Raw genomic sequence first — 72089 nt, forward strand, 5'->3', positions numbered from 1 at the left:
CTGAAGCCTTGCAATGTCATGACAGGTTGTTCCCAAACAAACTACAGGTCCCATTTTGCTACTGATGTTTCACCTCAGCTGAACTGAGGATGACAGTTAAAGAAAAGCTTGCTTGCTTGCTTATTTATTTATATAGATTTACTAGATTTATCACCCAATCTCAAAACTCTCAGCAATTTACAGTAATAAAAGTTTACCAAAAAAAAAAAAAAAATCCCTAGTAAAATAATAACACTTAAAGACCATTGTATAGTCATCTATCCTAAGTATCATGCATCACCACAGATGCTCCAGAATAGCTTTGCTTTTATTAGTTTTTGGAAGGGCAAACTGTAGGGGCGACCAGAGTTTGAGCAGGAAGCTATTGCAAAGTATAGATTCTACCACAGAAAAGCAGCATGCACCTTAAATAAATGGGAGACTACTAACAGTTTTTCCTAGAAGGTGGCCCTGAAGATACTTTCACAATAAGGGACCTTGAATTGATTTGGATGCAATGCAGGGCCTGGAGCACAAATGTAATATATATGAGCTATTCTGTATAGCTTCATTGTAGGATAACTGAAGTTTCCAGGTAGTCTTCAAGGGGAGTCCCATGTAGAATGCATTGCAGCAGTTCAGTGGCATGATCATGAAAACATGAATTACTGTTGCAAGGTGCTCCCATCCCAAATAGGGCTACAACTGGCCCACCAGCCAAATCTGGTTTAAGGGCTCCTGTCCATGGTCTCCACTTGCCATGATGCAATAGTTGTGAGTCCTGGAAAATTCCCAAATTGTGGACCTGCTCTTTCAGGGCTAGTCAGAGCACCTTGATGGACAAACAGTGCCTCCATCATACTGGGATTCAACCTCAGACTATTTCATCCCATGCAGACTCTATCAACCAATCAGACACTGGGACAAGAAGTTCATGTCATCTCCTGTTCACCCTACAGTGATGATATAAAGTTGGGTATCATCAGCATACTGATGATGATACCCAAAATGGTGGATGATGTCCCTTAGTGACTTTATGTAGATATTAAAAAGCAGGGGACAGAGAACCAAATCCCACAGCACCACATAGAACAGGATCTTTATGCCCTACAACCAACACATGGAACCATCCACTAAGACAAAGTGCCTCTAATCCCCAACTCTCACATCCCTCATCTTTCAGATATAGCCTTTCTTTCCTCAGCTTCAGAGAGGCCACTTCATAGAAAGAACTGTGCAGTTAGAAACAATGATTTTACATGATTTACGCAGGGAGGGGTGACAGGGATATATTAATTTATTTATTTGCAGGACTAATGGACCACTCCAGTCAGCCAACTTTGAGTGGTGTACAACTCCCCAATACATAATTGGGATTAAAAACAATGCAAATCAAATTTACAAATGAGTGTAGAATAGAATAATATAAAACTGGAAATCATACTTCAAAAAATAAAACCAAGTCCTCCTCAGGAGGGCTGATTATGGCCAACTGGCCCCATGGCTTGATGAAACACCCATGTTTTCATTAATTTCCTGAAGCCCACCAAGTTTATCTACAAAAGCACAGACTTAATCCTTCTTGGGGTGTTGGTTGTTTTTTAGTTCTATTAGCTAACAAGTTGGCTTTCTTTACATCTTGCTATTTTTTTTTCTCCTTCTGGATTTTTGTTTTATTATATTTTATAATAAATATAATGAAAATATATTCATTATTTTTGCTGAAAATAATCTTTGTTAGACACAGTAAGACTTTTTTCAGCATACATGCATAGGGTTGGGCTTTATGATATGATGACATTAAAAAAATAATAAAAGACACATTTGTGTGTTTCTATGTGAGAAAGTGAAATATGCTTAAAATGTTAATTATTTCACCATACATAACAGAAGTTCATACTTTTCTGCTGCTTTGATACCACTGCAATAAGCCTTCTGAGTTTTCAGGCTTTAGTGACTCCATAACCCAACTCATGTTCTGCTTTATAAAATTCAAATTTACATGACTTCTCCTTCCTAACCTCTTTTTTGATCGCTGCTCTCCTTGCTCACTATGGTGAAGTACCAAACAAAGCAATCAAACTGGCAGATTAGTCAAATTTGCTTATTGCATTTCATTTACATATGTAAAAAAGCAATTTCTGCTCTCATTATTTATTGATGTCAAAGGGGGCAATTTAAAATTCTGCTTTTTTTCCTGATTGTCAGAAAGATGTCCTCCCCCATTTTAACATACCCCCCTTTTAAAAAATACAAATTATTTCAAGTGCCAAAGAATTGTAATATGTAAATGTAAAGAAGTCGCTTAGGTTTAACAGCCTGTTGTTTTATTTCAACAAAAGGGGGAAGGAGATCTTTTAGCTCCTCAGACCCACATTTTCTTTTCATTAGTTCTAGTAATGCTTACATTTTACCTGGGCGGGGATTTAAATTTGTTTTTTGTTTTTGTTTCCTGTGGAGAGTACAAATGATTTCTTTTAAACAATACCCTGAAGGTATCATCTGCAATCATGTTTTCATAATGGGGAAAACGAGGAGGGAGAAATAGTTCTTCAAGTTCTGCTGATCTGGATCTCAAGCTCCTCAAGGTAGAGTTCCTGAAGGCCCACATTTAATCAAACAGTGCTGCAAATGGTCCCATAAGACACAGCCTGCACCACTAGAAGTCCATACTTTAAAAGAAAGTACAGACTTGAACATATATGCACGTGGAGCCGCTTTACATTTTAACATTATGTTCTTTTAGTTGTTTCTCATTCCTTAACGTAGGATGCTCAACTGGTGGCCTCAAAGCCATGTCCAGCTTAGGTGAAGCCCTCAGGGCCTCTGCCAAAAGTCATCACCTATTCGCACTTTTTAATATGACTGAAGGGAGTAATCAATTATGGGGAGAAATTGTTTGAACCAGATTTAATATGATGAAATATAATTGAGGTTTTGCTCTGGACCTGCCCTCCCAAAGGCCAAATTAAATTCTCATGGTTAAAAGAACTTGTACAATTTCCCTTAGCTCTCCATGCTACAAATAACTTCCTGTCTGTGTGTCTGTCTGTCTTATACCATTATGTACAGCATTCTAGGCATAGGATCTAAGGGTTCATTAGTATCTGGATGGGAAGCAGCAGGGAATTTCAGGGTTGTAACCAGGACTGGGAAGTGTGTGTGTGTGTGTGTGTGTTTAAATAAATAAATTTCCATCTTGCATGGATCTATCCATGCAGTTACCAAGAGCTAAGCTCAATTCAAGGGAGACTGTACCATCCTAGGTACGAAACTGTTCTAATCCTATGACTTGGTTTTATTCAATATAATTCATGAAACAATGACTCAGATTACTCATTTCAGCAAAACAGAATGTGAAGAATTGTTCTTTTGGGAGGGCTGGACCAGGTCAGAAATATATGCAGATGCCTGCTAGATCAGGCCAACTGTCCATCCAGCCTAGCTTTTTGTGTCAAACAGTGGCCAGTCAGCTGCATTCAGGGAACTCATAAGCATGGGCAGCAGAATGAAGGAGTTCTCCTCTGTTGCTCCCTAGCAGTAGATATTCAAGATGAGGTAATTCCGGGGCTAGCAAGCGGCCATGAAGTTGTGTAATCACTGATAGCCTGATCCTGTACGACTTTGCTGAGTATAGTTTTAAAATTAACTAAATTAACTATGTGTTGTGTAAATACTTTCTTTTATTAGTCTTGAATCTCTCTGGCATTTGCTTTAATGGATGACCCTGACATTGTGAGAAAAGAAGAATTTCTGTCTTAATCCACATTGTCCATACTCTGCATGTCTGTAAATATCTTTATTATATCCTCCTTATTCACCTTTTAGCCAAGCTAAACATTCCCAGACATGGCTGTTTTTCCTGACAGAACTGGAAACCCTTTGAGCATGTGCCTTTTCTCAACAGCTGATCCAATTTACTTCTAGCTTTCATAGTATATAAGAAATATTCTAAAGCCAGTTTTAACCTGGGGGCACTGGAGCTTCATGGAATTTGGGGTGCTTCATTTCCCCGTTGGAGGAAAAAAAACTGCTTCATACCTGCTGCTAGATTCTAATCTTCAGTTGCCCTAGTAGGTCCTGGAAGGGGAATCCTGGCTTTACGGCTTTACAGTTCTCCCTTTCAATAGCCCAAGTAAATAAAGCAAGGGCCAAATTCACAAGTTCTGTTAATTTCACTCCCTTCTCTTCTCTAGGAATTGGACTTTCTGGATATTTGTCTTTCCTTTCCTTTCCTTTCCTTTCCTTTCCTTTCCTTTCCTTTCCTTTCCTTTCCTTTCCTTTCCTTTCCCTCTCTTCCCCTCCCCTTCCCTCCCCCCACAACACATTTTGGCAGCTTGGGATGAGCAAGTGATTTTCTTCCTTGTTCTCAGTGTTTCTGAATCCTCAGAAGTTAACATGATTGTAGATGTTTTCAAAATGCTTTTGAGGGATTGGTGAGTGGAAACAGAGGCAACGTGAAGGGTTCCAAATGCTGTCTTATCACAGATTCAGATAATGGTGTTGCTATATTGTCTGTTTTATTGTCTATTCCTTTTCTAATGATCCCAAGCTTGAAATTTGCCCACACACTGCACTGACATTTCACTTCCCTATCCATTTCCTGAGCAATTGCTACCGGCTTAGACCCTCTTAATGAATATGTGAACTTTGGATTGTTTGTGTTAATGTGCATCACATAACCTGCTTATAGTGAACTGCACTGGTATTTACCCAGTGTCCAGAAATCATTTTGGAGCTCTGAGCAATGCCTTTTTGATTTTAGTACTCGCAACAGTTTAGAATCATCAGTAAATCTGATCAACTTATTACTTACTCTAGATTGTTTATAAACAAATTAAAAAATACCAATCACAGCAGCAATCCCTGAAAGCTTTTGTGCTAAAATCTTTCCAATATGAAAATGTTCATTTATTCTCACTGTTTTTTGTTCTTTTGGCTTTTAGAAAGTCAAAATATATAATATCTGTTTGATGAGTCCTGTCTACATTCTCCTTGATACCTTCAAAGTCTAGAAGATTTTTCATTGTGCTTCTGAGAATGTGTCCCATAAGTGCCAGGTATTATCATGTGATAATAACTCCCCTCCCCAGCCTTGCTGGACCTCTAACTCTCTGACTTAATATGGAGATCTGCATCAACAATTAATTACAGCACATTATGCAGAAAATGTTTTTGGCACTAAGTATGTCAGAGAAATCACATTTGATTATTCCCTTACAAGGAAATAATGTGACTCCTTTCATTCTCTATGGCTCATGAAAATGAAATCAGTTTATAAAATATTTTTTAAAAAAATCAAAGCTCTATCTTTTCATTATCCTGATTTAGATGATATATCCCCATCTTTAAAAAATAAGGGAGGGGCTAATTACCTCCCTATAAATAGCATCCAACCTATCTGAACATTTTTTTTCAATGGGTAAAGTGTGTCTATTGTCTAAGGAGGGAGGTAGAGAAAATAGATACATGAGAAAAGGCTATTCTCATAAGAGCGCAATATCATGGTCATTACATCTCCAGTGGACAAGAAGAAGCTAGTCAGTGCAGCCCCATCATCTCATTATATGGGGTGGGGTAGTCTTAAGTATTATATTATTAAAAAGAAGTGTGGAAAGCTAAATGTAACAAACATGGGTGCCTACAGAGAGGATGCAAAATACAGTATTCTTTCAGAAAAGGAGATGGCTATTCTTTGGCCTTAGATGGAAAGCAATCCTTGTCTGGTGAGTTCATTTACAAAGCTTTGACAGTAGAGAAAACAAACCTTGCTTCAATATTTTATGTCTTTTTGGAGCTTACTGCTTTGACAGAGTCTCATTTGGAGTCTCTGCCTACCCCCATCCCCCCCAGTCTGGTTTGCTTCTTTCTTGTTCATAGCTGATAGGATACTGTTACTTATGGAAGCTGCACTCCACATTCTGCTTCTTTTGCTGAGCAGTTTAGCTGTACTTAGATGCAAGTTTGGGGCTGTGCACTAATCTGATTACACAAAATTAAGAAATGCATGCACAACTCATACACACACCCACAGATGTGTGCTGAGTTCCTCTATAGTACAAGATAAGATGAGGCAAAATTTTCACAGCTTGTTAGATCTGAGGGCCTGATAATCTTATTCTTTTTCTGTCATGCTTATCCAATAAGCAATATGGGTGGGTATATGTAGGTGAGTGTGAACACTTCCATCTTTTTTTCCTTTTATATGTCCTTGGTTCTTACTATCTTTAACATCTAGTCATTAAAAACTACACCTCATAAATCACCCATTACTATCTCTGCCATTGGTATATCATATACAGCTATTTTTATTTTTGTAACTCACAGACTCAGCATCCTGTCTTTCCTTTTATTCACAAAGCCATTTAATTTTATTACACAGCCTTCTTCATTCTTCACCTGGGTTAGATGAAAGGAACACACAGAAATCGAGGTCATCAGCATATGGAGGACATCCCCTACAAATCCTGTGAAAAATTGTCCTGGCACTTTCATTACCTCGGTAAACACAACTGAATAGGATCTTGAAGCACTCCTAAAGGATCTGCTCTGACATGGAGCAGAAATCTTCTAGGAGTACCTTCTGGAAAGATGTACAAGATAGAACAACCAAAGGTGCAGCACTCCTATGTCTTACATAAGGATACAGTTACACAAAATATCAAAATTATTGAGGGTTCAAGGAGAACCTATAGGATCATATCTCCCCTATTTCCTGATTTCAATCACTCAGTGGGCTAACTGAGTGATACCAGGGTGATTGTGGAGTTAGGCTAATGCAGTCACATGTCTTACCCAAGGCTAGAAATTCAGAAAATGGATCTGTTACTTGATGGAGCATCATAGATTGGCCAAATGCAATCTTCATTGAAATTTTAAGGGTCATGAAAGCTGGCTCCTACTCCCGCAGAATAGACATAAAGATTTCCTTCTGCACAAAAACCAGGAGGATTCCCAATCACTTTCCTTCTACTGCAAAGAAAGTAGGCTTCTTCTCCATGGCCCTTTTGGCAGTCTTCCTTTTTGGCTCACAGTCAGCTGTGGCTCTCACACACATCTCTTTGCAATTACAGAGCAGAGAGGACTGCGAGGGAAGCAGGAAGGAAGCACACAGGTATCCCAGGGAAACTTTGCTTTTAAAATAATGAGGATGATCATAATTAATAAATTATTCTGTATCTTTGGAGAATTGTGCTAATTAGTAATCTCCTATTTCAAAAGTCCTAATATTTTATTTCTGCTTATTGCCAACTACCAAGTGGAACATTAATGGAAATGTGGACGACTGGTAGAGCAATAATTATAACTGTAATCATATGAACTCGTCTGCTGCTAACCTCTAATTAAAATAAATCAGAGGATGTAGAAAACTGGATTCACAGAGCTAGTTTTTCAATAACATGTATTACTGGTGGGGACTAATTCTCTTGCACTCCATGCAGATGCTCCAGTTTTAGAAAGTGAAAAATACTTGCCGGGAGATTTGAGTTGTACAAAAGAGATATTCTGAGTTCCTTAGAATATGGTTAATAGATTTGTTCTATTGAGAAAGGCTGCTTAACAGCTGTAGAACAGCCTTCTCAACCTGATGCCTTCCAGGTATGCTGGAGTTTAATTCTGAGAATCTTCATGTCTTAGGTTAAGCTGATTTAGAAGGAAAGAGAAAAAGTAGATTAGGCGGTAAAGCTAATGATTAGATGCACATTTTATTGAAGCTTTGGTATATGAGGCTGCAATCCTGTATGCACACTTATTTGGAATTAAGGACCACTGAACTCAATTAGATGTGCTTAGAATTTGGTAGAAGGGCACTTTTATAAAACATAATTTGATTCATTTTGACTGACTATGAGAAACTAATGTGGCGAAAACTATCAACAGCAGGAAATTAAACCTACATTCACAGATCCATGTCCAATAAATTTTCAAAGGGGTCATTTTAGATCTTTAGATGTGCTTATAAAAGGATACAAAGGGAGATGAATGCAGCAAAATGCAGTTTGTGAACAGATATTATCAGACCTACCTCATTCTCATACTGCGTACATGAATAGTACATGCCATCACATATTTCTTCCTCTAACAAGCATTTAAACATACCCTTAGAATTAGAATTTGCAATCCAAATTTACCTATCAATCTTTTATTATATTTTACTGCATCTTACATTTCACTTAGAGCATATGTTTAACCCAGTGTCAACACATTCCAGTGCACAGCTGAATATATTCTAAATTAGCCTTTCTAACCTACTATCCTCCAGATATTTTAGTCTACCATTTGTAGAATTCCAAGACTGCATGATGTATTCCACCCCCCTATAGCAGGAGACTAATACGTATTTATAGACAAGATACAGTCAGGAGAGCTTGTTGCATCCACTTTGTTGCATCCAGTCCAGATTTGGAGAGGCCTTATGACTTAAGCCAAAGTTCAACAATGTGCTGCTCTGCAGATACGTGGGTCTACAACTCCCCTTAATTGCCTGGCATTAGCCAAACTGCCTCAAAATTACAGGAATTGTGAGTCAGATATCTAGAAACCACCAAGTTAAGCAAGGCTACCTTAAAACTCAGAGTAAGTAAGGTTGAGGCTACAGTTGTCATTGGGTGGTTCAGATTACAGACTTCTCTAATACATAAAATGGAGCTTTTATTTATAAGTGAAAAGGCATAGTTTGGAAATCAGGCATGTACCAAAACCAGGGGAACATATGGAATAAATATTCAGCAAAAGAAACAAGCTAATTATAATATTGTCTGGTAATATCATATCTAAGCCTGGGACAATTGCAACATATATGTTCCAACCCTTCTGGGCGGTTAAAGAGAAAACTGGTTTCAGCTATCTTTAAATCTTTATATCAGAAAAAGATGTTTGGCTTATTCTATCTATCTATCTATCTATCTATCTATCTATCTATCTATCTATCTATCTATCTATCTATCTATCTATCTATCTACCAGCACCACCTCTCTCTCTTATATCCTGTTTTTGTAGTCTGGTGAGCCCTTGAACTTAAGGCAGCTAACAACAAAAAGAGGACATAAAACTGTAAAGTACAAAATCAAAATAGTGATAAAACAAGTACTAACATCACCAAGCAATTAACAGCCTGGTGAAAGAGATGGATCTTTACAAGTTTCTGGACTGCTGAGTGAGTGGAAGCCACAGGCAATTCCTATAGGAGTGGGTTCCATAGCCAGGAGGCAAGACAAGAGAAGAAAGACCTTCTCCCAAGTTTCAGAAAGAAACTATCAGTGGGAGCAGTTGGTGTCCATGCAGTTGCTAATGTTCAGTAATCATTTGCCTCTAAAGAACAACAGGCGGCACCTTTGAAACAGTGTTGTGTGACTTCTTTCTCCAGTCTCCTCTGTTAAAAGCTTCTGTAAGCTTGAAATGATAAAAAGTGAGTTGCCAGGGACTTAAAGTATGAATCCAAAGATTACTTGGGATCACCTTATTCTTCTTTTGGAACAAGAGGTCACAAAGGTCCAGATGGATGGAAAATACATTGACTGTGGTAGCTTCCTGACAAAAATAACTATTTGTGTAAGTCACTGGAGGTGGGGGTGGGAGAGCATTTTAATTTCATGTCCCACCTCTTTCATGGTGTCTTACTTGGAGACAGCTCTTTGCTTTTTCCCTGCAGAGATCATGCTGAAATAAACTGCCAAACATCCCTTATACCTCCATGCCATCTAATTATAGCCTGTAACACTAGAGAGTGCTGACAGTGCTGAGCTATTGACTCTTGACACTCTCTAAAGCACTTAATTATCTTTTCACATCAGCCCCTTTCAGACCTGTCAACTCCTTTTGTATTGTTTATGGAGGGGGGAGTTGCCTATTAAGATTTCAGGACTATGCACCTGGAGTCAAACTTGTACACACACACACACACACACACACACACAGAGGCTATTTAAGTAGCAAATGGAAGAGGAGGAGCTCCATCAATGTTGTTTAGAGGATGCTTGGACAATTGATGTGAATATGAAGGACAAAAATTACCCCATTCTTCAAGGAGGCTCTCTAACAGGCTGGAATAAAGAGGTAATCATCAGTTTTCCTCAGTATTTGTATTTGAATATTTCAGTGCCCCACCCCCCACCTCCCACCCTGCCAGATCTTCCTTGAAATCCTTTCCTCAATTCATGGTTGTATAACTGAATGGGAGGAAAGAGTAGTGCCTGTGTTGGTTCAAGAATGCAAATGTAGCTAAATTCACATTTAAATGTGAACTAAATGGATTTCTTTCCCCCATTCCTAATGGTTGTAAATGTTTTCTCAAAGCTTCTCCTAATTTCATATACCTAAGGACAGGACAAAATCATTTATCAATATATTCCTTAATTGTAGATTAAAGTACAATGCAGCTTGCTTTGAGCTGACAGCTCTGTGTCCAAAATTGAAGAGATCCATTCTCTAACCACACTTGTCAATTCTCCCTCCTACTTTTGCAAGCGAGCAGAACAATCTCTTGGCCCACTTAAAGCTTTTCTCGACATCCTTTGCAATTGTAACAGTTTTCTTTCAAAGCAGAGATTCACTCATGCAATCAAAAGCTCACATTAAAAGCATTTAAAAAGCATTTCGTGAACAATTAAAGAAACTACTTTAACCCATATGCTTTTTTAAAAAAAATGAACATTAAAAAAAACTCTTTGAAGTTTAGATCAAATAAGGAGTCTGAAGAACAGACTGCTATTAAAATCAGTATATAAAAGCCTGACAAATATCTGATTCCTTTATTACCAGGAAGCTGAACTTCATTGCCATTGTAGGGATACCTCACGATGCAATCTTCTTCAACTTGGCAAGCTCCAGATGTCTTGGATATCAAGTCTTGTTCTCTTCAAGTCTGCTGGAGAGAGTGGGAGTCAAAATGACATATCAGGAGAGACTGCAATATGCAGGAGTGTTACCTAATCAGCTCAGTTCAGTTCTTGAAAACCAGTTCTTAAATGTTCTTCTTCCTCTGAAGAAGAAACAAAGGTCCAGCAAGAGGACAGACAAAACAAAGGCCCCAGGAGCAGCTCCAGGCTGGTTATCTCTGTGTTCTTGCTATTTGCAGCCATGTCAGCTACTTTCTCTATAACCTTGTCTTCCACTGGTGCACACGCTGCTATAATTTGGGAATAAGGCTTGTTCATTTCCCTACTAAGCAAGATCCAGGATGAGAATCCAACAACCAAGCCAAGGTGGAGAAGGTGGAGAAGCCAGGATAAGTCAAGGCCAACCAGGAGGTGTATAGGTAGGATGGGACATGGACTATGATGCAGAACAATGCAGCAAAGAAAACAGAAGGTATATGAAACCTTCCATCCCCTAAAGAAAAAAATCAAGTTGGGAAATTTTTAGTGGTAGCTCCGCTACACTTTTTTTTCCAGTAGACCCTCTCTTCCCAATAGTTAAAGCAAAGCAAGGCTGACCGGTCTTACAGAATTTCCACTTTCCTTTCAGTCTTACAGCTATGAAATTAGAATCTCTCTTTTGTGCCCAACCACCATGCACAGCTACAGCCCAGGGCAGAACTCGGCTACAAAAAAGTAGCCAGGAAATAGGTGAAAGGTCCTCCAAAGGTGGGATCCACCCATCAATCTACCCCTAGAATCTCACCCTTTCCTCTTTATAACAAGAGGTTGGAGAGAGGAAACACTTCAAACAGCATAGCGCTCAGTAGACAAATGTTGTTAATTAAACAGAATGTGACCTAAATGACTCTCTCCTCTCTGTTGTGTGCTTAAAAAAAAGGTTAAAAAGTTTAGGATGTATTGTGCTATAAAAACATTACCACCCAGTTCAGAAGATTCCAAAACTTCAGACACTTAAAATAGAGGAAAAAGAGGAAATAGATTTTATATCCAATATTGCCCTCTATTCATCAGCACAAAGGACTACTTATTAAAGTGAGCTGCTGGGTATGGCACTCAGCTCTGGAGTCCATGGGTGAATCCATACATTTGCTTAGGATTTTATATATTAAACATACTAAAACTATATTGGTGCTTAAAAGTTTGTGAACTCTTTTGAATTTTCAATATTTCTGCATAAATATGACCTAAAATGTAATCTGTTCTCCACACAAAAACATTATTGGGTTCTCTTTATCTAGTTTTAGGGCTTTTGTGGAGAACAGATTACATTTTAGGCCACATTTATGCAGAAATATTGAAAGTTTAAAAGGGTGTACAAACTTTTAAGCACCACTGTATGTCATCCAACATCACGCTTCATGTAAAATCACCATCTGCAAGACATGATTATTTATTTCACACATATGCATTTTGTGGTTGTTCCTCATTGTTCTTACCTGCAATGTCTGAATAGTCTGCTTTCAATCACTGGAATCTGCTATTTCTCCTTCCCCTTCCCATGGATGAGGTCCCTGCTGAATTCTGAATCCCAAATGACATAATCAGGATCACTATTGGTTTTGTGCATGACGATGTCCTCTGGAAAATCTTCTCACACCACACTCCCCATTTTTAAGAATGATGATTTTGGGGAGATTCATTGAAAATGTGCAGAGGGAAAGGTTTTCAATCAGGACAGAAGAACTTAATGATGTACTAATGGCCCTGAATTTACAGCATGCATGACTTATTTGTTCCCTTACAATTATTACTTTTTTAACAGTCCCACTCTAAGGAACAGAGTGTACTTGAAGATGATACTTAAGCAGCCATAATTCATAAGAAACAAACCTTGCTTGGGATAACACTCTATCCTCGTGGCAAAATCTCCACCTCCAATCCCTCTTTAATCCTTTTTCCTTTCTTTGAGATTTCATTTACATATGGTTCTCTTCCTGGCCAAGCCTAATTAGGCTCTGCATAACTATGGTCCAATCACTCCTTTTTTTTTTTTTCCTGTTTGAGAAAATGTCTTTCTTCCTGTAAAATCTCCTGCTTGCCCAATTTTGTAATTTTTCCGCTATTAAATACTACACTGAAAACCCATATTTCATTATTAATATTAGCATATGCTAAGGCTTGAGTCAAGAAATCTAACTCTAGACTGAAAAGGTACCATATGACTTCAATTTATTTGGGGGGGGGGGAATAGGGGACCTGTAACTTTCAGATGTTGTTGAACTCCAAAAACCATCAGCCCCAGAAAGCAAACATTAAAAATAAGGAACGATGGGACTAATAGTTCAATATCAACTGGCTCACAGTTCCCCATTGTTCCCTAGTGATTTGTCAGGAATGAGACAAAACAACGTATAGTAATGTATCATATTTAAGACTGAGCACAGGAAAGGCAGTAACGCTGGGAATTCCTCTAAGCATAGCGCTCACTCTTTTACTTGGTCTCCGAACATAAATAAATTAGAAAGTACGTCCTTCACATTCACTCTGCTTACATCCCATCTACATGTTCTGTCCAGTATTCCAAATCTTAGGCCTCCGATAACTATTACTAAGTACAACTCTGCAGTGAACATTGATTTTTGATGTAACAGTGAACTAATAATGCCTGTTTTCCTCTGATATTTCTTGTAGTGTACTAGGTACTGACATATGCCTTTTAATGTTGTTAAGTTCTCTGTGAAATAGATTTCTTTTCCTACCTTATTCTCAGGATGTCTGAGAATTCAGAATTTCTTTTGGTAGCATTTTTGTTCTTTACTGTTGGAGGTTGCAGAGGATACTCCTGCTCTGGTATTCTGTTACATGTTATTCCACTCCATTTTTGTTGCTCATATTTCCCAATCTGAAAAAGTTCAGTTCCTACGCACATCTTTCCTTGAGAATAACTTGAAAGTTTCCCAGTCAGGAAAGCTGAAGACCATTGGAGATGCTATTGTCTAATGAAAGACAGGACACTCACACACCACCCTTGGCCAAGTATCTACTGTAACTACAACAAGTCCATCTTCCATCTATGAGAATTTCATCAAAATTCTCTTCTGCTTTGGGAAAAAAAAATAGAAAGCAACTTGAATGAGAACTGATAACAAAAGATGCAAGAGAATTTCTTAGACTTGGATTCATACTAGAGAAAAATTTTGGAGCCTGGAGAAGCTTATCAGGTGCAATGCCAGACAACATGAGTCCCTACATGCCAATCTCCTTTATAGCTGGTTGTGTGTTACATAAACTCCTAGCTGCTTGAGAAATCATGTACCAAACAAATATTATCCCAAGGTCAGAACGTCACAATCAAATAAGGGATAGACCATCACATTGCTCCAGAAAAGCTTACAATTTGGAGGGAATGGACATGATAACTAATTCTGAAGAGATACCTCTGTTCAGCAGAAGCAGCTATTTTTCCTCATCTCAAAACAACAGCAAGAATAGGATTATGGGTGGCAAAATTCATTGATTATCAAACAGTTTTCTCCTTTTCATTTGTCATTTATCTGAAATCTTCTTTATTCTTCCCAGTGAGGTATATAGGTTGAGGCAGAAAGGCTAGAATAGAAAGCTTACAGTTAAAAAAAACTCTCTTTTTTGTATATGAAAGCTTCATTAAAATACAATTATATGGTACCTGGAAGTGCTGCAAAATTGAATTATTGGATGCCTTTATTCTTCTTCAGGATGGCAAGGAAAAAATCTTTCATTTTAAGGCACTTGAATGATTCATCATCATTTATCTCTAAGCAGGAGACAAATAATTATGTGTTGCAAGATTGTCTCTCTCTCTCTCTCTCTCTCTTTATATATATATATATATGTGTGTATATATACGTATATGTATATCACTATAAATTGTTGCTGTGGGGTAAAATGTAAATACAGATTTGTGTGTGTTTAATCCTAGTTGTCAACTGTGTTTGCTTTCATAAAAGCTTTGAAAATAATCCGAAAAGTGCTTTAAATTACTTGATGAATGGGGTGTTGCTTCTTACATTTAACATTTCTGAAATTACCAAAAAAAAGGGGGAAAAACAAACTCAAAATTATTCTTTTTTGCATTTCTTTTTCCCCTAGGTTTCATTAGTATACCTTTATCTAACTGCTTTTTCAATACTCTTGATTTAGTCAATGACAATGCTCTCATCAGTACCCAAGCCTTCAACTTCCATTGCTGGATTCCAAATAATTGCCCTATGATGGCTCTTAAGAATTTCTTTAATAGAGTAGAACCCAATAAATTCCTTGACATACAGACATATGCACATATATCAATGGAAAATGTTGTGCTTAAAATTACTGATTACAGAGATAATAATACTTGGTAACATGCTTTCACTGAGTTCATCCTAAATGTTTTCAGTAGTGCACCATACAAAGCATATAAAATCCAGAGAATTCATGTGCATTCTAGACCATGAAACCTTCTGCTACCAGAATTTTTCTTTATGTGTTTACAGATAAGTTGTTCCTCTGCCAAATAATAAACTACAGTTAAGATATTGTGTATAACAAAATTATGAATCACACCTGAGCATGATCATCCACCTTTTCAGACTTGCTCATAGGTGAGTTATTGTGCAATAACATAATCAACAGGTTATATGTATTAGATAAACAATATGCCTAGCTAAATAGACTAAGTTTCTGGTCTAGTTTATTCCATACATGTCAACTTGGCATTTTGAAGAACAATGACAATCGATTACGTGAATGTCAGGGGAAGATGAAAAAAATGAATTTTTTAAAGAGTTTCTTTAACGAGTGGTAGAGTTTCTACAATAATCTTTTCCAACCTAGCATCCCTAGATGTTTTTGATCTTTTCCTGCACTGGATCATGCCAGCTAGAATCATGGACATTGAAGTACAGTACTTCTGAGGGGCACCAAATTAAGGAAGGCCAGCTAAATCTAAAGTTTCATGCCACCATGACTGTAAAGCTCTGAGTTCCTGGTAATCTGGCTTCCTTGATAGCCTTCTGTAAAACTTGACATAGGAAAAGAATATTTCAATCCAATATGCACTGTCAGCATTACTGGGAATAGAGCCACTAGGATGAGGCCCCCAAATCAATACAGATATGGTGGAAAGAAACAGGAAGACAGTTGCAGACTCTTTCAATCCCCATTGGATGTAATTGTTAAAAATGGTTTTCGAGAGCCACCATCTGAGTTTGGGGAGTGGCAGGGCAATGGGTTTATAGACAATTAATAAATTAAAGATGGCCAATGGAAATCCACATGTATCCCTGGAAGCTCTTTTCTGCAATTCCTGAAAGCTTTCCAGTTTACACAGCTGAAATTTTAGGGCAAATTTTCAGCAAAAGGAAAAAAAAAAAAAAAAAAAGCAGGGCACTGGCAAACTAGGGCTATTTTAGCTTAATTCCTCATCTCTGTAACATCCTAGAAAATAATTTTAAAGGCCAAATATTCTGTGACTTTTGTCATTGTGTCACACTGCAATTCCTCTGCAAACCTCAAAGGCTTAGGAAATGATTTAAAAATCTGCCTCTTGCAGTCCCCAAAAGGTGGCCCATCCTTGTAATAGATTTGTGGAAAGTCTTCTGATTTCTTAAGCTGCCAACTAGTGAGAAAAACAGAATATGATCATATTTTCCCTTGTGAGTCTTTATAAATATTTATTATACTTGCACATAAGAGAAATGTGGAGTTTAAAAAAATTATTATTATTGCATTTTCTCTTCTTTATATAATATTTCTCCTTGGATCCCTTAGGAAGTGGAATGGCTACCAAAAGGCGGGGGGGGGGGGACCCTACAAAGGGAACTACCAAATTTAGCAATACAAAAGCAAGACACAAAGTACTATATACCTTTAGTTTCTGGCTTAAAATTCTTAAGCACAGGATAATTGTAAGTTTCATCTGGACTATGTCCTTTTTTTGTTATATTTAAATTAATTACATATGGAAATATTTGTTCTCTTGAGACACAGCTGTTATTTTTCCTAGAGCACAGCTTAATGGAAAAGCTAGACTTTATTACAGCAGACACAGGGACAAAAAATTATAGCTTCTTCTCATGTATTACTTCCAAACATCAAAAACAAATCCATCAATCAAGGTCTGCACACTCCCCCCTCAAAAAAGAGAAACAAGGAAAACGCTTCACAAGTCTCTCCACCACAGTTTGAGGGTCATTTCTTTTTATTTTTGGCTGTTTGATTTTTAACATCTCTATTTTTAAAAGAAGTATCATACTTTCCCTTACCAAAGAGATCTAAAGTATACTTTCATCTCCTTCTATGGTTTCTCTCACTGGCCTAGCTATTCATTGCTACCTTAACCTTTCACCTCTGATTCTAAGCTAAGGTTGCCCAATGGGCAATGGCTCATTTATGCTACTGACATGTCTAGGACAACAATAGACAATAACATTACATTTAAATTGAGTTGGATTGAAATGAATAAAATGAAGCCAATAAAATTACGCTATATTTATGCAATCCTTTTTTCCCTTTCTGACTTTAAAATGATATAACTTTTGTGGTATGTTTCAAAGGGTTTCCAGAAACAAATCCAAGGCTTTCAGATGCTGATTATGACTCTGGAGGTTGAGGTGGTCCACCTCTTGTCATAGCAGGGTTTACATCACTCATAGTGATGATGGATCTAAAGTTGTAGACTCTCAGGTTGTAGATCAAGAACCAAGACATATTTAAAAATTCCTTTTCTCTTAGAACAAAATGGGAGGCGGATACCAGAAGTCTCCAATTTTTTATAGTGATTTTTTGATATCATTTGGGTAGTAAATAAATAAGGTTGGGCTTGCAATAAAAACCTCTACCAGTACACAGATGTCCAAATGGCATCATCATCAAGGCCTTCAAAGTTCTAGACCCTAGCACCTAGCGAAAGACAATCAGTAGGAGAGTTATAATATCAGATCCACTATTCTGGCCCTGAAACAATGGATTTATTTTGTAGAATGAATGAGTCTCTTGGGGAAAGGGTTATCTGTATATACACACAGAAATGTACACATTCTTGTGTGTGTTATATGAATGTGTTTCATATTATTACATTTATGCCCTGCTTTTTGTCTAAGGAACTCAAATCACTGTTCATGAATTTCTTACCATGTTATTCTCACTGTCACTCTGTGAGGCTGGTTAGACTGAGAAACAGCAGTTGCTCCAAGAATATCCAATATGTTTTAAAAAGAGTAGGGATTTCAATCCAGTCTAGCCTAGGAATCTAACCACTGTATTATTGCCTTTCTCCATTTCTCTAAATGGAGAAAATGCTTTATTCACTTTTTGTTTCAAATTCAATCCCAAATTCCCACTATTGTTGCCTTCATTTTTTTTTTTTTCCTGACTGAGAATGAAATAGAAATGAGTTGTGGAGCAACCATTAGCAATATTAAATCAGGAAGAAATAAAACAGTGGTAGAACAAGATTAAAAGCAATAGCTTTGATGGAAATTGGTAAAATATTTAAAGGCACTTGAAACATTTCAAATCTTGCAATCATTCACTGCACCAAAGTCAAGAACAAAAGACTGTTAAATACCCAGTGCTATGATTACCTTGTTTGCTCTTGTCTACGATTGCCTTGTTTGCTTTTTAAAGCTAAAAGACAAAAATCAGTACATTTTGTGCATTTATTTATTTATTTATATTTATATTTCAAATTTGTCACCACCCATATCACTGTGGGGTGACTCTGGGTGGTTTACAGTAAAAATAGAATAAATATTGATTAAAATAGATAAATATTAATTAATTAATTAAAATATGTTAAAAACACACTTCCTTTAGAAATAACACCCTTCCTTTACAAATCTTGAGGGTTTGTAAAAATTATTGGCAGTGGGTGGCTCCTGTAAACCATGATGATGCCAGAATGATAACACATGTGGAATGACAGAATCACCCAAGGTCTGCAATGGCTAACTTGCATCAGAATGTAAGGCCTGGCATTTGTGTGATCATGTCTTCTGTACTCGTCATCATTCACTCCTTGCTGATCCTCGCTGCAGATATACAGGATTATTAGTTAATTTTGTTTAACGTTTAAGATGAGAATGCCAATATCAACAAGATTACCTTGGGGGTCTGTTTATTCTGTGTATATGGTGCCAGCAGTGACAAAATTCCCAAAATCTGTCTTTCCATAAATAGTGACTTCCTCAATGGCCAGCAGTGATTGTTGTTGGGATATCAGTATTTTCCCTGTAATATCTCTGAAAATGATGCTACATCACGATGAAATATAATTGTTATAGTATGTCAGGGTATATAATTATCTACAATATTGGGACATCCATTAGAAGCTTTTTCAGCACTGGACCAACAGAGCAAACATCCACACAAGCCATTCCCCAGGAAGCAGACTCAGTCAAAATTTATTCTGGCCCCAGGGAATATTGTTGAAAATACTGTCCTAATTTTGTGATTTGAGAGTGGGCTTATGAGATGGTAAAGCTTTACTTGTATTTCCTACTTGCAACAAAACTTTCTAGTCTCCCATGTCTCTTTTCTCCACAAAAGCTGCAAGCCTAGCCAACAACATTACATTTTAACAAAACAAGGAAAATGGATGTACTCCTCTTTTTTATGGGTTAGGACAGATTGATTGAGAGCCTGTGTCTATCAAGTGGGTGTCACATAGGTAGATTTTTTTCTCCAGGACTATCTGCCTCCAACTGGGTCTTTCATGTCTTCCAACAGTGCACCTATTGATGCTGTAATTGAGTCCATCCACCTTGCTGCTGATTGTCCTCTTCTCTTCCCTTCCACCTTTCCCAGCATTAGAGCCTTCTCCAAGAGGTATTTCTTTGTATAATGTGTCCAAAGTATGAAATTTGTGCCTTGAGTAAGAACTCTGGGTTGATTTGTTCTATGATCCATTTGCTTATTTTCTTGGCTATCCATGGCATTCTCGGGAGTCTTCTTCAAAGAAGATCAAAAAGCATCAATATTCTTTCTATCTGCTTCTTCAAAGGCCATCTTTTTTCCCATAAACTGTCACAGGGAAAACCATTACCTACACTTTTCTGATCTTTGTAGGTATAGACACATCCCAGCATCTAAATATTTTTTCCAGAGCATTTTTCGCAACTGTACCAAGAGCTAGTCTGAGGCTTATTTCTTGACTGCTGGCTGTTTTACTTTTGATAGTCAATCTAAAAGGCAGAATCTTCCTGGTCATTTCTAAGGCTGGTTGCTGGACCTGTTGTCATTTATATTTAATTTTAGTTCCTTTTTCTCACTGTGCTCCTTGACTTTCATTACTAGAGCTTCCTCATCATTTACATTTTGAGTAGTGTCATTAGCAAAGTACAAGTTGTTGATGTTTCTTCCTCCAAATTTAAAACCACACTCATCTTCTTCCAATCCAGCTTTCCTCAATATAAACTCAGCATCTAGATTGAATACTGTAAGTAAGGAGAGAACATACAGCCTTGTCTTGCTCCTTTGCCAAGTTAAAGCCAGTCTGTTTCAACATGTTCTGCCCATACTGTGGTTTCTTCACCTGTACATATTTTGGCTTTCTCAATCTCAAAGCATGCATCATTAATAATGTCTCATGTTCCACAGCTTTTTCAAAAGCCAGGTTGAACATCTGACATCTCTCTTTCCATGTAGGTTCTAATATGCATTGGATGATCCTAAGCATTATTTTGCTAGTAGAATACTAGAAATTCTTGTAAGTAGGGAATATCTTCTAAGGTATCTTGGATGTTGACATTTCTAATGTTCAGAACTTCAGTATCCTTCCATCTTTGATCTTTTTGGAATCTGTTTCTATCTGTCCATTGGTGTCTTTTAGCATACCAGTTTTAGGTTGGAATCTCCTGAGTTCAGAGATCTTTTGAAAGATTCTCCTTGTTTTTGGTGTCTGTTTCCATCTTTGATGTATTTAGAAATGTTGTTGTAATACTGCTTCTTGTCTCTTTTAACAGCTCCCTGAAATACTTTGTTAAGTTCTCTCCTGAGATCTTGGACTTTCTTAGCTTTGGCTTTTCTTCTTTTCTTGGCAATTTTTGCAGTTTGTTCTGACTTCCAGTTTGCTTTCTTCTGTTTCTTGATCTTTGGCAGCCACTTTTCACATTAATTCTTAATAACCTATTTAAGTTCATTTCAGAGTTCTTCTGGTTCCTGATCAATGAGGCTCAGAACTTCAATGCAATTCCTGATTTTTTTCATGAAAATGGGTATATGATTAAGATTATATCATGGAAAGTGGCTGACTTTCTTTTGCTGCTTTAGCTTGACTTGGAACTTGCATGTGAGCCATTCAAGATCTGTTCCACAATCAGTCCCTTGGCATATCTTTGCTGTCATAACTGAGTTCTTCCACCTCCTTTAACCAATAATATATTCAACTGGATTTCTGCATACTCAGTTTGGTGATGTCCAGGCTAGAAAAACTTGGGTTCAAATACACACAGTGATGTAAAGATTAATATTCAACTGAAACCAGAACTTTTCTTGCTGGGACTAATGGACAGACAACTAGAAAAGACTAATGGATTATTGTTTTTGTACATGGTAACTGCAGCGAGATTATTATATGCACAAAGATGGAAAAACTCTGAAATACCTACAATGGAGGAATAATAACTACAGATCACAGAATTTGCAGAGATGGCAAAATTGACTTGTTTGATTAGGGAAAAGACAATAACTACATTTGTTAGTGGCTGGAAACCCTTGATGTGTTGAAAATGGAAAAAAATGAACTTGTGATTTATAGGTTTGATGATTAGGAACATTCCCTGCCACAATGAGGCAGTACAACAGAATTAGGGTTACATTTTACTATATATGGCACCTTCCTATATTCTGGAATAATAATGTGTGATCAGTCATCACTTGTAGTGAACAGATTATTTTAAAAATAGATGATGATGATGATGATGATGATGATGATGATGACGACGACGACATTGATGATGATATTAAAGGATGAAAGTAGTAGTACAGGAGAAATATTATATATATTTAGCATGTCATTCCTTATACAACATTCTGTCTAGCAAATAATTCTGACACTCTAAAAGTCAAGAGATAATGTATACACCCATCTAAATTTCCCCCCAAAATAATTTGTTTTCCTACTTTATCTTGTTGGAATTAAAATTGGGCTTGGGAAGCTGTTGGACAGAGCTTTGGTGTGACTTTTCTTCCTTTCCCAAGTGTTTTTGTGGTTGCTTCTTCTCTAGTTTACTTCAGTCTATTAGCTTGTTCCATTAGAATTTGCTTGAAAGACAAGTGAACTGAATTCTAAGAGCACTTGTCAGCGATTGAAAATGATCCTTGCATTTATGCAGACATTAGGCTATTACTACAAAAATAAAGAATGCAAGGAGCCAACCAACAGAAATGGCATTGCATATGCATGCATTTTAGAGTGATAGGGTGGCATGACCTTCTACACACCATTGTTAGGATAGAAGTAAAACTGGGTCTTGAGGGCCTGCATTAAAAAGATATGCTTTCCCCATAATAAATCAAACTCACTCATAGACTAATCAATAAAACAAGACCTAGACTAACCTTTGAAGGGCTCTTGTTACATTAAATTGCTTCTCTAACATAATATAATCAGTTTAAACTGTTCAAGGTCTTCCTCTGTAATCATCACAGAACCATCTAAATGCACAGGCAAAATCCCAGAAAGGGAGGCATATAATACAGGAAAAAGACCTCATTTGCTATTTTTCAAATATTATTGGCATAATTCAGACAAGCAAATGGACTGCTGGCTATTTAATATCTACTTCCACTGTTTACTGAAGTTGAACTAATTATTTAAGAACTTACTCTTCAAAATTCCATGCTTACTTTATTTATTAATGTATTTATTGAATGTATATAGCTGCCCATCTCAATCTTGTGATTCTGGGCTGTTCACACTCAAATTTTAAAAACAAGACATAATTATAGCAAAGCAAAGCCCATACATATTGGGTTCTATTAATAACCTGGCTCTAGCAAGAAAGGTCAGGTCTTCAAAGCTTTCTAGAAGACTGGCAGCATCAGGGCCATCTGGATCTCAGGAGGGATACTGTTCCACAAGGAAAGTGCCACAACACAAAAGGCATGCTTCCTGGATTCCACTAGGTTCTGAGAAGCAACCAGGAGCATATCCTCCTTGTTGGATCTGGTGGAATGGGCAGATATAACTGGAGATAAGTGGTCCTGCAAATAACCTGGCTCTGTGCCATGTAGGGCTTTATAGGTGATCATCAGCACCTTAAATTGGACCTGCAGCTTACTGGGAGCCAGTACAGCTTGTGAAGCAAAGGTGTTCATGGGCATACTGGGAATGCCAAAAACTGCCTATGCCATTGTATTCTGGACCAACTGCAACTCCCAGATGCTCTTCAAAGTCAGTCTCATGTAGAGCAGATTGCAATAGATCAACCACGAAATGATTAAGGCATGAATGATTGGGAGCACAGCCTCATATTCCAGAAAGGGGTGGAATTGGCACACAAGAGGGAATTATGTGAAGGCTTTATTGGCTATGGCTGCCACCTGCTCATCAAACAGGAGCTGTGAATCCAGAAAGACCCTCCAGTTGCTCAGCAACTCTGATGGGGGAGTGCTGCCCTATCCAGAATCAAAGATAGAAAATCCCCTGATCTGGACACCCCTAAAACCCAAGCCACTCAATCTTGCTAGGGTTGAGTTAAAGCCCGTTTTCCCTATCCAGTTCCCAACAGCTTCTAGGCACTGGGAAAGATCCTTGACAGCATCATGTGGGCAATTTGGGGCAGAAATGTCAACTGAATATCATCAACTGTCAGGTTCAGCCCAAAGAACTCCACGAGACAATGCAAATACAGTTCTGTTGTGTTTATTAGCTTCCACCTCAAGACAGAATCTCACCAGACTGAACCCAAGTTCCCAAGCCAGCCAGGCACAACACCGTGAATTCCTTAGGGAGCTACCAGCCTCATCTTCTTGAACTTCCCACACTCCTGTTGGGGGCTAAGAACATGTTTATCTCTCTGAGCATGGCCTTCATAAGTCCATTCCATCACATCAACTTACAAATGGAACGTAACCCCATCCTGACAGATGACCTTACCAGCAACATCATATAAATGTTAAATAGGACAGGGAAGAGAATCAAGCTCTGGGGTACCTGTATTGTAGGGGCCAGGGGTGGATCTTTCCCCCCACATCACCAACACCAACTGGAACTGGCCCTGAGGGAAGAAGAACCACCACAAATGGTGGCTCCCAATCCCAACCCTCTGAGCCAGTCCAGAAGGATAGCAAAAACTGGTATTGAAAACTGCTGAGAGATCTAGGAGGGCCAGGATGGACACACTACCACCAACCTGTAACTGCAGAGGTCATCCACATTCACAATCAATAGTCTTGATGCTATATCATGGCCTGGAACCTGGCTGAAATGGGTCTAGATTGTCCACTTCCTCCAGGGACCTTTGAATTTGTAAACCTACCACTCTCCCCACAACCCTTCCAAAGTGGACAGTTTGGAGGATAATAATTGTCCAGGTTTGCTGGATCCAGAAATGGCCTCTTAAGGAAAGGGTGGATTACTGCTTCTTTCAAACAAAACCATTCCCATCCTCAGAGAAGCATTCATAACCTCATGGGTCTACCACATGTTACCTCTTGGAAGGCCTTGACTAGCCAGGTGGGTCATGGATCTAAAACATAGGAGATAGAACTCATAGCCCAAAGGACCCAGTCCACTTCCTCAGAAATAACAGTCTCAAACTCCTCCTAGATAACCTTCATAAGGTCTGCCCAGCCAGAGTCCAACTCTGCAAATCTTTGTGACTTTATCCAAGAAATACTATGAAATCTCCTTAAAGCAGCCCTGCAAGGACTTCTCCAGGTCCTAAGTGGGATCAAGTCACCCTAAACAGGGCTGTCCATGGACATAATGAAAACAGAAAAAGAAGTAAGTTTTGCCGCTTTTATCACCACAAGGCATCCCTTTACCAAGAACATGCCCATACTTAGTCAGAGTTGTACCCTGTCTTCCTTCAGGTGTGCTGTAGGCATCTCTTGCACTGTTTTAGCTCCCAAAGTCTGAAAACCAGTAGTCCTACTAGAATCCACACACAGAGTCTGTACAGGCACGATTCAGTCCAAAGCCCGTCTGCTCATTCCGAGCTGCAACCAAAACCTCAGTCAAAGCAAGCAACAGAACTTCTGGAATAACCCCATATTCCCTCTGGAACTCTCCCAGGTTCATCAGGTACTGGAGTAAAACCAATGAATAGATCCTTCCTCTTTGCATTAAGGAGTTGGCAAGGAGAACTGCAAGGCTAACAAGGAGTGATTTGTCCACAACATCCCCCAACTCCAGATCATGTCGCCACTGCCCTGAGACAAAATCCAGATCTATTGTGTGACCCCCCACAGTGAGTTGTGCCTTTAATAACTTGGATCAGGTCCATGGTTGCCATGGTGCCATGAATTTCTGAGTCAGTCTCAGGCCCAAAAAAGGCAGATTGGAGTCCCCATTTTAATCTCTGTTTAAAAAGAATAAGATAAGGTTAGGTGCCATACCTCAACAATGCACTTATTTTATATCCATAAATAAATACCCATAAATTCCGGAAGTTCATCTATCTGTTAGAAAGAACTCAGGATCAAGAAGATGTGACCTCAGAGATCTACCAGTTGAAATAGACAATAATGGGCTAGATGAATGGTTCATGTTAAGTCTGGTTCATTGCTGATTTTGAAAAAAGAGGTTTTGTTTATTACCTGACCTTTTGAACTATAGAGCACTCATGAAGGATATCATGAACTCCATCAGTGAATCCTTATCTAAGAAGGAGGAGCACCAAGATAAACAGTACACAATGCTGAGCCTGATCTAAAGAACAAAGAATTCACGGTTGAACTATTTCCTACTGCCTCTGATCCTGTAGTTTTGGATCTTATCCCTGGCAAAATTATACATTCTCCAAGCACATGAGAGCAGCACTGGCAGTAAGCTGAAAGTCAAAAGGCAGAAAGACAAAGGAGTCATAGGATTCAAAGAGGTCACCATGGGAGTAATAAACATTGGGAGTCCAATTAAAAGGACTGGATGAAAACAGACCTTGACTGCTTTACGGAAAGTAGAAAGTGTGGGACCTAAACACAGTTCCCCCCAAAGAATATTCTACAGTTTGTGAGTGCTGCAGAAAATGCTTTCTTTCACACATTCAACAGCATTTTTTAAAGGACGCTGCCTTCCAGTCTTAATGCTTGCACAGGTTATTATCATGGTAGGATCTGACTACATGAGGGACCACTTCAGCTATTTTTGACTTAGAATATTAAGATCAACGTACTGAATTGCTCATAAAGCAACAGGCAAATCTTTCAGTGTAAAATATTATACACTGCAGGTGGTCCTTGACTTATGACCACAACTGGGACTGGAACTTCCATCACTAAGTGATGCGGTTATTAAGTGAGTCACACCTGATTTTACAATTTTTTTTGCCATGGTCGTTAAATGAATCACCATGGTCATTAAGCAAATCTCACAGTTATTAAGCAAGTCTGGCTTCCCCCATTGATTTTACTTGTTGGAAGCCTCCTGGGAAGGTCACAAATGGTGATCACGTGACCCTGGGATGCTGGAACCATCATAAATGTGTAACAGTTGCCAAGCGCATAAATTTTGATCATGTGACTGTGGGGAATGCTGCAACAGTTGTAAGTGTGAGGATTGTCATAAATCACTTTTTTCAGTGCTGCTGTAACTTTGAATAGTCATTAAATGAATGGTCATAAGTAGAGGACTGCCTGTAATCATCAGCCAAGCTGCCATATTTTGCACCATTCAAAGCTCTTGGATATGTACTTCAATGGAAATCTCATGTACATCACTGCTGGACTTATTTCACATTGTTCATGGGAGAGATAATCAAAATTCTATGTATAAATAAGCCCCATAAATGGTATATTATGTCTTCTTATGTCTTCATAATGCATTAGAACATGGGAAACACCTCTATAATGAACTGTGTGTCTGCTTTAAATTTCAACTATTCAGCAGTTGTTTTTGTTTTCTGTAATGTATTTTGCAGTTGAACTTCATAGTTAGATTCACACCATGTTCCATTATGACCCCCTCCCCTCCAAGTCCTACTGTGCTGCCTCATCGTGGCTGGGGGATGTTCCTGGGAGGCATGAGCAAAGAATGTCAGGAGTATATGGCAAGAGTATATATTCCCAGCAGGGTCACCCAAGGCATGAATGTCATCCCAGCTGCCCAGCTACAGCAAGCAGGCAGCTATATTGGGCAGCAACGATATAGGTAGATCCCAAAGGCAGATGATCACTTTAGTGACAATGGCAAAGGCATTAATTCATACTGTGCGGGAGAAGGCAATGGTAAACCACTCCTGTATTTTTACCAAGGAAACCATATGGATAGAAAATATAAAATGATTGAAGGTATAGTGCCAAATGATGAGCCCCTCAGGTGAGATGGCACCCAACATGCTCCTGAGGAAGAGCTGAAGATCTTTCAGAGTGCTAATGGTGTTTATGACATGGCTAGATTAAAGACTTCAGGACATCTAATTGCTAATGTTGCCATACAGGAAAAGAAAATCTGAAGCTGCAAAGATAGAATTATAGTAGGAACATGGAACATAAGAAGCATGAACACAGGAAAGCTCAACACAGTGAAAGATGAAATGAAACAATTACAAACTGATACATTAGGCATCAATATGTGATGGACTGGGATTGGACACTTTCAGTCAAAAGATCACACTGTTTATTACTCATGACATGAAAAACAAGAAATAGTGTTGCTTTTATAGTTTGGAAGAGTATATCAAGAACAGTACTTGGCTACAATGCAATCAGTGACTGAATAATATAAATTAGGCTTCATGGACATCCCTTTAATATGGCGATCATTCAAGTTTATGCTCCAACCACCGATGCAGAAGAAGAGGAGGTTGATAAGTTTTATCATCAAGTCCAATTTGAAACTGACTGAATATGCAAGCAAAATGTGCTGCTTGTGATTGGAGACAGGAATGCCAAAGTTGGAAACATGAAAGAAGAAAATGTAGTTGGATCGTATGGCTTAGGAAACCAAAATGAAGCAGGAGACTAACTCTGCCATTCCAATGATTTCTTCATAGCTAATACTGTCTTCAAACAATCAAAACAATACTTCTATACATGAACATCACCAAATGGAATATATAGAAATCAAATTGACTATATTATTGCTAAAAGGAGGTGGAGGAGCTCAATTATAGCATCAAAGATATGGCCAGGGGCTGACTGTGAAACAGATCACAAACTGTTCATGTGCAAGCTCCAAGTTAAGCTAAAGAAAAAAAAAGAAAGCCAGCCAGTTTCCACGATATGATCTTGAACATATAGCCACCATTTTCAGGGAGAACATCAGAAATCACTTTGAAATCCTTAATTTCATTGATAGAGAACCAGAGGAATTATGAAATGAACTTAAAGAAGTCATTAAAGATGAATGTGAAAAGACACTACCCAAAATGAAGAGAGAGAAGAAGGTAAACTGAATGCCAGAGCAAACTGTGGAAATTGCTAAGAACAGAAGAAAAACCAAAGCCAAGAAAGACAAAAATCTTAGAAAGGAACTTAACATAGAGTTTTAGAGAGCTGTTAGAAGAGACAAGAAGCAGTATTAAAACATCTGTAAAGACATTGAAGATGGAAACAGACATGGAAAAACAAGGAAAGTCTTTTAAAAGATCTCTGAACTCAGAAGGAGGTTTCAACTTCGAACTGATATGCTAAAGGATGCCAGTGGACAGATAGTAACTGATTAAAAGGAGATCAAAGGAAGATGGAAGGAGTATCCTGAAACACTATACAGTAGAGATGTCAACATCCAGGATACCTTAGAAGATATTCCTTACTTAAAAGAGCCTCTAGTACTAGAAGTTAGATAAGCACTCCAGTCATTACCAAGTTGGAAGGCTACAAGAACTGATGGAATACCCACAGAAATATGGCAAACAACAAAAGAAGAATCACTTGAAGTTCTAATCAAGCTATGCCAGCAAATCTGGAGAACCACACAGTGGCCAACTGATTGGAAGAGGTCAATCTATATTCCAATACCAAAAAAAAAGAGAGATTTAACAGAGTGCGCAACTATCAAACAATATCCTTAATTTCGCATGCTAGCAAAATAATGCTTAGGATCATCCAATGAAGATTGGAGCCCTACATAGTAAAAGAGATGCCAGTTGTTCAAGCTGGCTTTAGAAAAGGCCAAGGAACATGCAACGTTATTGCTGATGCATGCTGGATAATTGAGAAAACCAAAGAATACCAAAAAGAAGTCAATATGTGCTTCATCAATTATAGAAAACCCTTAAATTGTGTCAATCACATCAAGCTGTGGAAAATGCTTAGAAAAATGAGAATTCCAGAACATCTCACTGTCCTCATGAGAAACTTATATATAGGTCAGGAAGCCACATTACAGAGAGAACGTGATGAAACAGACTGGCTGCAGGTCAGCAAAGGTGTGCAACAAGGCTGCATACCCTCCCCTTATTTATTCAACCTATATGCTGACTGTATTTTAAGGGAAGCTAGATTGGAAGAAGATGAGTGTGGTTTTAAAATTGGAGAAATAAACATCAATAATCTGTGTAATGCTGATGTCACTACCCTGATAGCTGAAAATGCAAAGGATCTGCAAGCCGCAGTACTAAAAGTCAAAGAACACAGTGAAAAAATAGGCCTAAAATTAAATATAAAGAAGACCAAACTAATGACAATAGGTATGACAGCTAGCCTTAGAACTGATAGTGAAGATACTGAAGTGGTGGATAGATTCTGCCTTTTAGGATCAATCATCAATGGTAAAGGAACAAGCAGTCAAGAAATACGCTGCAGATTAGCCCTCCGTAGAGAAGTCATGAAGGCCTTGGAAAAAATATTCAATACCATGATATGTCTATACCTACAAAGATCAGAATTGTGCAAGCCATGGTATTTCCTGTAACTCTCTATGGAAGTGAAATCTGGACTTTAAAGAAGCAGGAGAGGAACACTATTGACATCTTTGAACTTTGGTGCTGGAGATGACTCCTGAGAATACTGTGGACAGCCAAGAAAACAAATCAATGAATCATTGAACAAATCAACCCAGAGTTCTCATTCAAGGCACAAATGACCAGGCTCAAATTATTCTACTTTGGACACATTATGCAAAGACCCAGCTTTAATGCTGGGAAAGGTGGAAGGAAAGAGAAGAAGATGTCCAGCAGCAAGGTGGCTGGACTCAATTACAGTGGCAATGAGTGCACCATTGAGAGACTTGAAAGAACAGGTTAGGAACAGATCATCATGAAGAAGATCTTCTATGTGGTTGCTAGGAGTCGAAAATGACTTGATAGCATATAATCAATCAATCCATCCATTATGAAACAAAGAACAAAATATACTGCATATTGGGGGACATAATGCAATTTCTGGATTGTTGCCCTAAACTCCAATTCAATGTCCATTGTTATTTAATAAAATGTATGAGGTGTTGATTTATTATTTACTTACTTAATTATGCACTTATAGAGTAATTGCATCAATCTGTAGTGAGACATAAGCCTTATTGGAGCTTATTCTCAGTTGAGTATATAAAAGATTGAATGAATCTTACCTTCTCTCCAAAGAGTTGAAGATAACATCTATAGTTCTTCTCTTCTCATTTCACTGAATCATCTTCATAGCTAAGTGGACATTTCAACCTAGGCCTCCCCAGTCTGGTAGAAAGGAACAGAGCACACACTACAGTATTCTGTGGGAATAATGAGACAGCTCCCAATGCTTCTACTAAGCAATTTCTTAGTAGATGTCTGCTCCGAGGACAGCTAGACCAAGCCTGGGAAGAGGCATTTACATGGTTTAAACAGAGGAGATAGGCAGCTTAAGCCAAGACACCAGTACTTAACAGTAAAGTAAAATTACTCTTCACTTTACTGGGCAATTTAATAGGCTAGCTGGGTCTTAGTAGAATTAACCTTTAATGAGGTACTTCACTTTCTTTTGTATTCAATAACATTTATTTATTTATTTATTTATCTATCTATCTATCTATCTATCTATCTATCTATCCATCCATCCATCCATCCATCCATCCATCCATCCATCCATCCATCCATCCATCCCCATCCATCCTTAAATTATGGTGCCTGAAATGCAAAATAAGTTGTTTCACACAACCTACAAACTGTTTCATATGTTTTAAGGAGTGAAAAGAGTAAAAATCATACATGACTTGAAACTCCATGTGTCTTGGAATCTTACATAAAGTGGTGCGATATGCATTTTTCCAGTGTAAGGACCATAATGCATTCATCACTTCCTTCACAGCTTGCACAAAATGTGATGCAGAAGGAGAAATGCAGATGTTCTTGTGCTTTCCTGAAAAAAAAAAAAGGACCTGAGCCACGTCATCTTCAAACTGAACAGTGAGTTTATGCTAAATTAGGATACAAATCACAAGCCTAAGCAAAATAATTCCAGTATTTTATCATTTGTTACATCTGTAATAGCAAATGGACTAAATTATATTATACAGATTTTTCATAAAGTAATAGTAGATGCGTTAACTTTTTTTACCAGTGTGTTACCAAATTCTAATCTATAATTTTTTTCATATATTTGATTGCAGAGGTATAAATTTTCCAAAAAGCCAAGCTGCCAAACTTCTATTAACTGTTCTTAACATTATAGTTTGGGGAATCTACCTTAGGAACTTCTTTACAGGTTCAAATTAAAATATCATGCTTTTTTTCTTTTTTAAAAAAAGTAAGAATGCTTCAACTATATATGTTTTTATTATGAAGAACAAAATTGCTGTCTGTAGTAATCAGCATCTTCAAGGTCACTGGTAGATGGAAAGGATTTTCAACATGGAACTGACCACAATCATAGTTGGGATCAGGAACACATTCTAGATTGTTTCCTTCTTATTTAAGAATTTTTAAAATAGTTTAAGGATGCATATCAAAGCCTGTTATACTGTAAGATATTGCTAGTGTTAATTGCACTAATTGCAAATCTCTTTTCTTTTCACGTTTCCCCCTATAACCAGAGGTCAGTTGAATCAAAATGGAACTCATACACATTTCTGCAAATGTGTATCTCCTCTTTTTTTTCTTTGTCTACAGGCTGCTATTAAAAACCTGCGTGACCCACTGCAATCTGAAAGCGGATGATTTCCAGTGATAAAATGACTGGATTTTTCCAAGCAATTCTAAGACCCATGGCTGATTTTTTGTGAGAAGTTCTTTCAAACAAGTGATGCCAGGCCAAACAGTGTTTTTTTTCCCTACACTCACAGTTCTGCAACCCTGGTCTGATTTATTTATTTTATTTATTCATCACATTTCTATCCTACTCGGTCCTGGTCAAACCAGCCTGTGGTTTGTTACTTCTGCCTGTTACTTCCTCCTGCAGTTTCTACAGAAGAGGAACAAAATCTAATTTTCCCTACTGCCTTGCTAAACATTGTCTGCTATGTAGCACAGTGGAGATAAAGCCAACCGTCACCAAGGGAGGATGGGAGGGTGTGCGTGCGCGCACACACATAGAGACACCCCTCTTAGGTAAAAAGAGGAAGAACACATCCCATTAGAGGCTAAACTGATAGGTGATAGTTCAGCTTTTTTGCAGACATCTGTCTTGAGGACAACTAGGCAAGCCTTGGGAAGAGACGAGAAGGAGAAAGATAGTTTAAATTGAGACGTGATGTGGAATGTCATTAACAGAACTCAAATCTTGTTACCTTTACATTGGTCAACACCAGTCATAGTGACTGATGCTTTCTAAAGGGGGGTGTCTCTCCTTTCTCATTAAATGCAGAGATTTCTGCCACCTACTAGCTGCAAAAGAACAGCCCTAGGAAGCATACTTTGGACATGCTCAAGGCTAGCATCTCTTTTGTAACAGCTTCATAACACTTGGTAGAGTTGAACTAAAATGAACTGTATCTCAAGGCAGAATGGTAAGATTTGTAGGCCACTTAATCAGCCTGTTGACATGAAGGCATTGAAAGTAGGTTTGAGGAACCCCAGTTGTTGAAGCAGAGTATAGCCAAAGAGGTTCCTTATTTAATGCACAAGTTTCTTGCACAAGAAGGAGGCCTTGCCTTCTTCTCCCAAACCTTCTCACCCCTTCTCTCCCCCAAACTCCTCTTTCCAGATTCCGACTTCTCCCCTCAATGTTGTAAGCCCTTCTCTTGAAAAATCATCCCCGTACTACAATCAGGTTTCCTAACCGTCCACTGTTGCCAGTGAAGACTTTTGCGTGTGCACAAGTAAATGAATGGAAAGTGGATGTAAGAGTGCATGAATGAAGTATTACTATGGGGTGGCATGGGGACCCATATCACATCCACATATTTGCAATGACATCTCTCTGGCTACTTTAGGGCTAGAGCCAAAGTCAGTTTAGCCTTCAGGATGCAATGTATTTCCTCCCCTGCTTAAATACCTGAATGTGTGGATTAGACATAATTCTGGTCATAAAGGAAACAACCTGTTTATAGAAGTGTTAGAACATATGTCTTCTAAAAAAAACCCTACAACTCTAGGTTGCAATTATCAGAAGCCTTTTTAAAATACTATTTTAACTGCAGTTTGAGTAAGAAATAAATAATTTTTCAATGATAACAACTAGAAAGATAAAGAGTGTAGTCTACTCATAGTTTGTAGCCATACTATTAAATGCACTTGAGGTTAGAATTGTTGCATTTCCAATAACCAGGCTTTGGCATAAAGACTAAGAGAGCTGATATTAAATTAGAATATTTAACAGCAGCTAGACTTCATGACTCTTAGCAAGTATAATTTTATTTTTGTGAGATGAAGTGCATTGCAATTCCAGGGCTAATGTTTTGTACATTATTTTTTATTTATGTATTGTCATTAAAATATAAGTTTATCCCTTGAAGAATATATACATTGGATGCTAAAATATACCATACAATAATCTGGAGTCACTATGAGCAGGAATAACAAAACAGAAATTACCCAATGTGAAAATAAAGGAAGCTTGTCTCAGATATCTATTTCTATGCTATTGTAAAAAATAGTTTAAGAAACTATAGCATTTTATTATCCAAATTGCTTAAAGCCAAAGCAATCTTCAGGTCTAGCCTGTGCATTCTTTAGTTAATGCACATTACCGCAACTCATAAGTTATGCTTAACCACTACCACCACAATTCAGCCACAGCTGTTGTTTTGCTTACAGAAAACCCTTTTCCTCTTCTCACACTCCCAGCCAGCCACAAAACTCATATGGGGCACAAAACATCCATGGCACCTACTTCCCCCATATGGCTTACATAGCATCAAGTTTTGTACCCAAGTGCAAATATGCAAGACAGCCTCCACAGTACATGAGACAACTGCAAGACTTGATACATGTGAAGAGAACACAGATGCTCCAGTGATATCCAACTGATGTTACAAACATGACACTTGTATTAGGACTTCCTGGGCCAATGTTGCTGAATTTCTTCTGTGCTAGAAAATCATTAATATTTTCCATTTAGTTAAGTGCTGAAATGCTAGTGCAAACAATATTGGGATTTTGTTCAAATAAATTACTGGAAAAAAGGGGTAGCTAGGAAACTTGATTGGTTGGGGGATGGATAGATGATAGATAGATAGATAGATAGATAGATAGATAGATAGATAGATAGATAGATAGACAGACAGACAGACAGACAGACAGACAGACAGACAGACAGAGTTTATATTATATTTTTAAAATCCTTGTCAGCTACCTAGCGCTGTATTTGTGAGATGGGTGGCCATATAAATCAATTTAAATAAATTCATTAATTCTTCCTCCCAGCAACCTAGGGCAGGATCACTATGAGAAAAGAGAAAGCCTTCCATGTTCTTCTTTTTTCCCACCAAATTGATGCTCTTGTCCTTCAGTTGACAATGGGAAATCATCAGGCTGCCAGCAAAATATTCAGGTTGATCAGTGGCTGAAGAATGGGGGTGGGGGAGAAACATCCTTTTTATACAGCCAGATGTTAATACCAGTGGGAACCAGCAACCTGGATCCTGATGATCAGGTGAGCATCCCAGCATAAAAATGGGCAAAATTACCTGTGGCTCTGGGGTCCCTTTTTTAAGGCAACAGATACATGCAAACTATGATTAAACCACATCCCCAGCTTTAGATGCTCCTCAGTGATGAAGACTTCTTGTTTTTTTTTAATAATTTTTATTAAAGGATTTTATACAGTAATAAAATAAATACAGATTTAAAGAAAAGAAAAAGAATAAAGAAAAATACATAAGTGAATAAACAGAAAAAGAAAACATAAAAAAGAAAAGAAATCAGCTTCTGGTCTTCTTTACAGCAGTTACAAATAAATTTATCATCTATTCCCCCTCTTTAAGGTTACATCATAATTCTCTTCTTCCCATATTTTATCCTTTCTAATCATCAAATCCATAAGTCACCAATTCATTTTTTTCTGTTTTCAGCAAAAAGTCCATAAAGGGTTTCCAGTCACTAACGAATGTACTTCTTGTCCTCTCCCTGATCAAAGCAAGTTAATTTTGCCATTTCTGCAAATTCTGTCATCTTCACCAACCATTTCTCCACTGTGGGTATTTTGGAGTCTTTCCATGTTTGTGCATACCAATCTTCCATGAGTCTTTTCTAGTTGACTATCCATAAGTCTCAACAACAACAACAACAAATTTGGTTTCTGAGGGTTCAACTCAATGTAATATAAAATAACATCAATGGCATTTTAAGGATAAACATGCATTGCCTGATTATAAAAAGGAACCCATCAAATACTAATGTATCTTACACTAACACCATTTATTTTAGGGAAATAAAAATTAACATTAAGTTTTAAAGAGCAAGCTCTGCACTGAGGGAGTAGAACAGAAACTATGAGAGATAATTAACCTTGAAGTATAAAAGAAATAAGTTTAATTCTATGTAATTTTTAACATATATGATGGGTGTAGATTACTTCTCATTGCTGGGGCACTTTGACTGTTGGGAAGAGACACTGTTCCATATACTATTTCAGTCTCATCAGATGCAGCCAGCATGGTAAATTATTATTATTGTTGGTTGCACAGTCAGCTAGATGTTTAGACTGGATTTGGCATTTTCATCCACCTATCGAGTCCTTCCCAAGGCCCTGGGATAGGCAGATGTTGTTTGATGGTGTTAGAGGTATCTTTGCAGGATGTAAGCTGTTCCAGGTAAAGCTGCCTTTTGCAATCGACTGATGGTGATTCTGTCAATGCTGATGGTGTTCAAGTGGTGCTCCAGATGTTTTGGAATTGCACCCAAGGGGCTTATTATTATTGGTACTATCTTTGCTTTCTTTTGCCACAGTTGTTCTATTTCTATTTTGTATTTTGTGATTTTCTCCAGTTTTTCCTCTTCTATTCTATTGCAATGTCCACTATCCAGACTTTTTTGTCTTTCTTATCAACAATTGTTAAGTCTGGGGTGTTATGTGGCAGGTGTTTGTCTGTTTCAATTCTAAAGTCTCAGAGTACTTTAGCTTCTTCGTTTTCCATTACTTTGTCTGTTTTGTGGTCCCACCAGTTCTTGCTTGCAGGCAAGTGGTATTTCTTGCAGATATTCCAATGCACCATTGTTGCTACTTTGTCATGCCATTGTTTGTAGTCAGTCTGGGTGATCTTCTTGCAACAGCTAACTAGGTGATCCACTGTTTCTTCAGCTTCATTGCAGAGGCGGCATTTGTTGTCTGTTGCTGTCTTCTCAATTCTGGCTTTGTATGCATTTGTTCTTAAGGCTTGGTCTTGTGCAGACAGAATTAACCCCTCTCTCTCTTTTCTCAACCTTCCTGCTCTTAGCCATTGCTGGGTCTTGTTGAAATCTGCTTTGTCTGCTAGTGTGTGTGTGTGTGTGTGTGTGTGTGTACTGGCCATATAGTTACTTTGCCTTGCCATGTCCCTTTTCTGTTCTTCATTTGGTCTTGTAGGCCAGTTTGGTTTCTTTGGTATTCAGTAAGCCTTCATGGTATACCAGCTTCAGTGCATCTTCTTCCCTGTCCTTCAAATATTCTTCTAATGCTCTTCTAATGTCCTTTTTTCTTCTTCAACTATCTGGTGTACTTGCAACATTCCATGACCACCTATGCTCCTTAGTAAGTAGAGTCTGTCAACTTCATTGCATGGATAAAGGACGATTCATTGTCATTATTTTTGTGGTCTTCCTATCCAGGGCTTCTAGTTCTGCTTGAGTCCAGTCCACTACTCCAGCTGTGTATCTAATGACTGGAATTGTCCACGTGTTAATTGCCTTGATGGTATTTCCTCCACTGAGTTTGGACTTTAAGATCTTCTTCACTCTCATGATGTATTCATGCCTAACTTTTTTCTTGACTTCAATGTGCTTGATATTGTCAGCTTGACGGATGCGTAGTGATCTTCATCCAGACTCTTGATGTTATTTCTAAGGCATCTTGATTCCTTCAGATTTCACTATTTTTCACCTTCTGATGGTAAGGATGGCACATTTGTCCAGTCTAAACTCCATTGCAATATCTTGGCTGTATATTTGGACAGTTTTGAGCAGCGATTCTATTTCAGATGGTGTTTTTCCATACAGCTTCAGATTGTCCATGTAAAGAAAATGGGATAGTCTGGCAGATGTTTTGATACCCATGGGCTGACCTGTTCAATATTGTTGACAGAGGAATCAATGCAATTTTTTCCCTAACAATGTTCATCTTGTTGTAATGTATCTTAATTAATATTTATTCTATTTTAATTAATATTTATACTTTTTGCTGTAAACCGCCCAGAGTCGCTCTTCAGTGAGATGGGCGGTGACAAATTTGAAATATAAATAAATAAATATATATAAATGACAAACAGTAGGGTGACAGTGAGTCTCCTTGAAAGATTCCTCTCTTGATGTTAACCTCTCCCAGTCTTCCATTGTCCATTGAACTCTGCACAAAGCTTCTGATGTTTCTACTGTCTCCTGTTATTTCTAGGCACTTGATTATCCAGTCATGTGGCAGGAAGTCAAATGCATTCTTGTAATCAATCCAAGCTACATTCAAGTTGGTCTTCCTTCTCATGCAGTTTTCCAAAATCATCTTGTCAATTAGGAGCTGATCTTTTGTTCCTCTGCTGTTTGGGCAGTTTCCTTTCTGCTCAGGTGGAAAGAGCTTGTTTTCATCTAGATGCTGTTGGACTGCATCAGCTACTACACCAGTTAGCGATTTGAAAGTTGCTGGTAAGCAGGTAATTGGCTTGTAGCTGCCTGGTATTGCCCCTTTTGCTGGATCTTTCATTATCAGGTAGGTTTTGCCAGATGTTAACCAATCTTCAATTTCACCTCCTTGCAGTATGTTGTTAAACTGCTTGGCAATGAGTGGGTGCAGAAGAGTCAGATGTTTCAACCAGAAACCATGCAGTTCATCTTCACCTGGTGCTGGCCAATTCTTGATCTTCCTTGCCCTTTTCTCCACCATTTCTGCTGTTATTACAAGTTGCTTCATTTCAGCTTCTTTTTTATTCTTATCCACCTCCTTTATCCAAGCTGCATTCTTGTTGTATTTCTTTGGGTTGTCCCATAGCTGTGCCCAGAACTGCACTGTTTCTTCTTTGTCAGGTGTTGACTGGTTCATTAGTCTCTCCATTAATGGATTAGTAGAAATGTTTCTGATTCAACTGAAATTGGAGATTCTGCCTATAGTATGCAATTTGAGCTTCATATCTGCTGATCTTTTTGGCTATGGCTGTTTTGTGCTGCTTTATTATTTCCAGTGCTTCTTTGATCTTCCTTGCTTCTAGATGATATTTCATGATCAGATATTCTTTGGTCTTTTTGTTCTTCAGCTTCTTTTCTTTCATCTGTTCTAGCTTGCTTGCATCTGATCTTAGCATGCTGATTTTATTTTCCAATCTGATCTTCCATTTTGGTGGTGCACTATCTGGCTTTTTTTCTTGTTGGTTGATTTTGTATCCAAGGTATTCAGTTATAACTGCAGCCATGCTGTACATTAGTTAGTTTCTTGCAGTGAGCTGGTGCTTATATTTGGTATTACAGTATTGGCATCTTTTAATACATGTGCTGGCTGTTACTTTGTAACAAGCTTCAATGAGGCAACCTTATTCTGTTCTTTTTGTGCTGTTCTAGATGCTCAGTTATTCTTTGTTTCAATTCCTCTTGTTTTTTCATTAGAGGGCTTTGTTCTTTCTGAGGAGAAGGCAGAGGGGAGGGTGCCTGGTTTGGGAATGAAAAAGGTTCAGTAGCTATGCTGGCTTTCTCTACTGCTGACTCCTCCTGGTTTGCCTCTACAGTTTGAGCTACTTCTGGAAGGCTTCAATTTCTTTGCCCTGGATAGACCTTTGCAATTCTTCTAATTCTACTTCTATGAATACTTTATTTTGTATTATAAATCAGCGTTGAACTGCTAGCCTCTGCTCTGTTATTTCTGATTCTGGATGTTTTCTTTCCAGAACTGCTGCATTCTTTTCAGATATCCTTTTCTTGTTGGAGTTGATTTATAATAGCAGATAATTATTTTTTGTTTTCAGTCTTTGTATATTTGTGATGGTAAACAACTTTTCTTCCAGTACTTCTGCAGCTGCTGGCCCTGGTTGCTCAGCCAACAGTCCTGAGTCCTGTAGCCCACTTGTTACCAGATGTCCAGGAACTAGAACAGCTACCGCGGTCCCTATTGACCCAGGCAACGACCGATCCAGTATAGGTTTCTGTATATTACATCTCACCATATTGCTTATGGGAGAGGCACTCTTCATCTGGCTCCTCTGATGAGACGTGTCCAGTATGGTTGAACCTCTGGCATAGCTTTTATCCTCCTCAGAGCACACAAGTCCCACAACCATGTCAAGGTAGTGCCTCCCTGGGGGATAAATAATAATAATAATAATAATAATAATAATAATAATAATAATAATTGTTGTTGTTGTTGTTGTTATTATTATTATTATTATTATTACCATCATCATAAAAAAAGCAAAGCAAGTCTGGATACTTTGATCAAAAGGGGTAGAACTTGAAATCTACAATGAATGAAAATATGTCATCTTTTACTTTCAAATGTCACAATCTCTCCAAGTCCCAAAGAAGAGAGGTGGGAGGTTGCATAACTGAAAATAACTTTGATTAAACCCTGTATCAGCATGCAACTTGGGTAAGCTTGGGGGCTTTTTCTCATCTTTAAATATTTTATTGGGGTTTTTTTAGATAGACACACAATATAATATCATAAACACACAATATAGAAGTTGCACAGCAAACAAGGCATGAGAAAGCTTGCCAGCCAGCATTTTCCATTCTTTTGCAGTTGTGTACAGCAGTGCTGGATAGACCAATTAATGTGACTGCGAAGTCTGTTTGTTTTTGTATTTACTTTGAAAAAATAGCATTTTTAGCTAACTTGACTAGAATTAGTAAACTGCCTCCGGGTTTTTCTTAGGCAAACCACTATTTATTTGCATCAAGTCAAATCACTTCAAATACATCGTTTGGAACACTATGTGTTGCAGAGTTGGACAGTTGAAACGGTGGATTTGAGCATGTATGGTCAAGAAATAGGTAAAGTTCGCTCCTCTTATATCTTCTTTCACTACTGAATTTCATTTACAGCCAAACAGACCTTAAGCATGAAGGATCTCCTTAGGGAAAAATGTCAACAGAGGAAATCTTAGGGGGAAAATACATCTGTTTGTAAGGGCTAGTTGCAGTTATAAGAGGATAATTAAGCTGTAGATTGGCAGGAAGAAGAAGCCAGGATTAGCACTAGGAGTTGGAGCTTAAGCTGTAAAGTCAAGGATTAAACAGAGTCAGAAGAAGCCCCATAAAGCCTGTGGTTGTCCAGGAAAAAATCCCAATCTGAAAGCTAATGGTCTTCCTGGTTTGGTAAAGAACAACCAGTCTAGGGGTGGAACATGGAACTTTCCCCAGGAAAAACTTCACTGCCCAGTGTTCTTCAGGGCTGATCCTTCCGAGCCAGGCATTTGGTGGGGAGAATAGGTGACGCTGAATCCTTCCTACTGCTTCTGATTTTGCTACTTTCTAGCACTGATGACTAGGAAGCAGAGCTCACTTTGCAGGCGTATAGGTCTTGCCAACTTCAAGCACATGGGAGAAGAAGGTATCTTTGATTTTAAATCCAATTGGAAAATGTCACCTCTGGCAGACTGGATGATGAAACAAGGGCCAGTTCCAAATTAATAGCCACATTGTTTATTTGAACAGGATGAATGTGATGAGAGCATTTGAACAGAGCCTTATTAAAGGTTCACACCCCTGGAAATTATTTTCACTCAGTCTCTCTCCCCCTTCTTTTATAAAAGCAGTTGGGGTTTTATTTTTCTCTTTGTATGTCTAAAGATGCACACAATCCAACCTGTTCCTGAAAGATAAAAAAGAACTGGAGAATTTCTGGCCTTGATGCACAATCTAAGCATTCAAGTTAATTCTGGGCCTAGTACAGAGCAATAAGCCTGAATACGATCAGAGGAATTAAAGAACTGCTGGCTACAGCTTTGAGTAGTAAAGGAGTAGGGATCTGGCACCTCTTCTTGCCATCTGTTCCTTGTCCAGGGGAATGTGTTTCAGATCAATTGTTTTGGAGGGCTAGTTATAAATTGTTGCCTGTGGCATGTTTTTAGACATGGAGGACAGATCTCCTCGGCTAAGCCATCCTTTGGCCTGCTTTTTGGCAAGTCTATGGTGTTCGAAGCCAGGAATTGTTGGCTATAAACACAGCCTTTGACAAGCAGTATTTTGGCACAGATCTCTCCTGACTTAAGTTGTTGTGCACATTTTGGGAAGGAAAGAAAGAGAAAACAATTTAAATTGACTTAGAGGAAGCATGAGATTGCACCGTAGTGGAGAGATAGCAGAGATGAAGCAACTGAAGATCAAAACATGGTAGTATTTTAAATGTCAAGGAAGTTGTTTTACGGCAAATGATCCTAACAAGCTGTAATGCATGGACTTTCCTAAAATCTTAACAGCATCCGGGTACTCCTTGAGTCCTAATCTTCATAAACTGTATATGTGAATCTCTAGCTCTCTTTTTAACTGCATAAATATTATAATTCATTAAAATTTCACACAACCCAAAGCCACTCAATTATTTTCCCATTCCAACTGCACAAAATAAAACAAACTGTTTAATTAATTTGCATGCACATCTCAGGTCAATCTAAATCAATAATTCTTTTCCAATTATAATTAATTTCTGATGGCCACAAACAAGTGTGAAGAAAGCATGTAAAATAATCCCTGATTATTATTATTATTATTATTATTATTATTATTATTATTATTATTATTATTATTATTATACCTAACATTTAGCACCATTATGTATTTTGAAAAGTTGCAGCTGGCACTTGCTGTTCAACCAACCAAGGGCAGAGCAGAGTGGCCACCCAGGCAAAGGTATCAGGTAAAAGTGGGGGTGTAAAATAATTCAAGATGGCGGCCACAGCCATGCTGTAGGATGCACGTAAAAAAGGAACAGAGTGTTGTATGGTTGCAGTTGTCATCTTTTTAATACCCACACTAGACTGTAGTTAAGAGAAAAGGAAAAGATGGATCAGGGTTTGGGCAGCAAAGAAGAGGCAGAGGGACCATAAAAAGAAAAGCTGAGTTAGTAGAGTGGGAGAATAGCTTTCTCCCTTTCTCTGTTTTTTAATGCTGAGGCTGTGATACCTTCTAATGTAAGTTCATAAATTGTTACTTCTTTTTCAAAATTATTTTAAGAATAATCAAAAGCTAGATGTCACTAATATAAAGTCTGGATTGGTACACCCATTTCCTCCCTCCCTTCCTCCCTCCTTCCCTCCCTTCCTTGATGTTTTGAGCTGGGATAAATAAATGTCTGTAGTCAGTGAGGGATGAAGTTAGGGCTAGTTCACAGCAGTCCAATATCTGCCTCTGTTAAATATTCTTTCTCCTGAACCAGCATAATATTTATTATCACTGGTGGGTGGAGTGTTCATTACATTTTTTTAACTGAATACATTCTTCCTAATGCACTAGACAGTCTTATCATTCTTTTGAGCATTTAAATTATCTATTTAATTTAAAATTCAATTGTTTTCCTTCATTGAGTCAAACTGGAATTATACTATATGTGGTTGTTGCTTTTAATAATGAAAATCAGCTATGGGAGAGTTTGAATTTGACTAAAGTTTGCATGGAAGAAAAAAGCTTTTTTATTTCTCCCTCTAGCCACTTTTTTTCCTAATTAAAATACCCTCAAAGTTGGTTTTCTACCCGGTGGGAAATGATTTGGGTATATTTCTCCCAATTAATGAATGTATTGCTCTCATTCCTTTCCCAATCAAACTCATGCATTCTTTATTTACATAACTTCAAAAAGCTGTTGCACACAGATCTCTTCTACAATGTATGGTCTGAGCCTCTCACTCCTCTACTCCTCTCTCAGGCACACACACATCTGGACATGATCATTTCTTGCCCTGATTCTTTATTCCAGAAGTTCTTTTCCTCTCTTTTGATAGCTTCTCCTCATTCCCCCAGTCATGTAAGATCCACCCAACTCAAACACTTCAAGGATTAACATAACCCAACCAACAAACACCCAAATCTATTCATAGCCCTGCATATGTTGCTAGAGATACTGATAAATATAGAGACAGAGGAATATACACATACTTTGAGAAAATATGCCTCTAGACAGAAGCATATTGTGCATATGCAAATAGCGACGTGTCTGCCACTGAAGTTTTGCTCTTTAGCATTTGCTTAACTATATCTCTTTTCTACTTCTGTGCCTCCATCTGTTTATGCCACCTCCCCTTTAAAAAAAAAACTACAAAAATACAAAAAAATCACTTACGAATATATCACTGCAATAAATACAACTGCCAGGTGTAACATGATATTGCGTCTGGGGAAGAAGAAAAAATAAAAAGACAAAGGAGGCTATATTCACATTTCCTAATAAAGGTTACTAGAAATGGGTTTGATTCATTTCATCTGAACTATGTTCACTCCTGGTTAGATTTCAGGTCTGGTTGCTTACACTTTAAAGAAATTGTATAATCCAAGCCTTGTCATCAGCTTTCTTAAATTATTTCCCTGAAATGACAGGCCTGGCAAAGGCAGGCTAGCCTCTCAGATGTCTGGATTACACTGTAGCTATGGAAACAGGTGTTAAAGTGCTATGAATTTCAAGTTATACCAATATTCTGAACATCACGTTCTATGCTGATGGTATGTTGTTATTTTACATGATGACCAATGCAGTGGCATCAATTTTCCTGACTTAGAAGAGACAATCATGTAAGTTATTCTTTGTGATGAACTTGGGGAGCTTTTTCTGGAGACAGATGGATATGTATGTGGTTAAGATATTTGACTCTCAGGTCAAAGTTTTCTCTTCAGCTAACAGAAATAAGAGCTTTTTGAAGAAAAGCAACCCTAAGGTTCATTCACACAGAGGTTTCCTAAGTAATGATTTGCTATTTACAATGGGTAGCATTTCAGTTCTACAATAAAACCATCATGTTGGAGCTGTATCCTAATAACAGGGGAAAAATTAACAGAGTAGATGCACTCAGAATTGACTCAATTCAGATATCATAGTCCAATTGGGAATACATTACCTAGAAATCTGAGTAAATGTTCCCAGGTTCACCATCTCCTGAGCCATACAAAAAGCAAAGGTAGGCCATTAGAAAAAATCCAGAAATGGTGACACCTAGTATTGAATATTCAGTGGTAACAGAGGGAAAAAAGTGCTAATCTTCCTAAAGGCAATGTTTTAAAACTGAACCTTGACCCTAAAAAACATAGAGTAACACTGAGCACTATCACTACATTTGGAAGTATTTTTATGAAGGCATGAAAACCTTCATAATTCTAATGTTAATCCTACATCGTGACAGAAAGAGTAAATGAGTAGTTAGGAGAACACATGTGGTTGTTCCTGGACTAGTCCCTGCAGTATTCTTGGTGACATTTTTGGGACACATTATGTTCTTCCTAGGGTTGAGAGAGAGTGACTGGCCCAGAATCACCCACCTGGTTTCACGCCTAAGCAGGACTAGAACTCACAGTGTCCCATTTTCTATCTTGATGCCTTAAACCACTATACCAAACTATCTCTTGTGTCTGAGTAGCTCATTCTAATCTTAGGTAAAAATCTTTTAAAAAGCTGGAGAAGAGTGTTGAGATTTTCAGTATGAAGTATGGCTCTTAGAATGTGGAATTTCAACCCACCTAAATTCAGAATGGATTTCTTCCTTCATAATTTATATAGTCTCCAGATTCTGACACTGAGAAACGATATCCAAAGTGTCATTTGGGATACGGACACTTTTCTCCAAAAAGCAAAAAACGAGAGCACCATGCGATTTGATGCATTCATTAGAAAGGAAACTACTCTCTGCAGAGTGTCTCTCAATGTCAGCAACTTTCAGATGTGTGGACTTCAACTCCCAGAATTCCTCAGCCAGCATACCACCTGGGGAATTCTGGGAGTTGAAGTCCACACATCTGAAAGTTGCTGACATTAAGAAACACGGCTTCTAGCACGAGGCACCTTTTGCAGGTTGCAACCCTGAGGTCAAAGGCACTGAACCTCATCAGCTCTTTTATACCACTTAAAAAGTAAAACGACCTAATTTCCTTTCCTTGGCTTTGGAAAACCTGTGCTGAGAAATCACAATGAACGGTGACAAAGGAAAAAAAAAAAGATTATAATCTGTCATCAAGCATCAGAGGCATGAACGTCTCATGAAAAATGGGTCAAGAGAAATATAACCTATTCTGTCTGTCCCAGGTATGCAGTCTCAGAAAAGCAAGCAGCTGCAACAGCAGTCAAAGGCTCACGTTTCTCAAGGGAGAGAAATGCTTGGAGGAAGACCTTGTTTATTTTACCATCATGGCCCTTAAACCAGCATAATCCCTCATATATATGAAATTGACGTGTGCCTTAGCAGAAGGGGGAGCAAAACCCGCAGTTTTTATTATTGGATTACTTGAAAATGAGTACTGCAAAATTAATTTTTTCGAAAAAGAAAAGAAAACAACAACCCTACAGCTTTATCATCAGATGACATCTGTGAATTCCCTAGGCTAATTATACTATTCCTTACTAGTTTTTCAGATTAAAATGTATTACTCACATGACACAGCGGGGCCTGCTGATTCCAGCAGGAATAGAGCTTGTAAAAAGCAAGAGTTGAAAAATTCATTTCCAAGCGATCAAGAGTTGATGCCTCACAACTGTTGTGTGCTGATGGAAAAGCTCAAAGCCACTGCTTCGTTGCCAAAGGAGTGCTGTAAAAACCAAGGGTTTGCTCCCGAACTCCTGTGAATGGCCTATTATCTTCCATTTGCCTGTCAGCTCAGGCCCTCCCCAGAGGGCAGCTTGATTTTGTTAGGTCCAGTTAAAAATATCCCTAGCCACCTAACACATTGTTTGCTCCACTAATTCCCCATTACTCTAGCCTGTGCTGCTTTCAGGCTAAAAGTTCTGCAGGCTAACAGACGGATCATTACATCCACTGTGTAATCAATCCCTCTAGCATGATTCTGTTGCCACACTGATTTAAGCAAGCCTGCTTAAGGCCAAAGGCAGGGATGGGGGGGTTCATTTGTTTTGTTCATTTTGTAGTCTCTCTGCAAGTTTTTGGAGGAAAAAAAGATAAAGAAGCTGGGCTGCTAGGGGAAGATGAATAATTTTGAAGGCTGCATTATAAAGAGGTTCAACTTTAAACTTTGTGTGTGTGTACGCGTGTGACAGAGAGAGAGTGAGGGAGAACAAGAACAAGATACCTTAGAAAGTTTCAGTGATACCATCCAGGAAATTTAAGATGCCTTCTGATTTGACACACACCAAGCTGTATGTGTCCTGGGCTTCTTCACCGAAAATGTCACCCTCTTCTTCTCCTGGATCGGCCTCTTTAAATAGCTCGCTTTATTTACGGTGTGCATAGTGTTAATGTCCTTCCGTTGCTCTATTTTCAAGGATGGAAAAGCAGTTGCTAAGCATTTCTAAATGACAGCCCCAGGGTTCATTAAAAATATGGCAAACATTTGCTAAGCTCATTAAGTGCAATTTTTGTGTGTGTGTATCAGATTCCTCCTCTGCATGTTCTGCATGACCAAACATCTATTAACCCTAATCCCATTGATGAGGCTGATATATTCAAACCAGCAATTAGACAAAACAAAAGGCTTACTTATTGAGAGATTCATAAATGGGTTTTTCATATTGGTCTAAGCTGCTCCCTTCCGTTAATCCCTACCTACTAGAGTACTCCCTTTGTTTGATTATAGGTTGTCAGATTTAGGGATTCTGACTGAATCAAAATCTGAAGTAAACTAGAAATACACAGTAATTACCCTAGCCAGGCACTCTGTGCATTTCATCTGTGCATTTATAAGCAAAACAAATGCACAGATGAAATTGCACAAATGAAAAATCCCCATCAGAAGAAGCTTACGGAGTCTGCCGTTTAGGAAAAAAAGACACTGTTTAACAAGCATTCCACTTCCAATCTCAGCTGTTTCTCAAGTTGCTCCTTTGTTACCCACCACTCTTGTCTTTATCCCCTTGTCTGATTCGTTCTTTGCCAGATAATCCATTATTGGATTTACTAATGGAGAAACTGAGTCTGAAGACGGTGAGTTCAGCCAGGATCACCACTGCTCAAGATCTCTCTGAAGCTTGGATGAACTCTGAATTTCAGTGGCAAAACATGGGAATTTACATAGCAGAGGAGACTCACATTGAAGAGTGCACAAAATCAGTTCCTGTCAGTTCCACCTAAAGGCTTAGAAAAAGCAGCTTTGAGTGTGTGTGTGTGTATGTGGCTATAAAAACTCCTCAGGGCGATTAGTGTTTATATGTATGTATATATGTATGTGTGTGTGTTTATTTATTTAAATTAGACTTTTATGGAATTCCTTCCAACTCACAGAAGATGAAGTGACAGTGATAGAAAAATAGCATTAGGTGGCAAAATATATACTGCCCTGACACAGTACAGGTAGTCCTCACTTACTCAATTGGGACCGGCAACTCCATCACTGAGCAGTGCAGTCATTAAGTGAAATGTCATGTGACCACACCGACTTACAATATCAGTTCTGGATGCGGTCATTAAGCAAATCACCACAGGTTGTTAAGTGCAACATCACGTGACCATGAGTTGCAACTTCCTGCTGGCTTCCCCATTGGTGATCGTGTGACTACAGAATGCTGTGACCATCATAAATGTGCACCAGTTGCCAAACATCCGAATCACGAACATGTAACTGCAGGGACGTTGCAATGGCCACAACTTCAAGGACTGGTCGTAAGTCTCCTTTTTCAGTGCCATTGTAACTTTGAACAGTCACTGAACAAGTGGTCAGTAAGTGAAGACTACCTGTATTAATTCTATACACAACAAAGTTAAAACATCCAAAGCATTCTTATAGTTATCATCTATAATAAGAAAATCATCAAAGATTCTCTGGGTTTTTGCTCTCAAGCAGCAGTAGACATTTCCTTGCCTCTGGAAAAAGCCAGTGTTTAACATATTCTGGTTCAGGAAGTAAATGGAATTATAGCATCACCCTGGTTTGGGAGGAATGATGGTAGTGATGATCTTGATGTGGTGGGGGGGCTTGATGTGGGGGGGGGGGAGTCAAAAGAATCAAGATGCAGTTGCACCAGAAGCCCTGCCCCTTTGTACATTCACGTGAATGTATAGTGCATGTACCAAAGGAGAGGAGCACCCATGATCACCATCTTGACTTTTTTGACTCCCCCCTGCAAATATTGTTGGTGATGATGAAGTCAAAGGTAGAACTGCTACCCAACTGTTGTAATTAAAGAGGTAATATTCAGAGATTAATTGGTAGTGTACAAAAGACAACAATAAGAATACTTTCAAATCATGGACTCTAGAATAGAGTTCAGATGTTTTTAAAATAGACTGCATAGTTCTTATAATTTGTTACCATTTCCATATGGGTTCAGAAAGCAGACTCAGTCATGATCAGGGTAGGTTAGAATCTGCTTTCTTTGTTAGAAATAAGAAAGGCACCCAGTGAGCCATAATAGCTAAAATTTCTTTATTGCAATTGGACAACATATAATTCAGTTCACAAGCTGGGGAATAGTGGAAGATATAGACAATGACAAAAATGTAAGCTTAAGGGAGAGAACTATATATCATATTTCTCCGATCCAGCTTTCTAGAGCATTGTTGTTAACTTCCCTAGATGAACAGCATCTAAAGTCTGTTCAAAGGATCAGAATCTATCCTAAGTCCACTTTCATTCATGGGAGGAAGCTGGCAATAATGTTATTATGTATATCTGCATTGGCACAGAGCAATAAGATGGCATCTAGCAGTCACTAGAATTTGGTGGTTTGCCAAAGCATTATATTGCACCTTGCTTTTATATCAAACCAATATATGTACCAAGTCAAAACAGCACAAATATCAAATGGGATAAAATTTAGCTGCTAACAGGGAAAGGTGCTAAGTAATTGTTTTCAGTCTTTTAAATATGACATAGTAAATTACTAGTGATTTAGTCAGGACAAGCAACAGGATTTCTTCATACAAAGATAAATAACATGAGATTTTCACAGCTATCAGGGGTAGTCAGAGTGTGCCATTATCTGGGATTCTCATTAAAAAAAGATTAAGCAAATAATGGATGATATTAAGTTCATCAGCAATGATGTAAATTCCTGATGATTCTTTAATGTTATTTATTTGATTTATATTCTGCCTTTTCTTCAAGAGATCAAGGCAGCTTATATGAAAATCTCCCTCCATTTTATTCTAGGGCTATGTAAAATTCATCAGCTGGGGGTGGTTCGGCCCCCAGACCTGTTTCATCTGAAGCACCATGTCCAGAACACATTGAGCTGCTTCCAGTTTGGAAAATTTATTTCCCAAACCTGCCAAACTGTTCTAGGAACCACATCATCTGGGAGGAGGTTCAACATTGTCCAGACAGAAAGGAATATTCTGAATTTCCCTGGAATGTTTTATACATGGAACAACAAATTTTGCACATCTCTCTTATGTGTCTACAACAATAACACTGGGAGGTTTTCTCAGGTTGGGCTGAGAAAAAATTCACCCAGTTGATTTCCATGGTAAAAGACTGATGTGAATTTAAGTTTCTCTAGTGCTAATCCAACACCTTAACCATTAAATTACCTGGACACTCAGAATAAAACAGAAGAAATTCTTCAATTTGAATTGATTTTTCATACTTATGCATCAAATGCCTCTTTCAAATATTTACAACAAATACAAAGGAATATTCCTTGGATATTTCCATAGATCTTTCGTTGGGCTATATTGAACAATGGTTTTCTACAGCATTTCTGATACTCACTTTTTATGCATAATCCAAGCTCTAAATCTTTCATAAAACATTTTAAATGTACATGGAAATAAAAGCTAGTATTATACAATAGGGAATGAAAAATAGATCCTTGATCTTCTGTAAATAGTACAATTAATCTAGCTCTAAAAAAGACATGCCCTATTTAATTTGGATTGTATAGCCAAATATTGAATGGATTAGTAAATTATAGAATTCTCAAATAATTTTAACTTTTGGGGAATGAATGTTCCATCATACTAATCTAACTCTGCTTATTAGAAGAGCTTATATCTCTGTCATAAGGGGGAGAAAAAGAACTTTACTCCAAAGAGCTGAGTGTTAAATTATCCAAATCCTTCCCTGCCAGATGGAAATTAATTCAGCAAATAATAATAATCCATAGGGGGTGACATAAGTATGAGTCCACACATACCAGATTTGGAGACCAACTTAGTTATTCCTCAGCTTCTGTCACAGGAAACTTGAAAGAAGAAAGAGAATTAACAATATGCTTAGCTCTAAAGCAACACTGTATATTTAAATCTGAGTACTTCAAAACAGCTGTTCACATGGATGAAGTGTGTTAAACTAGCTTTAAATTTTCCATCTCATGCCAATAGACCCTTTAGTATCTGTATAGTTTTATGAAAAGTTGGAATATTTGGAATGCGAAACATAAATTCTGCATTTATAAAAAAAATGAAATCAGGAGGACAATTAAGAAATATATACATATTTTCCAAACCTATCTCAACTGGAAATATTGCGGGTTTATTTGTTGGTTTGTCTTTTTCTACCAAGAATAATCAGTGTTGGTTACAGGATGCCTTTTTTCCTGTTTTTGTGATAAACCTGATTATGTTCTTTCACTAAATAGGCTAATATTGTGTACACTGATATGCGGAAATTAATTTAATTTAAATTAAATTTCTGTGGGCTTTCTCCAATGGCTAAGCAAACAGATGCTGCTCACACAGCCATTGTTTTCCATATTCCTCCCTTGCAAAAGCTTCTCTAGAGCAGTGTTTCTTAACCTCAGCAACTTTAAGATATGTGGGCTTCAACTCCCAGAATTCCCCAGCCCATGATGACTGGGGAATTCTGGGAGTTGAAGTCTACACATCTTAAAGTTGCTGAGGTTGAGAGGGTAAGAGTAGTTGAGGTTGCTAGAGGGTAAGAGTAGTTCCATCAACAGTTTGGTCCGTAGTGAGAGATGAGGAGCGATCACCCATAATCTTGCTGAAGAAGCTTGAGTAAGCAATCCTCAATCATGCCAGTAAAATAAATTAACTAACAACACAGGTAACAGAATATATGAATTGTCTTGGGAAGTCTTCCTCAATATGGTTTCCCTCTAGATCTGTGTGGGCTTCAACTCCCAACATTCCTCAGCTGACATGCCCATTGCTAAGAATTTTGGGAATTGAAATCCACACTTTTCACATGTACTGGAGAAGGCATGCCTTGGGCATCAAGAGACAATGCATGAACAAGACTAGGAAAAAAGCCTACAGAGATGACAAATAAATGCCTTGAAGGAGTAGCACTAAATGATTGGGCAGGATTTGTTGTTGGAATCCCATTTCTCTTCTCTTTTTTCCCACTCCTTCCTCAAGCAAATTAAGAGATCAAATAATTGGCTGAATAAGATTCAATAAGCAGCACTTTTTGGACCTGTGGAAATCCTATTATATAGGATAACAGGAGAAGAAGGCATCTGAATGTTAATAATGGCACATAGTGGCAAAATCTAAATTTACTATGAATGTCCTGGAGAAGATTATGAGGATCAAAATCATATGAAGATGATTTCAGCTCTTCTTCCACCAATAAATTGGATGAGTCCCAAGCAACTAAAGCTCAGTGTTGATAAAACAGAAGTGATGGTATACCAGGAGTTGGTATCTACCCTATTCTGACTGGGACTATACTTCTCTGTTGGACAAGGAATATAGTTGGGGATGCAATAAGATCTAACAATATCATAAATCATCACAACCCACTTTTGCCAGCTTCAGCCCACCCAGAAAGTTATTGCTACTTGTACTTGAGGCTGCCCCTGAAGACAATTTGAAAATTTTCATTAGCACAAAATGGATGTACTTAATTGTCAAATGGTACAAGACATTTGGATTTAAAATATCTCTTCTACTGTTGTCTTTGTTTAGTTTTAATGCACTGGCAGGATTGTCCACAGCAACGGTCACTGGATTCAGAATGACAGACACAGCTGGATGATCAAATTCGTACCCCTCTTTATATCCATGCAGTGTATGCAAAGCATGCTGAAAAGGGGTGGGACTTTGATCATCTAATCACCAACCACCATTTTGAAGCCAGTGACCATTACTGCAGACACACTTATAAACTGGCATCAGGTCTACTTTCAGACTCACTTCAAGGTGGTGATTAAACCTTAAAATCCTAAATCTTGAGAACAGAGTATTTTAAAGTTATCTTCTACATTCAGTCTCAGAGGCCCCATCATAGCCATGGGCATTCACAGGAGGAGGGCTAGTGGTATCACATGCATCAGGACAGCATAGTGCAAATGATGCTACATCATTTGCATCATTTCTGCAACAACATTTATTAAATAATGTTATTATGGCTTACCCTAGATGGCTGTGTGCAGGTCCCCTTATATCAAAGGACAATGCCTTTTCCACTGGGTAGCCTAACTTTGAGATGCCCTACTCCAATGAATTACCTGGAACAACTTGGGTATCTTTTGATCATATAACAAATATCTTTGTCTTTGCTTAGACCTTTCCAGTGGCTTGTTTTTGTAGCAAGGCTTTTTCCCTAGCACTGCTCCTCTTTTAAAAAACATAGAATTAGTTTGGATTACTGTCATAACAATTTCTCTTAGCCAATCACCTGAAGTAACAAGTTATGTTAACAAAATCATGAATTAGGAAATATTTCCAAACTTGCTCAGACATTCTGTGGCTGCTTGCGTTACCAGAATGTGTATAATCACAGTCATATCCACCAACATTATTGTTTATTGATAACCAAAATAAAGAAGCACACGAAACAGCACATGTTCATATTGATCTATAAATAATAAGTCCTTTGCTTCCTATTCACGAACGAAGAAGAGTAGGCTGGAATCTAAATGAAATGGACAATCCTCTGCATGTTTGTGCCTTAAGAGTGTCCTTGCCATATCAGACCTAACGATCCCAACTGCCTGATTTATTGAAGCATAGTAAAGCAGTATACCACTCAAAGTCATCTCAATAAGCCATTCCCCTTTTAGGAACACTAAATAAATTGGCCCAAATGTAGCCAAAGCTGTCTTAAGATTAATTCAAGTAGAGTAAGGCAAGGAAGGAGGACTCTCTGTCTTCAACCATTTCTAGCAGGAGACAAATGAATACTGTTGCCAAGCATCCCCCCTTTTTAAACTATGTACAGGAACCCTTAGAAAAAATTGTCCTTGGTGTTTTGGATGGCAATAATGCCTAAATCTATAGTTTGAGACTACAGTGTATACTGATAACAATGCTGATTTTTGATTGAAGTAATTTGTCTCCTGGGAGGAAAGGATTTTATCAAGAGAAATAAGTCAATGGGGATGAATAAACATGCTTTTCAACTCCACAAATCAAATTTGAGGGCTCATTTCCTCTGTCGACACTTGTTTCTGAATTTATGCCATGTGGATCGGTTAATTAGTTGCTTTCAGAACTGAACATTGGGATATTGCTTTCCAAGATAAACCTTCAAAATTGTTTCTTCTATCTTTTCATTCCAACCAAACTTTCACTGAATAAATGTGGCAGTGGAGAATGGCATCATGACATCAAGAGTCCTCACATTTATCCCAGCAGATTGCTCATAAGCTTTTATATCACTGTAAGTACCAGGACGTAATTGTTATGTTGTTGTTCTTTTTAAAAATAACCCAACCTAATATGCTTGGATTGCGTAATATGAAGTGGTTTTCAAGCTCTTTCCTAAACAATTTTGTTAGCTTGATTTGACACTACCTATAGCAGAGACAAGCAATGCACAGCTTGAGAGTCATGAGTAACCTCTGTGATATCTTTGTGTGGCCTCCCTCGCCACTTGGATGCAGCCTTTGGGTGGAAACCAAAGCTAATGCAATCCACAGCCATTAAAAGGCTACCAAGCTAGATCTCATATAAGATTGATTGACTGACTGACATCAATCAGTGTCAATTCTTAGTGACCATATAGTTAGATTTTCTCCAGGACAATCTATCCTCCACCTGGTCATTCAAATCTTCCAATGGTGCACCTATTGCCACTGTAATTGAGTCCATCCACTTTGCTTCTGGTTGCCTTCATTTTTTCTTTCTTTCCTTCTACCTTTCCCAGTAATAAGACTTCTCCAGAGAGCTAGGTCTTTGCATAATTTGTCCAAAATAGGATAATTTGAGCCAGGTCATTTGTACCTTGAGTCAGAACTCTGAAAGAACTCAATATATTTTGCATTTTTACATATTTTGATCTAGATTCATTGAACTGCATTTTTTTTCACTTTAAGTAACTAAAATGTACAGGGTTCCTACAAAATGTCCTCTAGACATTTACAAGATGTTCATGACTGGTAATCTCTTGGGGATTGTTTTGGGAGCTCTTCATGAATATTGTGTATTTTTAGAGATTGTTAAATGCAGCCTGCTATCATTAGGCCTAAATCAGAAGATCTTTAATAATAATCTGGAAAACAGTGCTATGTGGCAGGCAGGCAGGAATTCAACACTGACTACTTCAATTAGGGATTATATTGCTGCTGTTTAACAGTTTAAATAATTGGATCCTATTTATGAGATGTATTCATCTAAAGAGGAAGGCATCTTCCTACAGAACATGAGCATACTGTAGTGTTCTGGGCATGAGAAATACATAGACTGTTGGAGCATGTTGAAGTTGGTTAAAAGAAATATACTGCATTACTTGATGAAAAACATTTTTACTCAGCATTCATAGAGATTTCACATTCTTTTGGTGGTTTATAGATTGCATGACTTTTTATACAGTGTGAGAATGTGCTTTGGATATTTAAGGGACTCCCGCCTCCTGAATGAACCTGTTTATCACTGAGGACATTTTTTGAGACACTGCTTTGCATTTCACACTCAAGTATGATTGGCAGAGATGCAGGACACGTTTTTCAGTGGCAAAGCCCTAAATTTAGAACTTCTTTCTTAAAGTTAGATTGATTCCTTCTTTAATGCCTTTTAGAAAGCTGAGTTTTGTTGTTTGGCCAGCTTGTCAAAACGTTTAAATTTTACTTGGTAATGGCAGCCCTTTCCAATTTCCAGATTGTTGGACAAATCCCAGAATAAATCCAACATATCTGGAGGTACTAGATGGAATATAAGCTGATTTATTATTCTGCTTATCTGTTTTATTTTTAGCTTGAATGGTATTTTTATGATACTGATTATATTTTCGTGCAAACCACCATGGGGCCCCTTTTAGATTAAAATGTGATATAGGAATGCATGAAGAAATGAAGAATGAAATTAAAGCCCTGGTCACTGATATCATTACAATGCATTCCTAGAGGGCTGGGCATGCTTCAGAAATGATTCAGAAGAAATGCTCCAATCTCATGCAAGAATGAGAAGAGCATCTCTCTGTTATTCATTAAAGTAGCCTATTGTTTTTCAGGCTTCCTTATGAGCCTGAAAAAAAAAAGATGCCAGTATTTGAAGAGTAGCATTAATTTTATGAGTAGATTCCTGAAAGTGATGCTATCTTTTCTCAAGTTCATGGAAAAGATGAATGGTAAGAAGCTCCAAAATTATTCTTTTGAATTGCCCTACAGCCCTATATATCTCTACTGAGAAGTCTCCTCGTACTCCATAGATCATACTCCCAAATAAGAAAGTATAAAATTGTGATTTTATGACAATAATTTTGTTACCATCATTTTTATGTAAAATAATTTTATTTAAGATGATCCAATTGTTCAAGTTATGTTCAGTGTGGCAGATGTCTTATTTATATGTGTATGTGTTTATCTCAGCAACTGACAATTTCACCCCACTTGCCTTTTATCTGCTTCCATTCATTTCTAAAAAGTAAGGGATATCAAGAAATGTATAAGAAAGCCTTTGTTGCTTAAACAGAAATGTTTAAAAGTGATAATATATGACAACCTAATTTTAAATGCATTTTTGGCAATACATTTATCATATTTTAGACCCAAGGCATTTACATCTAATTTACCCATTGAAACAAACCATACATTTGTGTCAGTCCCTTTTTTCCTAATAGCAGTTTAATATTTAAAAATGTCTTCTATTTTGCCACGTAGCCAAACCATTTATCTCTTTTGAATAGAGAGGTTTAGACTGCATAAACATATGTGTACAGGGAGATGTACCTGAAGATAACTACCCTTTTAAAAACCAAACAGACACTATCGAGTCCAGACCTGAGCACTTTTAATTTCTGCTGATTTCTGTTGGAGAAATATGCTCAAATTCCATTTAAAATCAGCAGGAGCTCAAGGAACAAAACATTGGCTGAACTGTACCCCAATTATTATGTTAAGAGCTAAATTCTACTAAAATGTGCCTTTTATGCATCATTTTAAAATAAATATCACCCCGCCTGCCAAAAGAAAAAGAAAAAAAATCCAGAAGCATAAAAATTAAAGCAGATGTCATTGAAGCAATGTAAAGCTTAAACTCAAGTTTGAAAATAGCATATTTGATCTTCTGTCTGGAAAGAGTATGTGAGACAAGGAAGAAAGAGGAAAAATAACAAGGTTTTTGTGTCAGTTTTCACAAGCTAAAACATATCATCCTTTGCCAGGTATGTCTTTAGCCTTCAGACTTTTCAGTTCCAAGAAGTATGTCTATCTGGCTGGGTTGTCCTGCTTGTCCAAGAAATCCTATGCAAAGCCAGGCAGTCTTCTCATTTCAATGCACCTCCCTCCTATTGCTCGCTTCTTGGATCTGTACTCAGCCAGCGTTTGCTCCTCAGAAAAAGAACAAAATAGCCCACAGAGGTCTCATTCCCATTATATCTGTCTCTGCTGAAATGTACAAGTGTCCCATTAGGGAGCGGAATACAGAGCAGGGATGGGAACTAGGAACTGGGAGACTCTCCTTAGGTCAGTGTTGTCCAAACTTGGCCACTTTAAGATGAGTGGACTTCAACTCCCAGAATTCCCCAGCCAGCATGGCTGGCTGGGGAATTCTGGGAGTTGAAGTCCACTCATCTTAAAGTGGCCAAGTTTGGACAACACTGCCTTAGGCACAGAAGTTGGCTGGGTGACTTTGGGTCAGCCATTCTGTCTATCCTAGACTAGAAAGTAAACACACACACACACACACAAAAGCAAAAACCTATATCTGCCAATCCACTGGGGACCAGTGTGGTAGATTACAGTTCACAACCTTAAGGTCTTCATCTTACAGTGGACCGTTTCAGGCCGAAGTGAGAAACTTCAGTAAGTGCTTACCTGCAAACACGTAATTATATAATTCAGCATAGAAACCAAAATGAAGGCATTCCTGGGGAGTTACACATTAACCACCAACCTCAATTGTCACTAATGGGATTTGTGCACCCTGCTTTGAAAGCGTAGCCCTTTAAACTGTGTTACAGTTAGCATGCTGAACAGTGGCTTCCAACATCAGCCGGGGGGGGGGGGAGGAGGAGAAGGGAAAAGAGCAAATACACAATTAAAATGCCATGTCTTTTAGATCAATAAGAATTGATTCAAAAATAAACACCCCAGCTTAATCTGTTAAGGTTGGGCCAAATAACCCTTTTGTTAAAAAGGACTGAGAAAATGTCGCTGACTCTTTTTTGTTTCCTGTCGCCCAGAAAGTTACAGAAGAAGGAGGTGGAGAAGTCACAGCAAACAGCTACAAAGTGCAAATGACCAGTGATGATTTCCCCTCCTCTTTGACAGAGTATCACTTGCCAAAATATCTCTAATTGTTAATTGGATTATCTGTGAATAAACTCCCTTAACATAAGTCCATTAATTAATTTTAATGAATAAGATGAAAGTCTCAAGCTTTCCCCCACTATGTCTGCCCAAATCTGGAAAGTTTTGAGGCACGTCAGTTAGGGTTGTCACCAACTGGGCAAATATCAGTCTTCTTATTTGCAGGGGGGGGGGGGAATTGCAAGCTTTTTCCCCATCTTGCCTGAGGAGTTCTATGCTGAGCTCAAAAAAAAAAAATACAAAAAAAAAACACCTTACCTCTTCAAAACTGTCAGTTAAGGAAGACTGTCAAGTGGAGAAAACATTTAAAACTACAGTTAGAAGAAGAGGTCTTCTTATTCCAGCTAAAGAAAGAGGATGTCCAATTTCACACATCATGCTATGCCATAATGTTGTTTGCTTGCAAATGCATCCGCTCATAACCACAAGGACACCAACATGATGTTCATTGTGACATCATAATACAAGCTCTGCCCTTTTATAGCTGCATTGCAATGTCACACACAACTACATCAAATCATTACACCACATGGTCCATCACCTGCCCCCCTTTGCCACCCCTCATTGATATCTATGTTTGTTATGTTTAAGTGCAGGGCACTGTATGAAGCAAACATTGTTTATAGCTTAGTGTAATTAAATAAACCAAGGCTTGGTGTGCTATGCGAATTGAGCCATTTTTTCAAGGTCTGCCATTCATACCATCTTCTAGAACAAGGCATCACATCAGATTTATTATTATGAAGAATACAGAATTCACAGTCATTCAGAATAATAAGCTAAAATAGAATGGGGTTGAGGTGGGTCAAAAATAAGTCAAGGTGGCAGTTGTGACTACACGATTGAAGTCCTGCCACTTTGTACATACAGTATGTGTGTTGTTGACACATGTAGAAAGGGCAAGGCATCAATTATGTGGTCACAATCATCACCTTGACTTTTTCGATGCCACCTCTGTGGACTTCCCTGCTTTTGCAGCTTCCAACATTTCAGAGCTGAAATGAAATCCTACCCCTGTTTATCACCCTAAAGTAGAAGCATGTATATACAAGTAGTACTCTGATTCCAAGCTCTAGTAGCTCCACCTTATTCTGAAGGCTCTTGTGCTCTTAGTGTATGTTTAGAATTAACAACCATAGGGCAATCAAAGTAGAACATGCTATATCAAAACACTACATAATTATTATTTTGTTAATGATGGAACCATTCGCATTTTTTAACAGAGTTTAAAAAAATAACATTTGGGGCTAGGTAATAATTTTATAGTATGGATGTTGGGCTTTTTAACTTCTTGAACCAATATGATTATCCTTTTTTGTTCTATCGAAAGTAGTAATTCTTTACCGCTAACTGTATCACGTGATCACAAGAGGCATTTGACTCTTACTCTTCTTTGATAGGATTATCTCAGATTCAGAATGTGTGGAAACGGAGGAACCCCACCCACCTTATTCAATTTGAGCAGCGAATGTTTCACATTTCAAATATTTCTAACTCAAAATGGTCTGTTCTGAGTTTGCAACAGGTCGATCCAACCATTCTGGAAGTGTTTTGAGTTCAGAACAGCTGTTTCCAACCCAAAACAGCATTTCAAACTCAAAGCAGGAGCATTTGGAGCTTGAGACCCAATATTTCAAGTTCAAAATGTTTCAGAATTGAAACAAGACTAAGGGGACGGAAAATGGACAGATTTACATGGCATCCTATGCCAGTTATCTGATGATTTGTCAAAAACAAGCAAAGAGACGAAAAATGTAAATCTAGCCTCTGTATATTGCTTATTGAAGAAATCCTCCCAGTAAACTTAAGTTTGGATAGGAGTTCAAGCTAAATAGAAAACTATTGATACTTGGATTCTACTATTATTTTTCAAATGTGCATTATTCAGCTAGTAGCCCATGATGGCTCTTTCACCAGTCTTTCATTTCAAACCTGCATGAACAAAGAATTCTTTAAAAACCACAATGAATGTATATTAAGAAGGATATGGATTTCTTATGGAGTTAGAACAGCAAATAAATGAGCAGAGAAATAATTTGTAGTGAAAGGATAACTAGGGATGACGAGACACTGCTTTTCAAACACTGTTAAGAGGTGTTCATTTATTTCTGGTAATCACAGACAGACCTAAGGCATGTTATAGCCTTGTACCCATCACGTTTTCTACTTTAAAATCAAGTTGTTTTTAAAGTTCTTGAGGAGTAAAAATGCAGCTCTCTATTCAAATCAGTTTCTTTACATAGTCCCCTGCTGGAAAACATGCAGAATTACCAGACAATGTAGGGTGTGGGTTTTTTAAAGTGTAGAAATAAGTAGAGCCAGTTTGGCGTAGTGGTTAAAGCATCAGGCTACAAACCAGGAGTCTGTGAGCTTTAGTCTCGCCTTAGGCACAAAGCCATCTGGGTGATCTTGGGCCAGCCTGTCTCTCTCAGCCCTAGGAAGCAGGCAATGGCAAATCATTTCTGAAATCTTGCTAAGAAAACTGCAGGGACGTGTTCAGGCAGTTGCCAGGAGCAACACTGACTCCAAGGTACAATAAATAAAAATAAAATAAATGTATGAGATCAGATCACCTAAGCAATTGGTTAATCCCTAAAGATCATCCCTAAAGATCATTACCCTAGTTTCTTTATCCTTGAATGATAACAAATCGCACATTGCTGTCAGCCCATTTTATACTTGTTAAGGCTACCAGATTTGGGCTGCAAAAAAAGTGATAGAGAAAACTCTAAGTCTATGCTGCCATCTAGTGATTATCCATATTTTTGCAACCTAGCCCAGATGAGTCCCAAATCCTCTTTCTGCAGTCCTCAGAACCCCTTAAATGAACAGAGTTTTATGCCATTTTTAAATCCATGCAAACTGAAGTATAAGCCTTTTCCTTTGAAAAGGAAACACCCAAATTCATACCCCAACACAGCCCTGCTTACCTGGGTGATTTGGCCCACCAACTCTGCAGCTTTCCATTCCATCACAAGTGTTGAATGTGGCCTAGGGCCACCAAAAGGTTGCCCAAAGTTTTCATGTCTTTATCTCAGCATGTGTTAGTTCTTCAGGGTAGGCCAGATCAGGAAATAGATTCCACAGAAAGAGGAAAGCTAGACTTTATTGAGATAGGCTGTAGTAACAGATTTTTGCAAATCTGATTGTGTTTTCCCTCCCCTTCCTCTTATATCCCAGGAAGTCAGGGAGGAGCCAGCCTGAGTCTCTTCCTAATACTTTCTCCTTTCCTAGGGCTCAAAGTGTGCTTCTTCACCTTTTGGTTTTCAGAATATTTTCCTCAGAGTCATCTCCATGACTCTCTACAGTATGGGAAACTACATTATCAGGGGTTCCCACAGGGGAGAAGTCAACATGGTGCTTGTGACTATGCAATTGAAATTCTGACTCTTTTTTTTAAAAAAGAAAAATAGTAAAAAGCAAAACTGCAGAAAAGAAAACAACAAAAGAAAGAATTGACTTCCAACCCACCCCACAAGAGATATAAGAAACAATATACATCAAACTCTTGCTGTAAATTTACTACATAACTTCCATTATTTCTATTAAACCATATTATTTCTAATCATCAAACCTCTACAAAATAACTTCATTTTTGTATATCCCACAAAAAGTTAAAAAAAAAAAATCCAATTAACAGCAAAATTACACAATGTCTTATCTCAAATTAAAACTATAAGTTTCGCCATCTTGGTCAACTCCATAGTTTTGGTCAGTTTTTATTGTTTTTTTTTTTAATCTAATAGTTATTACAAAAAAGAAAAAAGAAACTTTGCCTCTTTTTTTATACAAGCACAACACATGTAAACAAAGAGATAGGGCTTCCATCATGTGGCATGACCACCATCTTGCCTTTTTTGACCACTCCTGCACATTACTAAAATTCAGCCGTGTGGTTGATGCACTTTGAAGGCCACAAAAAGAGGGGACAGGGGTTCTGGGGGTAGAGAGATTCCTACTTTCTGTAGCATACATAGACCACTCAAGGAGACTGATGATTAGGGTAGCTGTGCAGGCTGAATAACATTCACGAATTGATATATTTAACAGAAAGAGATAGCTTGATCAGCAGAGATTCATTTGCTTTACCATGCTGACTTCTTATTTGAGATCTGGGCAGATCTGATCCACAGCCCTGAAAAATAATGACAGGATACTCATCTATGGAGAACTCTGATTAAAAGTTGGACAAGGCATAGAATGATCCAAAGAACTGATTCCCATGGAGCTGTTTGCACTAAGTAATTTACTCTACAATGTGATTCAGCTCATTATGACCCGGGTTGCTACCCGTTTGCAGCTATGTGGGAATCTGCTTCATAAAGCTGTGCTACCTACCGAATATGGGTGAATGATTTAAAAATAAATATTCACTATTTATTTCATTTCCTCTGTGGTCTCACTTTCTTCAGTGGACCTATGGCAGGCTACAAATTCAAGGGAAAAAAAACCAGAAATAGCATCTTCAAAGAGGCATGAGAATATTATGCCTGTCAATTGTATAATATTCATACATTCTTGCTACATATAAACTTGTGTTTATACGTAGCACAAGTGTGGCACAAGTCATATCACGTATTTATTTATTTGCAGTGGTTCCTTCCTAGTAAATTGTGCTCTCTTTCATTTCTGATTCTGTGACACTACAAAGCCAACCAAAGAATTTTAATTCCTGCCAACGCTACATCCTCAAGTAATTGTCCAACAGAGCTTTTGGACAATTAGGGAATTTCCAGAAGCTATTGCAACAAATATGACCTTGGACCCAGAGACACTTACTGGTTATCAGCACTGTTTTGCATTAATCTTCTTTAAGGAGGCCCACAATGGTGGGTACAGCTGACATTTCTTTTTAGGGAAATAAGTCAGATGAGATGGTTGGAAGGATACAGGAATGGGTGTCCCCCCCCCCCTACTATTAGCATGTGCTATTTAGAAGTTAGTGGTAGAGAGGACCTTAGTTGATCTTGTCATAGTCATAAGACATGAAGACAGGGGCTTCTGCAGGAGGAGATACGAAAGTCAAGATAGCAGACACAGCAGCACATCTGTTTGAATGCCCCCCTTCCCCGTGGACACCCCAAAATGGAAAACTGGTTTGCATTCCTAACTCACTTTAACAATTGATACATTTAATTAATCCAAATATTGTGTGTGAGTGGGTGTTAGGTTTAAACTCTGCCTTTCTTTTAGGGAGTTCAAGGTGGCATACACAGCACTCCCTGCTTCATTTCCCCCCCGAACAACAACAAAAATAATAAATAATAATAAGTTATTAAATGTATGTGCCGCCTGACTTCCAGCGACACTGGGCAGTTTACGAATGGTTAAAAACAAAGAAACAACACAAAAACAAGCAAACAAACAACACAACCAAAGAAACAATCTTGTGGAGTAGATTGGGACGTGTGTGAGAGAGAGAGCAAGAGACGGCTGACGGTGGCCCTGAAGCTAGGTGTCCCCAGCCCTTGTCCAGTGTCTTGATCACTACACCACACTGGAATTGGAAATGTAGTCTCTTTTTAAATCTCTTTTTAAAATCACAGTGAGCAAAGCGACTATTTAATCAGGCTTGGCAGAGGGAACAGGATACCAGCAACACTTAGTGGTTAATAACGCTTCATCTGTGGGCTACTGAGATTTCTTCTTTTATTTTAGACATAAGCCAGGAATTAATTTGGCTTGTTTATTTCCACAGTAAATAGGCAAACATATGTATTTAAAAATAATGAACATATGTGTTCAGAATGAAATGGGAGTGGGAGGATAAAGCAAGAGTATATAAAATGGCAATTACAGCGAGAGATTTACCTCATTATGTTTGCCAACCTTCAAAGCCTGGGAGAGATTCCCATTCGTACACCCCCTGGATATATTCCAAACTAGTCTATTTCAGGACAAATTCACCAGAGGGAAGCATGATGTTTATAAACTGGGAGTAAGGGATTGGGGATGTGACACTAATATGATAATGGGCTGCAACCAATAACACAATATTCATGTATTGGCAATAGGCGAGACCGGTGGCAGCTTCTCTGCCACTACCACCCTGCTTCACGAAGCATATCTGACTATGCACAGAGGACTTGTAAGCCAGCAGCAGTGCCTGGCTGCAAGCATATTATGTCTAAACCTGACATGTAATTCTTTCTTTCTTTCTTTCCTTCTTTCCTTCTTCCTTCCTTCCTTCCTTCCTTCCTTCCTTCCTTCCTTCCTTCCTTCCTTCCTTCCTTCCTTCCTCCCTCCCTTCCTTCCTCCCTCCCTCCCTTCCTCCCTCCCTTCCTCCCTCCCTTCCTCCCTCCCTCCCTCCCTTCCTTTCTTTCTTTCTTTCTTTCTTTCTTTCTTTCTTTCTTTCTTTCTTTCCTCTCTCTCTCTCCTCCTACATCTGTTGTCAGCTACATTTTCATTTCTAACTAAGTTAATGAAGAATGAAGAGGGAAAGTTTAATGGAAATGAGGAAGGAAGGAAGGAAGGAAGGAAGGAAGGAAGGAAGGAAGGAAGGAAGGAAGGAAGGAAGGAAGGAAGGAAGGCATTTAGTCCTAAATTCTTTAGAATTTATTAATGACATCATCACCATCACAAATGGTGATGATGATGGTGATGGTGATGATAATGAACTGAAAAGACTCCCAGTAGGTGTTTGTGAATGCAGGCTTAATTAGCTATGCCTGAAGTGTTGAAATGGAGGCCTTTATGTGGTTTTGTACTGGGTACTGGTGTGCAGTGTAGTATGTATTAACAGCATGGGCCACCGAGTACCTACTGGAAGCTCCAGCCTGGGAACACCTGAGGGACACTTGGAGCTCTGCCAAATCCCTGTCATGATACTTCATGTGTTAACAGAACCTTGTGGGCACACAGAAGCCTAGCAAAGAATCCGCCCGGGGTGGGCACCGAAAGTGCTCTGCTTCACCGCTGAATGCCAGAGTGGAGCACTATAATTTTATTCCAATTATACTCTTAGTGCCATGATGTCACGGCATAAATTTGTACTTGTGCATGCAGCTCATGCTGGTGTGATGACAGCTCTTAAAATATTGAGTGATTGTGGGCCCGTCAGCATAAAATTATTCTAACATGGTGCCTTTATTACTGCTTCAATAAATGCCATTCGTTTTGTGTTCCAAGGTGGCATTTGCAAATGAGCTAATTCCTCCACAGTAAAATAATTATGTTGCACTTATTTTACAGGAACGAAGAAGGGAAGCGGGGGGGGGGGAGCGCAATTACCTAAAAGAGGCTATTTTGCCATCAAACTACCTTTGCTGTAGTTAGGCAAGCTTTTTGGGTGGGGGAAGAGCTTCCTAGCTAAACAACTGTACAGTTCTTCAAATCTGTTGGCTGCTTTATAAAGCTGTGGAGGGGGAATAAACACTTTTAAAAAGTGGAGAGGGGGGGAAACTCCAAATAAAGGTGACGGGCTGTTCACCGAAAAATGTTCTTTTGCAAGTCAAATGCAAACTGTTTGCTGATGGATGACAGATATTTTGAGGCATGAGGCGTATAGTTCATCCCTGTAAGCATGGTGCTAACTGCTAGCCTGATGGCTTAAGAGGAAAGCATTTATTTCATTTGGACATGCTGTATTAATTTTTTCATTTCCCTCTGACAAAATAATGCAACATTTTAAAAAATGAGAATGATCCTTGCAGCATCAGTGCAAAGCTTACTCTTTCCACAGACACCACACAGGGGCTTTCATTGTAAAGCTGTTACTGAGTTATTCCTTACACATGAAATCTATTTTGGGGAGCCACTATGCTAAGGAAACAACCCATGCTCAAGGTTCACACCTTGTACTATGCCAAACTTTGCTTAATTGTGGCTTGTCAAATAAGCAACAATTGACTAGTTCCCTATCACACTAAGCCATAAATCATGGCATGCACATCAGAATGGGTAGGATTGCACAACAGCTAAATCAAAACCAGCAAAGCATATTATGGTTCGGCATAATGTGAGAATCTATGGAATTAGATGAGAAGGCAGACAAACTTGGAAAAGCTCAAAATCTAAGCAGGGTTGGGCTTGGTTAGCATTTGAATGGGAGACCACTAGGAAATATCAGAGCTCTAGGCTAAACTGGGAACTGTAAAAAAATAAATAAATCCTAGAAAGCAACAGCATACCACTTTAATAGTAAGTGATGGTTCTATGCTTATTGTAAGTTGCACTTAAATTCTCACTGTAATTAGTAAGTCCTAACATAGCTATGATTTACTAAAATCCTATTCATTTCAGTGTGAATTGAGAGTGATATTGTCTGCATAGTAGGATTATTATATGCAGGAATAATGTTCTACTCATGCCAGCCAAAGGATTTATCTATGAAAAACCATGAACGCTAATTTGGCTCATGTTGTATGCAAATTTAGTAGAATCACACTTCTCAACCCTGTCTGCAAACTTGAAAGCTTTTACACAATAAAATCTACATTTCTAAGAATTTGAGGATACAATCACAACTTGAAAGCTGCACTGAAAATGATCACATTAGAGAATGATGGGCACATTATATTAGGGGAAAGGCATTGTATTAAAGAAAATGCATATATGAGCACAAATGCACATAAATTTTGAACCATTTTTTTGCCCAGATTTACTTCAACAAATCTGATACAGAAACAAAATGACATAAATTTAAAGTCAGGAAAGTCAGAAAACCAATGGAAACAAACTTGAGAGATATGCCTATCTAGATCTAATATCATTTTGTACCATAAAGCTAATCCTATTATTATTGAATTTGGGAGGTATAAACCCTGGCTGCATATACACAACTAGTTTAGTTGCTTGGGATCACTTAACCAACTGAACTGTAAACAAATCATGCTGGTTGTATTTGCATAACACACTGAACCACGAAGTATTCAGTCCCAGTTTAGCCTTCTGGGTTGTTTGAATCAAGTCATTACTTTATCCTTGCTTTTAATTTAGCTTTCTGGTCATCTTCTATATGAAGGGATGGTGGGACAGAGTAACCACCCAGTTCCTCTGTTTCAACTTCATTTTCTGGCAGTGGAACAAAGAATATGAAGTTTCTTTTTTCTTTTTTTTCCCTCTTAGCCTCCCATCTATCACATGAAGCGTTATGAGATCTCATAAGAGATCTCAACATCTCAGGGGACTTCTCACCTGAGCAACAGGGCTGGAAAGGGCCCTGCCATTATCTCTACAGGATTAAAGATCTTCTTGGCTTCTCTTGGTGAGCAGCTGGAATAAGAAATGGTGTCCAACCCAGTTCACATAGGGAGGTCATGTCATCACCACAGACATGGACATTCTTCCACTTCATGTATATATGTGTGCACTTCCATATATTGCAGCAGTCCTCTGGGTTATACAAAGTTAAAACTAATGTTGTGCAAAAAAAAAAAAAAACACCCCTGTGGCTTTTTCCTGCCAATTCTCATTTTATTTCATGAAAAAGAAATTGTTTTTGAAATTTATTTCAAAGAAAAGTATTTTAGTGAAATTGAAGGTGGTATCTTGGATGTCCTATCTTTAATTCCACACTTGTCTCTCCAGCAATCTGCAGCCTGACTAACTTCCCATCCTTCATTTAAATCCCGAAGGAGCTCCTCATGAGGGAACTGCTATCATTCCGCTGTTTAAAGCACGCACAGCCAACGTCACTGCAATGGAGACATCAGTGCAAAACAGAACTAACAACAACAGAATTTTTCACAAGGAGGCACTGTACTTCAGATCCAAAGGTGAAAAGGCACAGACACATTCAGTACAACTGCTTAAAACCATACACTCCCAGGGAAATACAGGTCAGATTTAAGAAGGTGCAAATAGCACACCCAAACCCTTTCTGAAGATCTTGTCAGTGCCTCTTTAATTGAAATACATGTTTTCCTGAGATTACAAGGCTACTGTCTGAGCTCGGGAAAAGACACAGGTTATTTGAGGAGGCACTGAGAGGTTGGATCCAACATTTTGCCTTCAGATCCGGAATACTGCACATTCCCATTCTATACAACCTCCAATAATAAAATCCACCACTGAGGTTAATTTGAAAGATATTCACAAGTGCCCTGCAAAATAAGATTGAAAACACAGAAGTCCTTTTCATGGGGGAAGACATTTTTTCAGAAATTGCAAGGCAGATTTTGACACAGTAGAGCTGAATCTAAATGAAACAATACAAAAACAACCCAAAGTAGCCATTAAAACCACATAAAAAGACAACATCAAGAACAGCCTGACAATCAGCAATAACAATGATGCTAAATAAATCATAAAATCCCAACAAAAAACTAGCAACTCAACACTAATGTTGGACTGTGAAGGTTCCATATGTTGGGGAGTTTCTTGAGATTGAATGGAGGCAGACCATTGCAACTCCTTCATTTCTCAGTAGCTGAATAGCTACATGTACAAAATGTGTATCTTCTGGCTTCCACCAAGCTGTCTAGAATTTTGAGGGGAAGATTCCCTCAGAATTATTGTTATACACTCACCGCAGCCAGCTCTGGATCAAAGAAGTACTTTGTTGCATTGATGCCAAACATCCATTAAAAAAAAAAAAAAAACTATACTGCACATAGCAGTTATAGCGCATTGTGTCATGAATGTGGAATGCGGCCTCCCTTTTGGGACTGTTGGCAGAAAATAGTTCAATGATCTCTGATGGATGTGAGGCTCAGAAATTGGTTTGCTCTAGCGTCACATTCATTTTACATGGATCTTGACTGGGGTCAGATCGCTGCTTAATTTTTGCAACCCATGCTCTTTACCTGCAAGACCAATTCCTCTGATAGCAGTGGAAACAGAAACCATGAGACGGGAACACAATCATGTGGTAAGTTCCTGAATTGTTCCCTGGCATGCAAAATTACTGTGTAACTTGAGCTTTCAACTGGAATCTAATCATATGACCAGAGATGTGAATCTATATTGATTTTGTCCTTTAAGTTAAAATTTTGAATCATGTGCTTTCTATTGTGCAATCCAGCAGCTGTTTTGGTCTACCAATAAAATAGAGATGACTCAGCACATCATGCCATTCTGACCAAAAAAAGCATATTCTAGCATAACTGTTCCAGTCATAAGGACAGGAACTTTGGTGAGAAGAGCTATTACATTGGATGAAAACAACATCCAGAGTGGTAACTTCATTTGTCCATTAAAGCAAAACTTACATTTTTTCTTGAAGATTCATAAAAATTAATACATATATTATGGCATTACCTTTAATGAATTCATTATGGCCTCAGCTGGAATGACAATATGTACATGGATTTAATATTGTCAATGTAAAGATGTACTTTCAAGAAGCCATAACAATTTAAGTTACAATATCAGAAATGCCTGATTAATTTGACTTTCAAACAGTAACAAGAACCATCTCTTTGTGGCAGATTGAATGATCTTAAAATCACTTCAGGAGTTAATTTACAACCTGTGCTGCCAATTTCATCAATATGCATTGAAAGAGGCCAAAATGAAAGTCATCTGGGTGGGTATGGTAAATTGGGAATATATTTCACAGAAGCTAATCAATTCCCACCCTCAGATCACCCCAAATTAGTAGCTCCTCTTCAATTAATTTACCCTCATTAATTTCCTTCACAGACCCTGTTCTAAATCAAATTATCCTTCAATTAATTATGCCACTATCATAATCCCTCAAATCAATTTTAGTTTTAAGCTGGAGGAAAGTATGACATATTTCCTTTGGTTGGTAGGTTCAGTGAAATTAAATAGTCTTCCAAAGTTTGTTTGTTTTTAAAAAAAGGAAATGCTAGGGGTGCTTCCAAATCACCCCAGCATTTGTGTGGGAGCACATTTCATCCATAGCAGACATGATAGTATTAAACAGAGGCTAATAGCAATCAAGAAATATGCTGCAGACTAACACTTAGTAGAGCAGCCATGAAGGCCTTGGGAAAGATATTCAAATGCCATGATGTGTCTATACCTACAAAGATCAGAATCATGCAAGCCATGGGATTCCCTGTGACACTCTATGGAAATGAAAGTTGGACTTTGAAGAAGCAGGATAGGAAGAGTACTGATGCTTTTGAATTTTGGTGTTGGAGAAGACTTGTGGACAGCCAAGAAATCAAACCGATGGATCATTGAACAAATCAACCCACAGTTCTCACTTGAGGCACAAATCACCAGGCCCAAATTATCCTACTTCAGACACATTATGCAAAGACCCATTTCTCTGGAGAAGGCTGTAATGCTGGGAAAGGTGGAAGGAAAAACAGGAAGAGGACAACTAACAGCAAGGTGGATGGATTTGGTTATAGCGGCAATGAGTGCACCATTGGGAGACTTGAAAGAACAGGTTAGGGATAAATTGTCATGGAGAAAATCTATCTATGTGGTTGCTAGGAGTCAAAAACAACTTGATGGCACATCATCAATCAATCATTACAATGTATATTTAAAGTTGCAAATGTGCAGTTTATAAAAAATACATTCTGAAAGTTGCATATAAATAGGGATAGTATGCTGCCAAGATGGTGGATACTATGGGCATGATGCCTTCTGGAGTATCCCCACATGTCCCATTCTCTGCTTCTCAGTTTTACACACACCTTATTTTCCCTGCCCCTGGTTCTCCTCTCTCCTGTCTTAGTTCTTGGATTCATTCCTCTCTCCACAACCTCTTTTCAAAATCTTTCTATGTTTGCAAAAGCTGGATTTATACAGATCTGCATATCTTTTATGTAGAAAAGATAAAGACAAATAAATATGATGGGTATTATTAATTGTTAAGAGAGGTGTATTTTGGATTAATTTAGAAGGAAAGCATAGCCTGGATAAAATATACCGCACAATCCACATACAGAGTGATATGGACCAATAAATTATCTTCTGAAAACGTGACTGTCTAATATTTGATTCTTTTGAGACTTTTGAAATCAGGAGTGATTTCAAGGATACTCCTCTACCCATTCAACCATTTATAGGTAAAAATCTCCTCTCATAGTGAAGTTTCACTTCAAGAACAATGCGCTAGCATGGTCCTGTAAATGGAGTGTTTTCAATGAATAAAATGGCAATATTACCATATATGGGGCTTTTTGCTATGGCTACCAACATTTCAGAATCAGAAGAGAAGTAGGGATATAGCTTTCATGAATAGTGAGGAACAAAACATGTCATTGTTTTTCACTCCCTGCATGCATTCTTTGTGCCTTAAAGGGAAAGATCCAAAAAAACAAGACATTGGTATCTGGGAGTCAAGTGTTATTACTATAGCACAGTGGAAGTAATCTTCCCTAAGAATTATATCTAAATAATGAATGACAGATAATCAAGCATGAAGCGGTGCTTGGCATTGTGGGAACAAGCTATCCTAAGGCTAAATGAATAATATGTCTAAATTCTTGACTGTTGAAGTTTTTAGGAGTTTGGGGGAGTGATACAATCAGTATGCTGATGACACTAAGCTCTAATTGAGATACCATCTGAATCAGGATGCAATATTTGGCTGGAAGAGGGTCAATAAATTGAGGCTGAATCCAAACAAAACAGAGAATTGGTGAATTGGTGATTCTCAGGTACAGGAATTGGAGACTTTACTTATAGAAATGAAATTACATGGTGTCAGAAAAAATAAGATATCTAGTTTTGGAGGCACATCTGGAAGCATTATTATTCCTAGAAGCCCAAGTGATTTCTATCTACCTAGTAGATAGGCCTACTACCAGCTTTACCTTTCCTATTACAAATTACAAATCTGCTTGATCCCTCAGATCATCTACAGAGATTTTAAGGTAGGTGACAAAAATTATATATTATCATATTTTAGTCAATTGTGGATACAAGTGGTGGGGCTGTATGTTACTGGCAATGAAGTTGTCTTTAACCCCCTGAATACTTAAGAAACTTATTTCCTTGCCAGCAAGTATGTAGCAGAGTTTACTTTGTGGATTAGTTCAGTGG

Source organism: Python bivittatus, unplaced genomic scaffold (assembly GCF_059951505.1).
Source record: "Python bivittatus isolate LINGU-HERP-01145 unplaced genomic scaffold, Pbiv_v1 ctg000850_np1212, whole genome shotgun sequence".
NCBI lineage: Eukaryota > Metazoa > Chordata > Lepidosauria > Squamata > Pythonidae > Python > Python bivittatus.